The sequence below is a fragment of the Haemaphysalis longicornis genome, unplaced genomic scaffold, assembly GCF_048455015.1.
Source record: "Haemaphysalis longicornis isolate Haplotype H1 unplaced genomic scaffold, Haemaphysalis longicornis Haplotype H1 scaffold_2, whole genome shotgun sequence".
NCBI classification, from domain to species: domain Eukaryota; kingdom Metazoa; phylum Arthropoda; class Arachnida; order Ixodida; family Ixodidae; genus Haemaphysalis; species Haemaphysalis longicornis.
The window spans coordinates 200945062-201017150 of NW_027526295.1; the positions used below are offsets into that span (position 1 = coordinate 200945062).

At 48.2% G+C, this 72089-nt stretch overlaps 1 protein-coding gene and 1 non-coding gene across 2 annotated transcripts; one reads left to right on the forward strand and one right to left on the reverse strand.

Annotated features, from left to right (window-relative positions):
- The first annotated feature begins 14913 nt into the window (after positions 1 to 14913).
- On the forward strand, positions 14914 to 15054 carry LOC144171249 (U4 spliceosomal RNA). Its single transcript, XR_013322918.1, has one exon. It is a non-coding gene; the product is annotated as a U4 spliceosomal RNA (small nuclear RNA).
- A 7353-nt stretch (positions 15055 to 22407) lies between these two features.
- Positions 22408 to 51833, reverse strand: LOC144167599 (uncharacterized). Its single transcript, XM_077696809.1, has 3 exons — positions 51683 to 51833; positions 41638 to 41838; positions 22408 to 24393 (listed from the first exon to the last, which is right to left on the reverse strand). The coding sequence occupies exons 1-3, from the start codon at positions 51767 to 51769 to the stop codon at positions 22720 to 22722; spliced, it is 1962 nt and encodes a 653-aa protein (XP_077552935.1). The 5' UTR covers positions 51770 to 51833; the 3' UTR covers positions 22408 to 22719.
- Positions 51834 to 72089: the final 20256 nt, after the last annotated feature.

Below are 72089 nucleotides of genomic sequence, written 5' to 3' on the forward strand. Positions count from 1 at the left end.
ATTAAAATCTCCAACCAGAATAACTTTGTCACCAGGTTTGAGATTCGAATGTAGATACTCCTTTAACGAATCCAACATCAGAAGAAACGACTCTTCGTCGCATCCAAACGAATACCTTCGTACATCCAATTCGCTTACACCACATGTTTCCCACTCAATTTCCCGCCCAATGCACTTTTTGCTCTAAGCCTGGCACACTTGTCCACATTTTATTAGAATGTGCGCATAACCCTGACCTCCCACCCTTTTTTCCCCCTCCTCCTCCATGAGCTGTGGGAGAACCGGATCACTAGCGACCACCTGGACGTCCACCAACTACTGGCATCTTGGGCGTCGGTCGCCGGGTCATCACTTGGATTCCCGGACTAGGGAACCACTTCTACTTTATAAGGCTCATTAAAGTTTCATACCACAACTACTACAACATGTGAATAGGCGAGTTGGGGGTCTATACATGACTGCTATTACATATTTAACCTTATCGTGGTACGCATTGCATAATATGCACTCAACGTCGGTCAAGTCAGGCACTCTCACTACTAATGCATACATCACCTCCTTTACTGCCTCTGTCTTTTATAATTGCAGTATATCCGGCAGGAACGTATTCGCTGTCGTATATTGATTCATGTAGCCAAGTCTCAGTGAGAACTGCGATGTCGGCATCGTGTACTCGTAATATAGTTTCGAGTTCAGTAGCTTTATTGATTACACTCCTGCAGTTGATGTTTATTATTTTAATGATTGATTTTTAGTGCTATGTTGTCATGCAGTTTTCTTATTCAGCATTAACCTTGTCGCCTTTTCCTCGTTCCAACCAAAGAGTACACCGTCTACGCTTAACTTGTCGAATAGTAATTTGACCTTAGCCCCCTTTTTCTTTTTTTGAGCTGCACTCCTCCATAACTGTTTGCAGATTCCCCGAATTCTCTTGGAAAAGTAATCGGAGAGTGAGAAATTGGTGTCCTTTGGTTTGGTAGAAGCTTTTAGTACTGCGATTTTTTCATAGTCAACGAACTTTAGGATAACGGGTCGAGGTTTTTCAGAAGTTTTTCGTCCAAGTCTGTGACACCTCTCAATAACACTCACGGTTACACCCAGTATTCCATAAAAAATGTTATCTTTGACTGTCGCCTCCAGTTGCTTGTACGTCTCTTTGTTAGGCTCCTCTAAACCATAAACGATTAGGTTGTTTCGACGTCCCCGATTTTCCAAATTATCAACCTTACACATCATCTCTGAAATCTGTTCATCAAACTTAGACACTGAGGTTTCCAGAGCTTTCACTTGATTTGTTACAGCATTTAGGTCAGTCAACTGTTTTTCAAATCTATCCAGGCGGTTCGTTAAGGTTGAGAGCTTATACACGATTTTATTCTGCATGGTGAGTACGGCTTCAATTGTGGCAGTCATTTTTCTCTGTCCCTCTACCAGTTCTAACAAAATTTTTCTATCTGTTTTTGAAGGTCCTGGATTAGCCTCTATGTCGCCACAAGACAATAAGTCACCAGAGAGACAAAGAACGCAACGAAAAACGCACTTAATACAAAGTGGGCATGGCAGCAGAATCAAAAAACGGTCATCACTCCGGTAACATTTCGTATACCGATAATAACTAACCTACAGCACGTAGCAAAAGGGGTCACTGAGCATGTTACCAGTTTCGCTGCTGCCATGCCCACTGACGATGCCCGGTGTTTGTCCTTCCTATATAGTGCCTCGGTTCGCCACGTGATGGCATGTCACTGACGTGGTCATCCATGTCGGCGCAACCGCAGCTCCGCAGTGCAGCGATGATTCGAGGCGCGTTAAGCCACCGCTATCTGCAGACAAGGTCCCGTCAGTCACGCCGAAGCTGTTCGCACATGCCACACCAGGATGGATCGCGGGTAACATCCACCGCGCCGTAAAAAGGACCTGCAGCACGAAGCAAAAGCGGTTGCTGAGCATGTTGCCGATTTCGCTGCTGCCATGCCCACTTCGTGTTAGTTTCTCGCGTAAGTTTCTCGGGAAGCTGGACAAAGTCTGTGACACAACTCCCCCGCCGCAGAAGCACCATCTAGGTGCCTGTTATGCCTTAGGAGCAGTAGTAGGTAGATCCCGTCGGTGGTACGGCTTGAGGCGGCTCACGTGAACGAGCTGAGGTACTGAGTGCCCAGACGATGTCAGAGGCAACAAGGGCACAATTTCGCAGTTGACGGGGGTGACGGCACGCTCGACGCGTCCCCGTGACGGCACGCGTCGAAGTTGAGATATAATTTCTTATCTTGCTGGATGGACAGTTGAAGAGTGTTGAAGTGCATGACATAGGTTGTTTTTGTCTGTCTAGTCTTTGATTTTGCTCTTTGGAGGAGCAAAGAGCAAAATCACTTTCTGTAAATATTGCATTGCGCTGCAGCAAATAAATATTGTTGTTGGTATATTCAGTGCTGTGTGTGCACATTCCTTCTTTTGTCCCGCTCTGGGCCATGTTTTTGCTTTCTTGCAATGAACCAACAATCCCACCCACTCGCATTCTCCACTGGTTCATCAGCTGCTGTCCGAGAGCTTCGCCGTGCTGTTACATCCAACGTACTTGCCCTCGAAATCTTTTAAAGCGTCAGTTCGTCAGAACACGTCAGTTCGTGTTCTTAGCGCTCTCTTTCGTTTCCTGCGGGGCGACCCTACGTTTTGCGTTGGGTAGCCCCCCCTGTGCTTCTGGACGCTCTCCGCCACCTTGCTGCCCGTCTCCTTCGTCTCGCCGTCCAAGATGGCCTCTATGCAACCCGCTGCCGTGAAATACCGGCCACCAGTCCCCAAGGCGCAATGCTTCAAGCTTGATGCCCCCAAGGATGCTTCCGTCGACGACATCATTGATGCCATCGAAGACGTCGTGGGTCCCCACGGCCTCAAGGGCCTCCAGCACCAAGGAGGCATGAAGTTTTGTGCCGCGGTTTCGTCCGCTGCTGCAGCTAAGAGCCTCAACGAGCGTGGTGCCATCGTCGTGAATGGCACTTCGTGCCCAGTTACATGCATAGGTCCTCAGATCGTGTACGTCACCGTCTATCGTTTCCAATGGTACATGAACGACCAAGATCTGGGAGCAGCCCTCTCGCCCTACGGCAGGGTGCTCAGCGTGCACTACCCAAACTTCAATGGTCGGCCGCGCATTGAGAACGGCGTTCGTCTCGTTCGTATTGAGATGAAGTCACCCATTCCAAACTTCCTGTCTGTGCGAGGATACAAGGTACAGTGCGAGTACCGGGGCGTAAAGAGAGTGTGCTCTCGGTGTGAACGCGAGGGCCACAACCGCTCCGACTGCAAGACGCCGTGGTGTCCTCGGTGCGAGGCCTTCGGACACGAGTTCGACTCATGCTCGGCCGTGTGTCGCCGCTGCCGGGGAGACCACGCCACGGCGGACTGCCTGCGGCCGCGGTCTTACGCAGACGCAGCGAGTGAGTTTCCCGAGCTTCCTCGCGGCGCCAACGAGGCTTCGCAGGCGACTTCATCCCAGCGACAGACGCCACCCGAGGACATTCCTTGCAGTTCTGTGCCTTCGAGCGATGACGACGCCTCGAAAACCACGACAAGCGTTGAAGAAACGCCGATGGATGGCGTTGAATCATTGCCCGCACTTGATAGGGACACGTCATCAACCAACGAGCTTGCTAGCCAACCCACTGCAGCGACAGCGGGCAGCTCATCCACCGATGATTCCTTCTCCCCGACCAGCTCTTCGGAAGTCGACACAGAAGAAGGAAGCTCAGCGGATCAGCGTAAACAGCCATCGTTGTCCAAGCCTGTGGATCAAACACACGTTCCAGCGGCCAAGGCCCGAGGTGCCCGCAACCGAGGACTCCGCGTTCCCTTCAACGAGGACGACGCCAAGCCCGCCCGCCGAGAAGCATCCAAGCCCTACCACCGTGATGCGACGGCGGCAAGTCTTCCGGCTGGCCTCGCTCGACACCAGGACGACGTCTCGCTGCCTGCCGACCCACTTGTCTTGACCAAGCAAGCCCTCTCAACACAGAACAAGGACCCGCGCCTGATTAACCCGATTAGCCAGGTTGTGGACCTATTGGACAGCTCTCGTGTGGACAGCAAACGCGAACTTTCATCGGCAACCGACTCGGATCACACGGCAGACATAAGTAAGAAGCTGTGTCTGCCTATTTCTAACGCCAGTCCAGTCCAGTCCAGGGGCATCAATGGGTTTCGCAGCCTTTATTAACGTTCTTTTTCTACCGGCGCCCTTGCTATTCGTGCACAAGGGCGATGATTCTCTCTGGCGAGCAGGGGAACACAAATTGCGTATACAGGCTTCGCGAAATTTCATTGATGCCTCTTTCATAGCATCGTTCCTTATTTTGTTTTTTGTTGGCCCCAGCGGCTATCATTGGGTCCCTTCTGGTTGTTGCTCCGTTCCGGGGTCGCGCGACATCGTTCCACGTTGCACACGGCCCCTATCGAACCACCTATATAGTTGCTCCGTGCTCGCGTGCCGCTCATGTCACGTGTCATTTGTTTTGTTCTATTTTGCGCCTCACGAGGTGCGTTCGCTATGCCAGGCCCAAGGAGCTCGTGGTATGTTCGGCGTGCGAGTCGATCACTGAGCTCAGTGCAGAAAGAAAGGAGCATCAACGCTAAGTAGCGCCTTAACCTTTTATGCTAGTGCACTTTCTTTCCTTGAACGCCCAAGGCTTTCGAAACCAGGATAAGCAGAGGGAGGTTATGCACTTTGCTCGAGCGCGAACTTGTTGATGTTCTTTTCTTGCAGGAGTGCAATTTTCGCACGCCTCGAGATGTTTCCCTGTTTAAAGAGCGCTTCGGTGTTGACGCTTTTTTTACATTGTCGAACTCGCCTGCCTCTGGAGTTGGCGTAATAATTTTGCGACCCAGTTTGCGCCAAAAAGCGCATGTCACCTTTGGGTTTGACGGCCGAACGATCGCGGTCGATTTTTACCTTTTTTCTCGCCGAGTACGTGCTGTAAACGTGTACGCGCCGGCACAGCGTCACCTTTCTACAAATTTCTTTGCATCGCTGGATGTTTACTTACTCGACAGTTACCCCACATTTTTAGTGGGTGATTTTAACTGCGTTTTAGACCCTGTTCGAGACCTTCGGGGGCCGGGTCAGGGAAGACCGCGGCGCGGCGCGTGCGCTCTTGGTGACTTGGTAGATCAATTTAGACTGAGTGACGCTTGGGTGCAGACCCACGGCGGCACCTTCGCTGCAACTTGGGCGAGAGGAGCGTCCGCCAGCCGGCTGGACAAATTCTATCTGCCCCCAGAACTCAGTCGATGCCTCGAAAGCTGCGAGGTGCTGGTGTTTCCGTCTGGCACACCCCGTATTTCCGACCATTCTCCCGTCTCCGTAAAGTTGGTGCAACGCGGAACCATCTCCAGCCATGACATGTGGCGAATGGACATCTGCCTGCTAGCGGATCCTGATAGCGTTGCTTCTCTTAAGGACCAGCTGAAACCCGGGCCGCAGAGGAACGAGTGGGAAGACTTCAAGTCGAGTTGGCGCAAGATACTTATGGAGGCGGGACGCAAACGTAAAGCGCGCATCTCACGAGAACTGGATGAGGCTTTGAGGAGGTTGCGCATCATAAAGAGCGGGCAAATGACATTTGCCATGCGCGACTATGAGGGTCTGTTGAGGGCGCGCTACGAGAGGCTTTTGCGTCAGTCGTCTAGCGCAGCGGGTCGCGCATTCGTGCAAGGCAGGCCTTTGTCAGACCCGTCGGCACTAAGGTATATTAGGGCAGGTTCGGTAGATGACGTCGGCCGAGCGCACGTGCCCCACGTTGTGTTGCCGAACGGCGCCGCCAGTTCGCGTCCAGCCGACATAAGTGAAGTGTTCACTCACCACTTCAGGGAATTTTTTAAGGCGTCAGGAGAGCGCGAATCTTCCCCGGAATTTGAGGAGAATGTTCGAAACTTTTGCGGTGAACTTCCACAAGTTCCCAGTTCCTTAGCTGACACTTTGACCGCTCCTGTCTCTTACGAGGAGCTGTGGGATGCAGTCGGAAGCATGAACCAGTCCTCAGCCCCGGGGCCAGACGGCATCCCATTGAGCTTTTACAAAGCCTTCTTTTCGTGCCTGAAGGACCCGTTGTTAGAGATGGTGAACGCCTTTTTCACCCATGGTGTGCGGCCACTTTCTTTTAAAGAGGGCAACATAGTCCTTATAACGAAACCTGGAGGGGAGCCGTCAGACCCGCGAGCATATAGGCCTATTACTTTGCTGAATACTGACTATAAGATCGTAGCCACCATAATTTCAAGGCGCCTCTCCAAAGTGTTGCCGCACGTAATGAGCCCTGCCCAGACATGTAGCGTGCCGGGGCGCTCGATTTTTTCGGCCCTGTCTCTCACCAGGGACTTGTTCGCATTCGCCACTCGAACAGGCATTCCAGGCTGCTTTGTATCTCTGGATCAAGCCAAAGCCTTTGATCGAGTGGAACATCGTTATTTGATGGCCGTTCTTCGCAGCTTCGGCTTTCCAATGGAACTTATTACGAGGTTAAACCTCTTGTACCGTGGCCTCACTTCCCGACTCCTCGTAAACGGACAACTTAGCGCCCCTTTCCAAGTTGAGCGAGGGATCAGGCAGGGGTGCCCACTCTCCCCCCTACTTTTTGTCCTGGCAATCGACCCTCTACTTAGACGCGTGGCGAACTCTCCTGGCATACGCGGCTTTCCCCTTCCCGGACAGGCCCAGGTAAAAGTGTCAGCGTACGCAGATGACGTGTCCCTGTTTTTGCGGGACGACAGCAGCTTTACCGCGTTCTCGCGCCTCTATTCCATCTACAGCGAGCTGTCTGGCGCGCAAATAAACAGGGGTAAGAGTAAGGCACTGCGATTCGGAGCATTCACGTCAGACCTTTGGGGAGAAGTGGAGTGGATCGCCGCCGTCAAAGTCCTTGGTGTAACGTACCACGCCTCGGGGGAGGTGGCGCGTGAGACATGGACGGGAATTGTGAAGAAGGCCAAAAAGCGCCTGTCGGTGGCTGCGCAATTTAAACTGTCCTTTGCGGAGCGCAGCTTCGTAATTAAAGCATGCGTTTCTTCCGCTCTTTATTACGTTGCGCGCATAGCTCGTCCACCCCGAAATGTAGTGCGGAAGCCGGAGAGCAAGTTCTTCTCTTTCTTTTGGGGAGGAAAGACGGAGAGGGTAGCTCGGGCTTTCATGCGGCTCCCAACCAGCATGGGGGGATACAGCCTTCCATGCATGTCGACAATGTGCAGCGTCCTCGCGTTGCGTAGGTTTGTAGATTTGACGCGAAACCCGGACTACATAGGAAGCAGCTTTCTAAACTACTTCCTGGGCACATCGCGAGGTGTGTTTTACAGTGACCCTTACATCGGCCCTTTGGCAGAGGAACCGCCGTCGTTCTACACCTATGTCACGAAAACCTTTCGAGAACTGATAGCACAGATCCCCGACTTGGAAATTTCGGACATTGCCCCAAGCGAACTTTGCGAGCAACTTGCTGTGGCGGAACTCACTGCGGAGCAGAAAGCGCGCTCTAAAAAGGCGCGCTGGAGGCAGCTGACTTCTTCGGTCCTCCCAGCGGACGTCAAAGATTTCGGGTGGGAGCGTGGTTGGGGCGTTCTGCCCACTAGAGACCGCTTGACAGCGTGGGGCGTAACTCCGTCAGCGCGGTGCCCTCAATGCGGACAAAATGAAACTTTGCGACACGCAATCTTTCAGTGTTCTGTAGCGAGGACGTTTTGGACGCTGATGTCTAGGATGTTTAAAGTACGCCTAGGGGAGCGCACAAAATCGCGCGATGCCCTCGTAACTTTTCTGTTATGTGTGGGGGCCCTGGTTGTGTGGAGGCGTCGTGGTGTCGCGGCACTCCGGTCCCGGCCTCACAAGGCTATGTTCCCCATGTTGCTGCGCATGCGCACGCGTCTGTTCGAACACCTGGAAGCGGAGCTCGCCACGCTGGGGGAAGAGGCGTTCCTCCTGCGTTGGTCGTGCCGCTTCATCAAGGTCAACAACGCACGTTTGGAAATAAGAATAGTTGAATATTAGCCCAGTAACTATACTAAAACAAGTTAGAATATTAGCCTTGTAATCAGACTAAATACGATACATAGTTATCTGCAGTGTTCACTTTACCATGTGTGTATCCGTAACTATGTAAGACTGTAGCACTTCTACCCACATTCATTGTGTTTCGACCCTGAAACTACTGTTCGCGTTTGCCAACAACTCGACTTTCTACTCTGTTTATGTTGTACCCTGCGTGGTACAAAATGTTGCAACTTGTGTGTAGGCCAGTGGCAGCCACTTCTGAATTGTTGTTTGTCTGTGTTTCCCTTTTGTAATGTATATTTGTTACCCGATGAGTAGTTCCATCGAGGCATGTTATGTATCTGCTTCGATGGACAAAATAAACCTCTTTAAAACTCAACACTTTGGCCTTCCCTGTTCGCGTGACATATGGTGCCAGCCCAACAGTCACCCTGGGATGCGGGCTGTATGGACCTCTCTCGGTGGTTGTACCGTCAATACGAGGTCTTAGCTCCATCGAGTTCGCCTGGGGTGTGGTCCTCGCACCGGCTGTAAATAGGACCTGCCACTTCCTCCACTGGACCCCCCATCCCCCTATAAAAGCTCTCCCTCTTATTATCATGCCGCACTTTCGTCAATTTGCCCTTTGTTGAAGCCCCACTCCTGAAGCTGCATGCCCTGGCCCTCAGCAAGTGCGTCTCTAGCACCTCGCATCTTGCGGTACCCGCCCCGGCCGTCTGCCAGATTTCATCTCGTGGAAACGGGGTCCACACCATGGCCCCAGCTCCGATTTCTTCAGGAATATGGGAATTTCTTCAGGAATTTCTTCACGCGCTTTTGGAGCAGCCGGCCGGTCTGCCTACAGGTCCGCCTACAGATGTGTTAGGCGCTTGACACTGCGGCGGATTCGATTGCCACTCTCGTAAGCGGTGCCGATAACGATTTTAATTGCAACTGTTTGGCATATCTATAACGTTTTTAATTGCCTTGTTTGGCACCTGAGTCCCATTTCGTGCAGCGGTAACAAGCTATCGCTTGATACCAGCGCCTGCCTGCGCCAATTCGCGGCCGGTGCCACCGCCTGCGCAGTGACCGTGCGACTCGCTCAGTGCGCTTTTCGTTTCCCCGGCGCGTTTTCGCGTCCAGTGTAATAAAAAACAATAAAAACATAGTGCCTGGAATCGCTGTAGAACTTAGGTCGCGGGCCCGACGAGCCAACGAAATCCTGGCGCCTCCGCCGCCAACGATCGGATCGCTCGCAGCTCGAGAGCAGAAGTTCCGACCTCCGATCGGAGTGGCGAGCTGGAGAGAAACGCCGGCAGGGTGGAAGTACGTGACGTGTTTGGATGTTGTTTATTCACTCCACATCCAGGGAATGTCGATTGCATGAGGTCCTCCTCTGGCCGCTCGATTGTGTTTCGTCATTTTAATACCGATTTTAAATATATTCTAGGCTGTATTTGCCGCTGATAATTTGCAGATGATGTATGTGTGTTCACACCAATCTATCTCCGAAGTTATCTCGCCTTCAAAATCTTCTGTCAGTACTCCTTTAACCCCTTTATCCAGTTCAGCCTGTGCTGCTAAACGTGCATTCCTGAACGCTGTCAACATCAGCACAACAGAAAGTTTGCGCCGCCGATGCAAAACCTAGAAGCTGCTGCCGAGAGTCGTCTCTCACAAATTCTTTGCCTCAAGATACCGCAAGAATACGCCAGTTAAAAGCTTCGCTAAATTTTCGCATTAGGGGTATGGTAATCGTCGGTAATTTTTTTCATGTCACTGTATTGTTTGTGCTACTACCAGAAAATACTGACTATTGCTACATTGAGCTGGGACGCGTAGTTTTGGGAGCTTTTAACCCCGCAACGAACTTCTGCCGCTGACTCTTGCCTCTATAAAACTAAGCAACTCGACTGGTGCGTTCAAGCCGAAGGCGCCTTGCGTACTTGAGTGAAAGAGAAAGCGACGTTCTGCTTCCCTAGTGGTACAGAATCGGCACAGTTCGTACACGGCGGAAAACGTCAACTATACTCGGGGACAACTTAAAAAGACAACGGCAGTTGCCCCTGCGCCTCATCACCGCAGCCGGCTGTTATTCCGCGCGGTGCAACAAGTGCCTTACTGCGAGAATTTCGAACATGACACTGGTTGTTTCTATGACTTTTCGCACTTAACCTGCTTTTAAATTCCTCCAGCGAATGTAAAAAGACTAGGTGTGAAAAAGAAGGCGATGTTACGCATTAAGCGCAATCTCGTTTCAAAACGCGCGCCGGCGTTGACATCCAGGTCCGTCGCTTCGGCGGAGTGATACACCACATGAGCTGTTGCCGTCCTTAACTACCTTAACTTGTTTTCTAGTATAGTACCGGTTTTATGTGCGTTGAGTCCTCCCTTTAAAATCTATACAATTGTAGGATTTATTTAGAAATTTTTTTACATGAGCGGAGGCACTTGATTACACTAAGAAATTGCGGGCGTAATTAATCTCGAATGACTGATTTTAAATAGGGAACATTGTTTGGCTTGGGATAATGGCTTGGAATTTCTTAGAACTACTTCCAAGCAAGTGTGAACGTTTACAAGTACGAGTTACTTTGAATTGTTTATTTCCGGCAATCGCTAGCAAACGGACTCATACAGCTAATTTCAAGTTGCCCTGCTACCACTGTGAAACTTCACGCCGCCACAATGATTTTACTTGGGACAATGGGCAAGAAGTCTATGCGCTTCCTAAAGCTTCAGTATATAGCGCTTTCAATTGCCTTTACTATTATATTTCTGATGCATGAGCATATAACTCACGTGTTACTTGGCTCAATTGGAGAAAAAAACGCGTCCCCTGATCTACGCGTCCTCAAAGTGAAGCAAGGAACCTTTCGTCAAAACTCCCATTGGCTGCTAATGGACCTCCAAACAACAACAACAAAAGAAGGTCCTAGAGTAATAACATTGAAGCGAAGCTTTCTTAGTCTCACTTAGTCTCACTTAGTCTCACTTCGTCTCACAAAACGCGCTGCAGGAAAGCTAACATTACACAAATGCTGCGTTCCAATTCGCGGACAGCTTGGTAGACAGTCTACGAAGCAGTCTAACTAGACGCCTAAAGGAATAAAATTGGAACGGCGCCGCGGTCGCAAACGCAACACCAGCGCAGACGACAGCGTCGGACAGCGTCGTAGCAGACATGTTGAGTTGAGCAAGCCGCAAGTTTCGTAACTAATATTACCGTTATTATTACAAACATTAGGTAGTTTAAAAATTAGGCAAAGTCATCTTCATCACTAGTAACTTTTACTAAATATTTAAATGAAGGAACAAGTGCTTTTGTTTCAACTTAAAAACGCAAAAAGGTGGCGCTGGCGTCGTTTCTCAGTTTAGACAGGAAGGTAGCTTGCATCGTTGCTGACTTCGATGCTGTCTCCTCGAAGCAGTCTTCGTTGACTGCTTCGTTCGAATTGGAACGGGGCTTAACATGGCGTACTGTCCGCGAAGACGGCAACGAAGCTGTCTAAACGGTAAATTGGAACGCACCCAAAGAAAGGGCGCGTGATGACGATGGCGATGATGACACAAGAAAATAAAATCTACCATCCCTTCGAAAAGGAAATTGAGGGAAACGCGAAAGCTGCGGTTTTTTGCGCACTAAGTAAACGCATCTACGACCGATCTAAACGTACCGGTACGTGGTCTGTGAGATAAAGGTGTGCTATTGTACTCCTGCTTCATGATCGATGCATGTACTGTTTTATTCAGAATCTTTCCTTATTCGCGATTTTGTACTGACGTTTTAACACAATAGAGGCCCGGTTTCACGCACGTAGAGTCGCCTTTGCGGCTAATTGTCGGGTAGTTTGTCTCCGGATACTTCTGATAACACAAGAGTTTGAGCCGTCTTGTGTAATCATACTCACTCCATAGATGGGCATGCTTCACTGCAGAACAGGTAATGTGAGAAAGCAAGCTTACAAAGACGAAGCTTACACCGATGATGAGGATTCCTATTGGTTTCCCCTTTGAAGCGGGGTGATGACATGTCACCTTACCAAAAAGGACTAATATAACCATGTTTTACACTCTTGGTTTAATACTAGCGCTGCTTAGGGCAGGCACTAAAGCTTATTAGGCCCGAAATACTTTCTTTTCCCTGTTACAGGTGGTAACTGTCCTAGGCAATATTCCCCTCTCTGCTTTTCGTTCACCAGCATTCTAATCTTCTTTTCGTCCCCTCGACAGCCTTGAAGTTAACTTCCTCTCTGATACCCTTAAATCCTAGGGCTTCTGAAAGCCCAGTATTCCCTTCATGTAGATTTGGATGGATACCCTCACATTCTAACACTATGTGCCGCATAGTTTCTGTTTCTTTTCCGCAGACCACACATACCCCATCATTTTGTGAATACTTCCCCACAAAACTCTTAGTTCGCAGGCAACCTGCTCTAGCCTCAAAAAGCAAAGCACTGCCCTGGGAATTATCGTAGAAATTTTCCTTTCTGATGTTCATCTTCTCAGCCCTGTACATCTCTAACGACGTTTTAGTTTCCATTTTTTTCCCTCCATTTATTCGTTTCAATCTGCCTTGCCTCTTTTTTGGTTACCTTGGCTGTTTTGGATTCCCCACTGTTCTTTCCAATCGCTTAAAAGTCGGCACCAATCGCCTAAAAAAATTCCCCGCATTTCCCCGAGGGGAAGAATGTGAAAGTGCGAATGCACGAGTTGAATTTGCGCGGTTCGGTAATGTTCGCGAAAGAGAGATCACACACACACACACACACACACAACTACAAAGAAAGAAATATGCATTTATTCACAGACACCTATTTGTGTTGTCGTTGTACTTGATTGCTAGAGCGGATCTCAGCTTTGAAATTTCGTGTCAGTACTCCTTTAAGCGGGTGCATTAGCCCTTCTCACGCCCGATTCTTGGCCAATCCCCCACGTGGGTATGTGCCATGTCAGCGGCCAGGCAGCGCGCGCCCATCTCCCCCCGTTGCCAAGGAAGACGAGGAGATTCCTGGCCAATCCCCCACGTGGGTATGTGCCATGTCAGCGGCCAGGCTGCGCGCGCCCATCTCCACGTGCGCGGACATCGCCGGTGGACGCAGGTTCAGGGTCGCTTGAAAGTGCATTGCACTTAAAAGTCGGCTTTACCTATAGACACATATGCAATGCTAGGAAAACATTTTTTTTTATTTTTCTATGAGAGTTTTTTGGTCGGCCAACCAAAAGCCGACGTTTATACGATTGCGTCATAATTGCATTCGGGTTTCTCACAATATATATATATATTTTTTTTTCTTGGGGGGGGGGGGGTCGTTGCACAGGCGTTGGCTTTGGATTTTGGCTGAGTTGAAGTGGACCCAAGGTTTGCGCTTTGGCAGTTTGTAATTTGGGCGACGACGATGGCATAACGACGACGATAGAGGGGGGGGGGGGATCATTTTTCTCGTTGGGGATTCGTTTGCTGCCTTCTGAGTTTGGACTTTGACTAGCAGGCAGTTTTCATTTTGCTCGTTGACGCTTTGTCTCTCGTACTTCGTCATTTGATTTTCGCACTCAAGAAAGCTTCGAGCTTCAGCCATCGCTGTCGTTGTACGGAGGGTCTCCTGATTTTTAAAATATAACACTGCCTATGATGCACCTTTTAAGAGCGTCGTAAACCTTTTAACAGCAATGCATTCGACCAAAGTAGCGAAGCCGAGTTTGAAAAGGTCTGAGGTAGAGCTAAATCTTTGCAAAGATGAATTTTCCACAAACTATAATGCAGTGAAACCTGCTTACAATGGAAAAAATTGGCCGCGTATCTGCTCCTTTCGTTGCAAATGTCGTCAAAAGACGATAGTCTTTATCGACTTTTGCTAAGTAAATGCCTCCCTTCGCTTTCCCGCTCACCTCTCATGTTGTTCCTCTTGCGTCGCGCTCCTCCCAAGGTAAAGACGCCAAAGGTTTGCTTAAATCATTTTAAATTTCCCGCGTTCCACTGCTCCAAACCGGGCGTCTCGATGCCAACGCTGCCGTGCGGCGAAGACGGGCGTGAATCGAGGCGCCCTACTTCAACGTTTATAGAGCGGCGTTTCCCTAGTCGTGTGCGTACTTCACCTTTTTTTTTTCACTGGAATATACGCAGATACGGCCAGATTACTGCCATCAGCCATCCACCTCAGCGAGGTACAAGATACTAGATACATTTTTATTTCAACGTCAAATGATGTCAGGGCCCAGGGGTACAGTCAAAAGCCAACAACGGGCTTGGCTGGGGAGGATATGGGCATTCTACGTGTGACATCGAAAAGGTCGCAGCGCCGGTCTCTCCAATGGTGGCCCTCTCGGTCAATACCGCACAAAAAAAAAAAAAAAAAGCGTTCGTTTCTCTCAGAATTCGGTGTGGCGGTGTGGCCATGGTTTCCACAGCCCATCTTTATTCGGTGATGAGTCAGCTAGAACGCGTTCCTTTCTATGGGTAGTGATAAGCCCGCTTTTGTCAGACCTCGGCCTTTGTGGGCGTTTAGAACCGGGGGAGAGAAGGGTACAAGCTGGGGAATCCAAGAAGTTCTCCCAATGCCAGGCAGAGGGTGCCTCGATGTTCCTCCTCGCCCGAGGCGCGGGCGAAGAGGAACATTCAGGCACCCTACCAATCAGCACGAGCGCACGCCGCCGCAGAATGGCACGTGGCTTTCTGGGCGCAGAAAGTATGACATGCCTTAGACATATATGGCTGGATAAAACCAACTCAAGAGTAATTTAGAATAAGAAATATCTGCAAAATTTTATTACAAATCTCACGTGGCAAAGATAGTTTGTGTAGGCTCAGCAATAAAGTTTTCGTCGTTGTTTATGCGCCACAGTGCACCGGCGCACATAGCAAGGCTGCGGGCGAGGCCCACCGAACGCTTCCAATGTCGTTCAGCTTTGCGCAGAGGCAGTGTCGCATGCGATGACGTTTAGCGGAGCAGCGACTATTGCTAGTTGAAAACTTTTCCCAATACCCCGCCTGGACGACGTGCAACACCGTCGGCCGAGGCAATTTTTGGAAGGCCCTACGGGGCCTCATATCGAATTTCAAAGTCAGATTCGTGCAGCTTGAGCACACGGCATGTTTACATTCAATGGCTGTGAGAAGAAGCATGAGCAGGATGCATGCCGAACGTTATGAAAAAAATTCCCCCGCACCTCCCCGAGGGGGATTGTGACGATGCAGAAATGCGAACGTCGAACGCAACGTCCTCGGGTACCATGCGAGGAAGGCACCGCACAACCTTCGATACGTCGATGGGCGATGAGCCGCTCTTCGACCGGGTTCAGATCGGGAAGATGCGCCGGCCGAGGAGGATAACGGTAGCCAAAACTCACGCAGCCCTCCTCTTCGAAGCTTTGTCTTCTTCTCCTTCTTCTTCTTCAGCGGTTCCCCTACGGGAAGATGACGATGGTGGTTGAACGCGAAGCTATCTCGTGATGGATTGTTTGGTTGGCCAATCCCTAGGGGCATCATGCCACAATCATCATCAGACGCGCTGCGCACGCCGGCCAAGGGACGCACGACAACCCCCGACTATAATGCATTTCTGCATAAAAAAATGGCCGCGTATCTGCTCCTTTCGTTGCAAATGCCGTCAACAGACGATAGTCTTTATCCGCTTTTGCGAAGTAAATGCCTACCTTCGTTTTCCCTCTCACCTCTCATGTTGTTCCTCTTGCGTCGCGCTCCTCCCAATGTAAAGACGCCAAAGGTTCTTAAATCATTTTAAATTTCCCGCGTTCCACTGCTCCAAACCGGGTGTCTCGATGCGAACGCTGCCGTACGGCGAAGACGCGCGTTAATCGAGGCGCCCTACTTCAACGTTTATAGAACCGCGTTACCCTACTCCACGTGCGTTGCAAGCAGAACGTGGAACCTATCTAGTAGAACCATGCGTAACTGTTGCCGGTTGATTTCTTAAAATGGCGCCAGAAGCTATAGTGGCGCGGGCGACAGCAGGCGACGGCGGAGTGAATTCTTTTTCTGCAGTTGATGAAGTATTTAATTTCACAAAAGTCAAGCATGTTTGATTTTTTTGTAAAGGAACACTGCAAATATCACTTCTGTATTCATTTGTTGTCTCATATTTGCGTAATGTCTTGTTCTTCTTCAACAATGTTGACATGAACATTACACCGGACATAGACGGGTAGATTTAGCTGTGACTATACAAGACTATTGCGCAGGCATTGATTTGCTTTGGCCGGGTGGCTGAATCGAGTCACAGACAGACAGACGGACAGACATACAGACATACAAACAGACCAAAATTTCTGGGTTTAAGTAGCCCAAGAAAGGCTATCGTCTTTAAAAGTGATTTCTTGCGTGTATCAAACTCAGACTCGGCGACTTTACTCAGCGAGAGGTGATTCCCACGCATTATTACGTCATTGAAGAAAGATTCAGGGCCCCCGCAGTAACTTTTTATTCATGAGCGGCAATCAAGCCACGTGTTTCAAGATTTTCCCACAGATCACCCATAGTGTACCCACATTCGCTGAAAGTTTTAACTTTGTGTCGCATTTAGTTCCTTCGGAGCGGTGGGCAAACTTCATATGCGACTCGCATAAGTCCGCAATTGGAAAGAAAACGCGCATTTAGTGCGGACCTCTGGAAGGGTGTTCACGCCTTGAAATCCGCATAAGCCCTTGCGAGGGGCCCCTGACCCTTGTTTATTTGCCCCCCCCCCCCTCCCCCCCCCCCCCCTCAGATTATCGAACTGAGCGTCTACCGCGGCTAGCTGCAGAAGTCACCACGTGCATTCGTGTGTCTTGGTGTATAAGAGGTACACGCAACTCCCCGCCTGCGGCGCTCGGCCCTTGTGCGGGACGACAACGCTTGGGAAGTTGACCTGGCATGTACAAGAAATCGCCCCTGTGGAATAAGACGGCTGGAAAAGGCAACTTTTTTAAAGCCAAGGAAGTGTGGTGTCCAAATTTTGACTTGGGCGGGTCTGTGCGATGACGAGAAGTGTTCCCTGTTGACAGTGGCTGCGTAAGCAACCATAAGCCTTTATTACACAGAACGGTGGTCCTTATACCCAGAGACTGCAACCCCTTCGTCAGAAAGTATTAACTAGCATGATCGAAAAGCCCCTGCACATCGCAAAAAGCACAGCATGCGGCACTTTTTGCGGAAAGGCTCACAAACACGGACGATAAAAACTGGGCAAGAATGGCGCTCGCTCAGGTGTCTGGCAGTCAAGTACCCAACAATTCGAAGTGCGATAAGGCTCTTCAAAGTTTTCAGCATCAACCGGGAGAAACACTGTTGTTTAGGCGCGCGGAAAGTGTGCTAAGGAAAGGTGAGGTCCGTAAAGCCGGCATACAAGAAAATTAATTGTTAAGACACTTAGGGCAGTTCCGTGCTTCGCAAGTTACGATCCTGCTCAGAACTAAAGCTATTATCTATATCAGCAATTGGTCGATTCTATAGACTTCTATTGAACGAGTGTTAGGTGCTGGTGGGACACCCGGCCGGAGGAGGGCTATCTGAGTCGAGGATGCCATGACTTCGGCTGGCTGCCGGGGTGCTTTTCACCAGGTCTTGCTGGGTTACAGGGTCCGTGCTAACCAGGTGAGCCATCCACTGCTCGGAGGAGGAATGAGCAGGGCTCGGGCTCCTGCAAAGGTCCGCAAACAGTTTAACACGTTGTAACGTAATGCCGACGTTCAGCCTAAAATGGACGAAACCGGGACGTTCAGGAAGGCCTGGGTGGCTGGCCTGGCAGTAATGCAGGCCAGCGAGAGGGAATGAGTGAACCGACTGTCAGAAGTTTGGTGCAGAATTGAGCTTAGACAAAAATATAAAAAGCAGTAGAGAATGGCTCAGGCGAATAATGTGGCATGTGGCACCACCTAGACGCAAATTTAGTTATTCTTCTTGGGCTATAATACATTTCGCGCAGCAGCAGTTGTAAAGTCGGAGCAAACATTTTTAAGAACCAAAGTAAGAATAGCTGACTGAAGGTAACAACAGTTTAAAGTAAGAATAGCTGACTGAAGGTAACAACAGTTTCCACGGGCAAAGTAATCTGTGGCCTAGGTTTCGCGATCCTAGCATCATGATTTGGTTTCCTGTCTCCTTCATCCGCCCGAAAAAGATGAATAATTTCTTGTGTGGTTCAATAGACGCCTTACAAAAATCTTTTACCCACTTAGAACCGTTAAATGTCATGTTCTGTACCTTTTCGAGGAGTGTCCTCCAAAGATTTTGTACCCACCTTTTTCCGTGGAAACACTTACAACTTGAGCATGGAGTGTGACAAGCGAGAAGAGGTAGTGGCATTAACCACAAGAACCGCGCGCCGTTACCTCGCGCACTAGCAGATTAATCACTGTACTATGGGTAAGCTACCTCCTAAAATCGCCATTCATGAAAGATACAGTCATGATTTCATGACATAAGCATGCTGCCTTTTGTGTTCATCTGCAAGGCTGCCTTCTTCTCTCATCTCTGTTGCTCTTGGAGCCTTACCTTCAAGCACGGCTCCCCATTGTTTTGCTTGGCTCAGATTTAGCGCTGGTACGGTGGGTCCGACGCGAGCTGGGAGCGGGGCTCGCGAATCACGTCGAACGCCTTGGTGCGCTGATCGTTCGAACGTATTGTCGGACAGCGGCGACACTTGGTTGTCTATCGCACACTTGGCATGGTGTTCCAAAGACTTGTTCGAGAAACTCGCGCTTGCAACGACTTATGACTCCTGCGGAGGTCTCCTTCGGCTCCCTTTTCGTAGACGATGACGATGCTGTATTCGAGCTGGGGCTGGGCGTTCGCCGTTGCGTCTCTTATGGCGGAGCTGGCGAAGCTAATTATCCCGCTTGCGAACCTCAGGATTCTCTCGACGTCGCTTGGCCTCTATCACTTCGGCGATGCGAAACTGCGGTGAGACGAAACTGACGTTGCTTAAAGGCAGCCTCCTGCTCCTCTATTAGGGAACACTAACTCCAAAGATCAAATCATCCTAGCAGTTGACCTGAAAGGAGCCTTCGACAACGTGTCACACGAGGCGATACTTAAGGCGGCAGAGAAAACAGAATGCGGCAAGAAAATTTACGACTACATTGCCAACTTCCTTTCTAACAGGACAGCCACCATAGGAATTGGGAATATTAGATCCGGACTCTTCGAGATGCCTAACAGAGGTACCCCACAGGGCTCTGTTATTTCCCCACTACTCTTCAACCTGACCATGCTAGCAATAGGAAGAACGCTGGAAGAGAACACGAAGATTGGCAAGTCCGTCTACGCAGATGATATAACCATCTGGACCAAAGAAGGCACCCTAACCGAAAAGCTAAATACTCTACAAGAAGCCATAGACAGCATAAAGGGTCTAATACAAGACAACGGCTTAAAGTGCGCTCCAGAAAAGTCAGAATTAGTTAGAATCAGCCCATCAAAGGAACCCATTCCCACAAGAAGCATCCAAATAGATAGCAAGGATGTCCAATTCAAACCAACGGTCAGAATACTGGGCATGTACGTGCAAGAAGACAGGAAAGCAACCTCCACGCTGAGCAATCTAAGAAAAACAACACAACAACTAGCGAGGGTCATCAGACGCATCACACGGACCAGAAAAGGCATGAGAGAAGAGGAAACAATCAAACTCATCCAATCACTCATAATGAGCAGGATCGCGTACAGTCTACCGTTTCACCACCTGGACCAAAGACAACAAGAAGGAGTAAACGCTATCATAAGAACAGCTTACAAGATCGCCCTCGGCTTACCCATCTACACCTCCAACGAGAAGTTCTATAACCTGGGAATCTGCAATACCTTCCAAGAAGTCCAAGAAGCCACCCTCGAAGCACAAAAAGAGAGGCTATTGAAAACAAGAACCGGCAGGGAAATCTTAAGAAGAACGGGCCACACCATTCACACCGAGTTCGTACGAAGAACAACAGAGCTGCAACCAGAACAACGCAAAGCTCTCAAAATTTCACCCATTCTAAAGAAAATGAGCCCCCTCTACAACAAAGGTAGAAGACAAGCAAGAATTAACTATATAAGAAGCACATACGGGAAAAATCCAGATGCAGTATACACGGATGCCGCCACCAACTACCACGGAATATCATCAGCCGTAGTTGTGGATGCACGGGGCAAACTCCTGGACTTTCTCATGAGCAGAAAACAAACATCTCAAGAAGCTGAAACCACAGCCATACTACTCGCTGTAAGATGGGGAGAATACAACAACAAAAACCTCATCATCATCACGGACTCTACAAGAGCCATTAGAAATCTAATATGCGGCCTTATTCCCACAGAAACCAGGGATATTCTACCAGCCGAACCAAAAGGCCAACATAGAATATTATGGAGCCCAGCACACGAAGGCCTTGAAGGAAATGAGAGAGCCGACTCCCTAGCGAGGCAAATCAACAGCCGCAGGGAAACGGACCACTCTTACACCCTTCCTCCCTTCATGTCGCTTAATGAAAGGCTTTACACTCAAAGGCAAGCGAGAAAGACCATGCCCGCACCGCATCACATGTTACATGCCGAAGACGCACGAAACATAAGAAAACTTCAAACCAACGTTTTCCCACACAAATCCAGACTGTCTCTCATGTTTCCAGAGAGATATAACGAAGAATGCCACAAATGCAAATTACGAGCAGACTTATTCCACATAGTCTGAAACTGCCCTATAATTTGGCAACAGAACACCTACCAAACCTCCAGAGAGTCCTGGGATTTAGCACTGTCCAGCTCGGACCTTTCGACACAGCGTGAGCTGCTAGAGAGAGCCAAGCTGGGAGCCTTTGCTACTGGAGTCCTGGAAATAGGACTTCACCCATAACTCTTTCCACATTCCCGTCTTCCTATTTTCAAATAAAGTTTACTCTCTCTCTCTCTCTCTCTCTGAACGAACCGCATGTGGTCTACCCATTACGGTAGCCAATACCACACTGCCGGTATGTGCTACTCTGGAGGTACGCACCACTTTGGTTGGCATTGGCCAACCAAAGAATCCGTCACGAGAAAGCTTCGCATTCAACCATCGTCGGGATTAAACTCAACGATGAAACACTCCCTACAACTCCTCCTCACTTTATATCTGTGAATAAAATATATATATCTCTCTCTCGCTCTTTAAACAGAGGGGTAGGTGATTTTACTGCGAAGCAGTATACCTTTACCATCCAAGTGAATTTTCGTGGCAATGTCAACAGAAAACTATCATCAGTAAGAACAGAGGCACACACCCACCGAGGGGGACTGGCCATACCGGTAAAGATTACGGTTGCGTAAGCTACTCCGAGTGAAAAAGCACCCAACAGCATAGAAATCGCGTAGTGACGTCACCACGCTTTCATATATCAAAAGGGGGACCGGTATAGCATACCACTACCACCCAGGCAAATTTTCGAGGCGATGTCAGCAGAAAACTATCATCATTAAGAAGGCGTCCGCATACTGACAGCAGGCACATCCCAGGGGGACTGGCCATACCGGTAAAAATTTCGATAGCGTAAGCTATTCCGAGTGCGGAACTACCCAACAGCATAGAGAACACGTAGTGACGTCACCAGAGTTTCATACACAAAAAGACGGTACAGCACAGTCTTCAGTTCATTCCAGGCTACCTTGGGTAGACCACAGAAAGAAACGATGCCTGAAGAACAGCCAGAAGAACATAAACCAGTCGTGAATGTCGTTGTGGTTTAGTACAATTCACTTGTCTCTGGTTTCACTCTTTGTAGAGCCACGTGTGAGAATTCGATGTCGCATGGGTAATCGTCGTGGGTGTCGTTTACAGCTTCGCATCCCAACCAACTTCACAGCGTGGATTGGAGCCACATTTCTTTTTTTTTTTTTAACTTAACCCAGGATCACTCATTTTCGCCGTAATAGAAAGTTGGCTTTCCTGCAGGGCGTATTGGCGTACAACTGCATCAGTGGGAACGATAAGGCTTCGTTTTAATAACTCAAAGAGCAGCCTGCTATTTGCTGTGTGGTACATCTATTCAGATAAATCCAGTTCCGCTATAGCTCGGTAAAAGCCGAAGTCAAGGGCCATTTAGAAAAGCGTTTTACGCAGCCCCGATCACGTAAATGTGAATTGCCTGGGTGGAATGCTTGGAATGTACAGGTGCCGTCATAAGTAATTGAAAGAAGGATTTGTGAACATACAATTTTTGACTTTACGGCCTTAAGACAGCCATTACCTGTTTAAGGAAGCTTTTTATATTATGGAGGATTTCTTTAAACGCACACTATTGCAGCCACGCAGTTTTCGGAAGAAGATATTCCTGTAAATTTACGAGACCGTGTTCCAATTAGTTTTGACATACAGTGAGGTGTTAAACGCTAATAATACTTCGCAGTATGACCAGAAATATATCGTTTATCGCTGAGACAAGCGCGTACTTGAAGACCCGCACAGCTGTAGAGTAGTTTCTCCCTGCCAAGGTAACATTTTTCGCAAAACAAAAGACGAAACTGTATGGAACGGATTGCCCGGGATATCTTGATTATCCGACACAACCAGGTTTTTAAAAATATCTGTAATTCATCAATAGACATTCTCGTTGGTAAATATGAAACTCGCTATATATCAAGATAAACATTTCAAGATAAAGTTCACTAACCTAAGAATGCTGTCCTCGCTGAAAAAAACGGCATAAATGTAAATAAAAAAGTTGGCACCATCTGCCGGAGCAAAAAATGAGCAGTGAAGTCACTCCATCAAGCAGTAATTTCCGGAGCGCACGTTCGACTTCTTGTGGCACTCAAACGCCTTGGAGAACTCCTCCATGTTGAGAAGAGGCAAAAAGCAGTGCAGCCTGGAGGAGTTCTGTTCCCCGCGCACTACGTCCGCGCTGCACGAGAGGAGGCAGAACCTCCTGAAGAAGGTCCTCTGCGCCGACTTCCAGTAGCTGTCCCAGTTGGCGGCACGGCGGTGTCCGACGTAGGCGGCGCTCAGCACTTTGAACGCGGTGCGCGCACCTTGGATCCAGTAGTAGAAGTCGGGCGTCCGGTTCTCCTGGACGTGACCCATGGTTTCGTTGAGAACGGAGCGAGCCAGGACGTCCATACACTGTTTGTACTTGTGCAGTGCCGCCCGCTCTCGCTCCGTCCACACGCCCTCCCCGTTCTTCGGTACTGTGGCAGCTCGAGCCAGCTCTTTCGCTACGAGCGCCCCGAGGGTTCCCAAGGAATACTCTAGCGGTACGTCATCGGAATAAAGCACTGGCTGACGCCGCAAGGCAGCTGGAACGCGTACAGTCTTTGTAAGGTCGTCGTAGACGATGTCAGTCTCGTAAAGGAACGAGTCACCGTCCTCCTGGTCTCCGACCAAGAGCGGATCTGCAAGAACGCTTGCCTGGTACCGGGCTTTGAGGTCCAAGAAGAGCACGGGGAACACGCTTGTGGACTTATTCCACGGTACGTCACCGTAGTATCCTTTATGTTGTTCGGCCTTTACATAGTGGTCAAAGTTGTAACGGTGAAGGAGAACATCGTCGACGATCTTCTTTGCCCGCCGCATCATGGCGTTCCCCATCCAGGCGAAGTCCGTCTCAGGGGACATGGAGCCGCGGACCTTTCTGAAGATCGGCCTCACGGCTCCGTCGGACACCTGCCCGCTCAGGAGGTTTCCCACTATGCCACTAGTCGCACCAATCATCACACTTCGAGTAGCTTGGACACAGGTCTTGATCACGCCCGTGTTTCCGCGGGTGTTGAAACGCCGGAGGTAGTCAAAGCGGAGCGCCTCGAGAATGACCTGGATGTAGATGTACGCAACGCCGTAGTCTGTGAGGCTCTCGAAAAAGTGCAGGATTTCCCGTAAGGAATCGAGGTTGTCGATCAATATTGTAGACCGGTCGGTCAACTGATAAGACCGAGGTATGAGTGAGTTGAACTCGGAAATCCATGAGTCGCGCTTCATGGACTCGCTGAGCGAGTCCAAGATCGAGGCGTTGTACGTGCCTTCGGCGCTTTTGCGTGACAGCTGCCGCTCCATGAAATCTTCCTTCTCCAAAATGTCAGGCACGCTCAAGTTCCGGCCACTTACGGTGGCGATGCTACCCTTTAGGACCTGCAAGTAGTTGGCTAGGGCTGCCGGTGACTCAGAGCTGCACTTCTGAGCGAGCGACGGGCCGCGGTAGATCCGAAGATGGACCTCCCTCGCTGACCGAACGAGCTGGATGTCCAAGATGGTGCGGATTCCGTCACCCAGCGAAAGATTGACAAGTCGCTGCAGAATGGCCGAAAAATTCTGCGGCAGCCCAAGCACTTGCTCGTACCTCGGCAGCGCCCTAAGCAGGTTGTCCACTGGTGTGACGTTAGCGAAGAAGAACGCCTGGCAGAACTGGTAGAACCGGGCCACCTGGTCGATCTTTGGCGTAACCTGAACGCATGGGGGGCGAGAGGAAAAAGCTGTTCAGCTGCATGCTTAAAAAGAAGCCATGAAGACAAAATACAAGGTTATTTTGTTCAAAAGATTTCATGTTTTATAGTGCCCCCAGTGCTTCTCAGGATAGAAACGATGCTTTATTCACTGAGAAACTAATCAATTTGGGTTACAATTTTGATTTTCCCGCTAAGTCGTGTGTTTTCGTGGTCCGCAATGACGTCAAGGGAACCGACCGCTGTGCAGCCGATTCCGAAGCCTTGCTTACCGTTACCACCATTCCGTGGCAAGCCGTTTTCTGCCTTTGGTTTGTTTTTGACCGTATTTTAACCTGGCTTGTTTTTGTTCAGGGAAAAAATAATCGTTTGGTGAAACAGTGCTCGCTCGACAAATATGGTCACGCAAGACACCGTGCTTGCGTCAATCGGCCAGTGTCATCTGAGACAACCCCAAAGCCCCGCAGTGCTGCGCAACTAAAGCATAGTGCGCGCAGTACCAACAGCAGTACGCATCAGTACTTCTATGTTTGCGCGTGCTTTCGTAACTTCCACTGTTTGTCCCAACGGTTCTTACTGATATAAAAATAATGTGTCCTAACTTTAAGCGCAAATAGCTCGTTCGGTAAGCTGATCAGCTTTGCCTAATTTACGTTTGCTTTTGCCGGCCATCGCCAATCGCAGAACTGGCTGGTATGACATCATAGGTTCTGTTGCGGGAAATGAGATAGTGGGTCGCATGGCCACTCCCTTTTTTCCTAATCATGTAGCTTATTTGAGCGAAGTTGGCGTTAAAAATGGTGGCGGTATGATTCTAACGAGGCAATCTTTCGAATGAACCAAACTTGTGTTTTGCCTTGGCAGTATGATTCTAACGAGGCAATCTTTCGAATGAACCAAACTTGTGCTTTGCCTTCACGGCTCCTTTAAATGATGACCTCGCTTGCTCGCTAGCACCTAAAAGCAACTTCACAGGCGCACACAGGATGCTACGATTGTTGATGTGAGCTGTAGTTTTTTCGCGGCTTTCGGCATTGTTGTCCCGATAAGGTTCCAAAGAGCCCCCGCACCGCTGCAGCAAAGTAGTGGGAGTGTTTTGGGGCTAAATTAAATTGTTTCAGCTTTCCACAGATGACTTTGAGTACAGGGTACAAAATGCGAACCAAATTTACCCAAAACGCAAATACCTAACTTGTAACAGATGCCACGTTCTTCTTCTAGTGACAAAAGCTGCTTCTTTAATGGAAATCTGAAAGATAAAGCGATAATTTGTTCTTTTTTCCACACATTTTACGAGCTATGCTTTTCAAGCTTCAGTGCTAGCTTCCGTGCGTTGTTTTGTGCTACAGTTAAACTTGGACGTAGCGAACCTCTTATTAATGAACTCCTGGATTTAACGAACTTTTTTCAATTCCCCATTGCCACCGCCATTAAAGCCCGTGTGTTCGCGACCTCCATCTAACGAAGGCGTCGCGGCGGTTAGCCTTGATGTAACGAACTAGCGTAAGCTTATCAGTCACTGTTTTTGAACTTTTACTGAAAAATTGGCCGGAAAAATGCACTATTTTACCAAATGCTAGCCCGAAGGCAGCAGTTAGGGAAATGTCTAGAACCGCTAAAAACAAAATTCGTCGTGGTGATGACGATGATGATGCTGAATGGAGCGGCTAGCGTCATTTCATGGCTAACGTAACACTTACTTTAGGTTTTGCTTGTGTAGCGTGGCGCCAGTTGGCAAGAGTAATGATACTTCACTTAACTACACTTCGCCGCGAACTGTATACCGTGCCTACTGCTATGTGTAATGTCGGCTTGTCGGTGAGTTCTGCTGCAAGAAAATGAAAACTTTTCTGTTCTCAAGACAAGCTCGCAATTTTAGATGCCGTCTCTACGCCGTACATTATCCCAGCTAGCATCCTCTCATCAATTTTGAGTGTGAAAAAGAGCACCAAGTTCACAAAAAGGCGCCCTTTCAGCGAAAAAACCAAAAAGTGTCAGAAGGCAAAAGTGGTAATTACTGTACGTTTGTGGATACAGGGGTAAGTGACCTTGCTTCTTCGCGAAGTGCCTTGTAACGCCTAAGTTCGTAAGCACCACGCGGACGTCACACAGTTTTCTACTGTGAAATAAATAATTCTAAGGTAACTTCACCTTCACCGATATCTAGCGTTTTGGTTTTGTTTCTGCTTCATTCAACTTGAAACCTGCGTGTATCGAAAACCTGCATGCAACGAAAAATTGCGAACTTTTGTCAACTTCGTTATATCCAGGTTTGACTGTGTTTGCTTAAATTTGATCCTAGGGAAACGCTTGGTCGCTGAAAACAGCTGTCCCTGTGACTCTAGACCCATCACCAACCCCTCCATTTAACAATGGATGACGCGGTTGACCAGCAAGCACAGTATCCAATCCAGCTAGACCTGGTGAAGAGGGCCCGAGCAGCCATCCAGATCCAGGGGTCCCGGGCTAAGTATTCCCTTCACCGGACGGCTGCCCTACAATGCCTCAACAACACCTATTGTTCAACAAAAATTTTATTCACTGCTTTATTGTCGCTATAAAGTAACATAAAAAAAAACAAATGCTAGGCTCGTATTTGAAATATGAACGTTTTATGGAACAAAGTTACCCTGGACACGCCGTAATTCAGGGTTGCGAATTCATTCTGACCCACCACACACGGGCGTTTTCGTTTTTCTCCTCCATCAGAAAAACAGCCTTCGCGACGAGAAGCGAACCCACGTCTTCAGCCTCAGCAGCACACAGGCGGCTCGTAATCAACGATAGCAATGCAGAACAACTGTGGTTGTTGCCCAGAGGGATTGCAACTTTAACGTAACGTGACCAAAAAAATTACTCATTTTTGGCCGGTAAAACAAAGCGCATAACCGCTCCCCCCAACTTTCTGTTAGTGGGTACCAGAGGAACTTAACTACCGACATGGCAAAAAAAATATGTTGAGAATTGCAGCAACGTGCTTTGGTAATTAGAGCACTGCAGCAGCTGCCGCGCCGCGCTTGATTAGCCGATCGAACTTCCTTGATACTTTAGGCAGACATGTTGCGCTGCCCATTGCGTCACAGTGTGTGAGTGGCCGAACGAGAGCTTGCTTGTGGGCTAGTTGGCACATTATTAAAGGGGCACTGACACAAAAATTTTGCATCTTGTTTTTTTTGTTGCGATAAGTAGCTAGTGACCTACTTATAACCTGTCGAAACCTCATTTGCTTCAGCGTGCGACGGTTGTTTAATTAGAGGCATTTTCAATGCGGCCAGTCGCAGTTTCGGTTTCAGCGAGTGCCGCGAAACGATGGATTTTGTGGATTTTGTGTGAACAAAGCTGACCACGTGACCGTGGGAGGGATATCACAGTTACAGAGCAGAGCCGCCGTAGCACTGTCGAATCCGCATCGACGGCAGTTTCTGCGAATGCCCCCCCGTACTGATCTCGTGAGGCGCCTAATTAAAAAGCGACCGTGGATGTGACGCAGGCGCTGAGAGTGCAAATGCTTCCGCGGCTAACGAACGACGCGCGACGCTCGAGACGGTGGGTGGCAAGACGCGCGCTGGGAGCAGCCGGCCGGTCTGCCTACAGGTCCGCCTACAGATGTGTTCGGCTTAGCACTGCGGCGGATATTCGAGTGCCGCTCTCGTAAGCGGTGCAGATGACAATTTTTAATACAACCCGCCATGGCATCATTAACTCCTTTCTCATGTAAGCCACCATGGTCGGGACTTGGGGACAATTTCGTGCAGCGGTAACAACGAGCTACCTGCGCCGGCGTGGGCCACTTCGCGGCCGTGGCCGCCGCCTGCACAGCGACCGTGCAGCTTGCTCAGTGGCCTTTTCGTGCCTCCGGCGCGTTTCCGCATTCAATGGTAATAAACAGTAATAGAAACAGAGTGCCTGGAATCGCTGTAGAACTTTGGTCGCGGCCAGCTGCCCGATGAGCTGACGAAATCACGGCGCCTCCGCCGCCAACGATCGGGTCGTTTGTTCTCGAGAGCAGAAGCTCCGCCCTCCGGCCCTCCGATTGGAGCGGCGAGCCGGCAGTGCGGAAGCGGCAAACACAAACTCGTGACGTGTTTGGATGTTGTTTATTTACACTTGCGCGTGGTCCTCTGCTCGCCGCTCGGTTGCGTTTCGCGCACTTCAAAATTGATTTTAAATATGTTCTAGGCTGTATTCACCTCTGATATTTTGCAGATGATGTATATGTGTTCCCACCAATCTATCTCCGAAGTTATCTCGCCTTCAAAATTTTGTGTCAGTGCCCCTTTAATAATAAAACATAGGCTAGCATGGACGGAGGACAGTGAGACACAATATGCACGCGTACGAAAACGCGTATGAACCATTGCGTTTACCGTTTCGTTTACCGATAGAGACAATTACGTCGCTCTGCAGTGCTTCGCTGAGCCTACTTTGAGCGTTGCGAATCCTAAAGAACCGCAAAGCCTCAGGCATGCCGGTAGCGACCACGCTGTTAAGGGGGAGGGGACGCGGTCGCGCGTCCACGCTCTTAAAGGAGCCATGAAGACAAAATACAAGTTGGGTTTATTAGAAAGACTGCTTAGTCCCGATAACAGTGATACCAATATTATCGCAATCTTCGAACAAATAACGAAGATATTAAATAAAACGTGTGAAGCAGTCGCGACCCCCTAGCCAATTTCCCGCAACTTTTCTATGACGTCATGGAACCTTGTTTGTGCGATTGGCGGCCGGCTAACTGACCTGTCGCGACGAGACATGACTGGACGTCTGTAATGGGGCCTCTAGTTCCATTTCACCGCATCACTTGAATGCTAACGTGTAGTTAACGCACTGAAAATTGTTTTATTGCTGGCCCGTATGACGTCATTCTTGCTCATGACACGTCACTGTGGCGCAAAATCTGAAAATTTTAAATACTTCTTGCTTTTTTTTTTCGTCAAAAAAAAAAAAAACATCTTTTGTGGCTGTAATGGAGCTGAGTGAGATACTGAATCCTAGTTCTTTCAAATAAACGAAGTTGTATTTTCTCTTCATGGCTCGTTTAAGGATGGCAGCCATCTGTGTTGTAGCGTGAGCTACACTGGCCGAGGTTGAGCAGTTTCGTGTGGCTCCTGAAGAGCCGTGCTGCGCATGCGCGAGGAGCAGTGACGTCTCACGGCGCACAGCTGGCGCGCCGGAGCCGCCACTAGAGTGTACTAGAAGTTTTAGAGTGGCCCGACCGGCCGCCCGGAGAGGTGCTCGTTTCGCGCAGAAAATAGCAGCGGCGCTGTAGTCAACGACAACTGAAAGCGAAAGCGGCGGCTGGCCGCGCGCACGCCCACGCGCGGGCCAGGAAACGCTGCTGCTTTACGCGCGGAGCGCTCGAAATTTGTTCTGCGGGTAGTCCAACTGTTTAAATATACTGTAGGTACAGTGGACTGTGGGTAACGAAATGAAAAATAAATGCTGCAGCTCATTTTGCTTTAGTTTTGCCTTTCCCGCTCGACAACAACAAGGAAAATTACGTATTTTCCTTTGCAGCATTTGTAGCGGATTGTAAATAAAGTAATTGCAGCGACATTTTCGCTTTTTCAATTTCCCATAACAAGGTATTTTGCGTGAAATTGCCTGGTATGATCCAGTTCATGATTGCTTTATGATTGTGTCCTTATTGTGCTGCTTGATGGACATAGTTGGTCGACGCTAGGACATGAAAAAATATATGAAGACTGGGATGATAGCTTCTCAGATGAATTTTTTATTTATTGTGTTGCAATTTACGCTCGGACTGCAGTTATGTGGGTTAATATCATAAGTTGCGTTTGTTTTTTTATTGCGTGAGTTGTTATTATAGCAGTATTTAAGCAGTGGCCCACTTGGGATAATTATGGGTCACCGTGGTGGCCGATCAGAAAATGACACGCGCAAGCGAGGTATCCTAGCTTCTCAGATGATTTTATTATTTATTGTCTTGCAATTTACGCTCGGACTGCAGTTATGTGGGTTAATATCATTAGTTGCGTTTGTTTTTTATTGCGTGAGTTGTTATTATAGCAGTATTTAAGCAGTGGCCCGCTTGGGGTAATTACGGGTCACCGTGGTGGCCGATCAGAAAATGACACGCGCAAGCGAGGTATCCTTTTAACTAAAAAAGGGGTTAGCCCAGCGGTTAGCTCAGTTGTCCCAATAACCGTCTTTCATAGAACTATTCCCGCGACGTTCTATTAATCGCACCACCTTTCACCTAATTAGGTCAAGAAAGGAGTTGAATCAAATTAACACAAGTTTAATTCACAAGTATGCTGATGGTACAATTACACGCACATAGAACAAATGCAAAACATAGATCAGAAAATATATTGACCGCGACAACAATGAACTCCCAGATGTCGCGTGACAACAGCGTTCTTGACAACAACAATGACAACAGCGTTCTTGAACCTCCATAGGTTCACGAACGCTAACATGGAGGTTCAAATAAACGGAACTGCAACAAAATACACATTTTGTTTTCATTTTCGATAGCCCATAAAATGAAATGTAACGTGGGAAATCATGCACAAAGTCTACACAGGTAAATGTTTAGGAATAACGCTAACATGAAGGTTAAATTGACATTTTTGGCCAACGCATTTTCATAACTCACCCTCGATCATTAGGGACGGCTAAGTTTAAGGTGTTGCTCCCACCTTCTAATGTAATTACGGAACTTGATTAAACCTTTTATATAGAAATGAATCCGTGCCACAATGTATACAGAACCCAACCAAATTTGCTGTCAAGGTCTCACGTGCTGGTCGCAACCAACGCCGTTAAGGTGTTTGCTGTGAATAAGGGCTGCGGCACATCCATAACGCTGTCATGGTGGAGCTCCTTGTTGCTGAAGCAACCGGTAAAAACGTCCTAGAGATCGCTAATAAACTTTCAAAAATGCACGGAAGGATTCAGAAGCCCCCCCCCCCCCCCCCCCCCCCCCCTCTAAAATACAAGAGGTAGTAAGCACAGCGGCATCTTCCCCTGGCATGCAGGATTGGTCATGCAGACTTTGCACTTCGTTTTCAGTACACACTTCCTTACCAAGTGCCTGCAATATGCGACATAGCAGGTTAATAAAATAATTAAGAAAGCCCACTAACGACAGTACAAGCATCAACGGCAGGGGAAGCCCAGAAGAAGGCTCTTGGTATTTTTGTTCCAAATGAGAACGTAAAAAAACGTAAAAACAAGACAGCCTGTATAGAATGTGCGCCCGCCGCTTTTGCTTCGCGCGCAGAGTCAAGAAGGGGAAGGGAAAAGCATTCCTGGTGCCTGTCCCTAAAATTAATCCCTCGTTAACTCGAACTCTGCTATCTCAAAATATCTTCTCGAAACTTTTTCTCACAGTGTGTTTACCTCCCATAGGCGCTAAGCATTAGCCCGCTTTATCTCGAAACGTTTTTTCGGAGGACCACGGATGTCTCGAAATACTGGCAGAGAGGACACAAGGCAAAGTCCGCTGCAGGCAGCTGATAAGGTCCCCGTTCGAATGATTACTCCCGCCGAGCGCGGTCGTGAAGTGCAAGTTTACGCGGACTACCCGTCCCCGTTGCTGGGGACGGGTAGTCCGCGTAAACTGTCTGGAGCGTACATCATTGCTGTGGACGACGCAGCTGATCATGCGGACGAGGAGGAGCCTCCAGAAGTACGTGCTCACAACGCCAGAAATAACATACATGCTGCGTCTGCTTTGTAACAAGGTAGAATGTAGCGGTGGCGACCACCAATTCACGCGATGCATTGAGAAGCTCGGGTACGCTTTTCTGGGGTGCAGATGCGAACGCGAAACAGCCGAGCACAACACAGTTCTTTCTTCTGCAATAATAAAGTTTCTTTTTCCTGCGAATTATTTTGCATTCATTACGAAATCTCCCCTGTGCAATAGTGCTTTTGTTAGCACCACTAGCTGTTATTTCAGGGACCGGGCTACAAATTTTCTGTATTTCACTTGACTCGAAATTCTGTGCTTATCTCAAAATTTTCAGATAATTTTACGACTTTGAGTTAACGAGAGGTTACTGTATATCAACAATTAACGTTTTCAGAAAACGCATAAAAAATGAGAAAGTATCGTTCAAGCGGAGTCATAACGTTTCTGCGTCTACTTTCTAAATCAGCTGACCGAAGGTGCAGGTTCGATTCCCGGCGGCGGCGGTGCCGCTTTTGTGATGGAGGATAAAAGCGAAAAACGCGCGTGTCTTCGAGATTTCGGCGCACGTTAAAGATCCCCAGGTGGTTAAAATTAATCCGAAGCCTCCCAGTACCGCTTGTCTCATCGCCTGTGTAACGCCGGCGCGTCAAACTTCATAATCCAAAATAAATCAGCTTCGCAAGCGCAAAACACCACCGCGAGCAACGCAAATTTTGCCGCGCGCAGGCTTGGAGCTAGTGCCGGGGAGCGCCGGCTGTTCAGTTGTCGACGACAGCAGCGCCGCCGCTACACCGGTTTTATTTTCTGCGCGAAAGTCGACCCGGCGGAGCAATGGGAGAGGCCGCCGCTTGGGCCACTCTAAAACTTCTAGTACACTCTACCGCCACCGCCGGGACTGGATTGGACTAATTGGATTGGATTGGATTAAACTGGATTGGATTGGAAATCGTTTTAGAAGCGGTAAGCATGATAATCAGCTAATCCTAGACAACCAGGAAAGCTAAGAATAACCAGCTGAACCATAGCTCACGCTACCTATATTTTGGCATAGCCGAGCTAAGCCACTGCTATTTTTTTCTGCAGCTGCCGCCGTAAATGATATTGTCACGATATGAGCCACTGACCACTTTTGTGGTGAGAACGGAAGATGACATGATGATACATGGTGAAGATATCCCCTCCGCCATGGATGGCGGAGAGATCTTACTTCTTCGGGGCAGGGGAACGGCATCGTAGTCTGGTCAGGCCGCCGCTGGTCACGTCGGCAGGTCTTGGCACCTGAAGAGGTCTCTTCCGGGCTCTTAGATCGCGCCCGGTGAGCCACGGACACAGCCGTCCACCAGCCCTGTGTCCCAGCCTATGACCAGCCGAGGTGTGTCCAGCCACGACCTGACCAGACGACGACGCCGTTCTCCTGACCCGTTCTTTAGCGCGTCTCCATGCATGGCTTTGGGCTGTGCTTCATTGAATTGGCGGGAATTGCTGCCCCGGTATTGGTATTCACCAAACTCTACATCGTCATCCGTAGGAACTGCTTTGGCCCCCAGGAAATGCCAGGGAGCGGGACAAAGTGCTCGAGGCCCTGGGAGCATACCTGGGGGCCTTGGGGCTCCACAATGCACTAAGCTACAACTCTACGTAACTGCCCGGGTCGCAGTGGAGTGTAGCTGTTAGGGTAGAATTCCTGTGTGTGTGTGTGTGTGGGGGGGTGTGTGTGTGTGGGTGTGTGTAAGTGTGCAGGTGTCCTACTCCTTCGTGTCCTGTATTTTGATATTTATTTATTTGTCTAGTGTTTCTTTTTTTGTGTGTTTTTTTTTCTCTTTCACCTAACGTTGTATATAGGTTATTCTTGCCCATGTTTTATATATTTATGTTAGCCCTCTACCCTATCCCCCTATGCCTATGTACTCTTTCCTCCCTATCCCACCTCCCCCACACCAGCAGGCGTTCCGGTGTCCGCCCCTAGGCGAGACAATTAACGCCTGTTGGTGGACCTTCCTTTCTTGTTTTTGTGCAATAAATACATACATACATACATCCGTTGCGGCAAGGACTTCTTCAGTGTGTAAGCTTCTTCTTTCGGCGGACTCGACCGGGACGGCCGCCCTCGACCAATGGGGTGGAGAGTATGTCGTCGGATGATGCCGAAGTGATCAGTGGCTCATGGCGCTTTGATACCCTTCTCCAACGAAGACAGTAAAGGGGGGGGGGGGGGGTACGTAGCCTTGCTCGAGGTCCTCATGGCCGACATCTTGTAAATACTTACCGCTACCCCTACAGAGCTTGCACAACATTTGCGGAGGCTCACTGTCTGCCGCTACGGCAGTTTTCGCCCGTTTTAACGCATATAAGGATTCTAGGACTATACCTCCCTCGGAAAATTATGCGTCCGTCCGTAACGTAATGCGTTGCGCTTACATCAACGAAACCCCCTAGGGCCTTCATAATATGCAACAATACTGCTCATATATCTCTAAAAATTCTCTGCGCAGCAATTTTTGCGACATTAAAGAAGTTTGGGTGTTTTACTCAAGCTCGATCGCTATGGACCTCGTGCACTGCAGTTTCAAATAAACATGTGGCGCCACCTGGTAGCAGCGTCGGAATTTCTTCCTAAGACCAAAATGAACACATACAGCAGTTCGCTACGGGGCTCAATTTAAACACACGGAAAATTAGTATACAACAAGTACCGCTTTTGTTACGTTCACAGTTGTTGTATTCATAGAAATATTCCGCTGACGAGTCGTGCGGGAATACAAGCTGGAATATTTTAGAAAGCGCCCCTTCTCCAATAACAGCGGACGACAGTACACGGATCAGCTGCCTGCTACGCCGACGTGCACAAAGCACATAGTACCCAAGCAGAAATAAAAAAGAACATATCCATAGGTGCATTTGCGTATCTGCACGCTACTTCGCGTAAGACCGCCGCAAAAAAATGCCGTTTATCCAACAAAACGGAACGAGTGTTTATTTTTGTACTTCCTCAAATAGCCTTTGATGTCAGTATAAATGTGCACGCATCAGAAAAGGCATGGAGCATCCCACGGATATGCATGCTTCCATTGTACGTAGTAAAACCAGCAAAATATAAAGAAAGCTTTAAAATAAAAACATTAGAAATGTAAATGCTTACGTTACACAGCGACACAATAAACAGATGGACGCACACCAGCCACAATTCGGAGGCCCGCGTATACACAGATTTATTGTAATGACTCTCAGTGTCTCAAACATATGTTCCTGAACTCGTAGTTTGCGTTTCTGCCACAGCAGGGCAAAGGAAACGAATTCAAGTGGAGCTTGTTGCGCAAAATATTTTTGCTGACAAAGAACATGCACAAGCACAGCTATTCACCCTGGCATGTAGCTACATGAACACCACGTTCAACACTATCAACATTGAAGCAATCTCCATTATTCCAAATAGTCTTTCTTCATCGGCTCTCCGAACGCAAGACGAACCATTCGTGCACAATTATAGCTCTTGTTGTGCGCTCTACCGTATCTGTGCCCATGTCTATGTCGAGCGATAAACAAGGTAAATGAACGTTTACAGGCTTTCATGAAAGCGCCCAAAAGTATTCGCATATTAAGTACGCGTTTTTAAACCTATCAAAACACTTAGAAAAGCATCGTGATTTTTTTCTGAACCCATCCAATGAACTCATCGTAGTTTCAGCAGTTTGAGGTAGAGTTTAGCCGAGAAGTTGCATTTGCAAATACCTGCCTCTACAAACCTGAATCGCTTATCCTTGGTGTCACCATATACAGGGTGGTGCGACGATAATTGGAATGCTTTGAAACTTACCCCTGAGCGAGCCGCTCCTCTGTTCGCGCTCAAACTTCACACGAAGGTCGCATTTGGTGTCTATTTTGTTTGACTCCGGAAACAAAGACGGCACTAAACTGTTTATTCTGAAAATAAATAAAAACGATGTTCGCCTATGGGAAAATGGTGGCCGATTTGGACGGGCGAATCGGCGCAAGCTGATCTTGGAACGACGGCGCCACCTGAGGTATGGAGAGCGAAACGCACGTTTGTGATTAACGGTAGGAAGGAGCCAAATGGTGAAGCAGACGATCATAAAATCTCTTTCGTCCCTAGCTTATGACGATGAGAAATACTTGCATAACAACTGATACTAATCATAAAATATTTCCGCGGTTGATCATTACAAATCAACTTGGATTTGTTTCCTCACCTGCTTTTACATTTGCTGATCGTCTGCTACCTTATTTGGCTCCTTCCTACGGTGGAAAAAGCCAAATGAGGTAGCAGACGTCTGCTACACCATTTGCTCTTCCGGCCGTAGAAGGAACGTGAATCCCCATTGTCCATTTCGCTCTGCATACCCCAGGTGGCGCCGTCGTTCTAAGATCAGCTTGCACGAGGTCGCGCGTACAAATCGGCCGCCATTTTACCATAGGCAAAAATCGTTTTTATTTATTTTCAGAATCAACAGGTCATTACCATGGTTGTTCCCGGTGTCAAACAAAATAGACCACAAATTGCGACCTTCGTGTGAATTTTGAGCGCGAGCAGGGCGGTGGTTCGCTCAGGAAAATTTTCTAAAGCGTTCCAATTGTCGTCGCAGCACCCTGTACACACGAACCTTTCGACGCGATTTCACACACACAACGAACATCAAATCACTTCCTGACACGTACAAGGCACAGTGGAGTTTACACGGGAGATTCGCTTCTGCAAGCCCCGTGAAAGTCGCGTCGCTGGTCTTCTCTTCACTAAGCTGTCCCCCAAATGATGTTGCAGTTATGCCGGTTATGCCCTTACAAGAACCTAAAGGCTAAAGCCGAACAAACTAAACCTTCCAAATCGTTGCCGACTCCGCTGGAGCATTGCGCCGTAATTTAATGCTCTTAAGGCTCGCTGGTTTTCGCCTTTTTATTTTTATCGTTTATTTGGGCGACGCCACTGGTGTTCAGTTGAAATCGTTGCGAAATGGCAGCGCGTACATACGGCGCGCAGATCGACAGACCTGCGCTTGCATACAACCGATTTTGTTTTGATGAATCGCTTTCCTGTCACCCTTGCGAAACCTTTTCTCTTTATTAAAGTACCGTTTGGCTGTTTGTATCGCATTGCAAAAGAATAGCGGCCATTCTTTCTTTCTTGTGCTGATATTTGTACACTTCCGAACGAGACGCTACGGGACGTCACCTGCTCGCGGAATTCATAAGCTACGTCTTCGTTGTCCGCAAGGTGGCGCGGAACACAACAAATCAGTGTGTTCCGCGCCATGATAAGCGGTGTTGTGTACCTAGCTGTCACCCTAGGGCCACACGACGGCAACTATAACATATTGCAATGCATATAACAGGATGTGGCACGGTGGGGAGCCAACAAACAAGTGCTGCATGATGGGAGATTTCAATGGGCACATTCAGGCCATCGATGGGTTCCAGGTCCTTATGGTCGGCGTGACTGAGAATCTCTCTCTAGAGATAGTCAACCTGCGAGGCGACTGTGAAGACGACTTTGTGTGGTGTGCTCGCAACAGTCGTAGCTGCATTGACTATGCACTGATATCGTCTTCACTGGCAGCACACATCAGACAAGTCCACAACGATGAAGGCGGCCTCTTCAGCCTCGGAAGTGACCACAATCGAATCAAGCTGTCATTCTCCTCATCGCCCCAATAAAAACGTGTGAAACAGCCACGAAAACCTTCGGAGAGCTATCTGCCGGCACCTGTGTACAAGACAGTTGCCAACGAATTCGAGTCCAGCCCCATCCACGCAAGGAAGGCAATGTACTCTGAATTTGTCGATGAGCTAAAGAGAATCATGCGCAAGCATAAGGTTCGCACAGGCTCTCGTGGAGGTCCTCAACGAAAGCGGTGGTGGGACAGTGAAATCAGAGGCCCATGAAAAGCGGCGTGCGGCCAACGGGGCACACAGGTATGCAGAGAAAAATCCCACAGCCAGTGAATGCCTCCTTGCGTGGGAAGAGTATCTGCGCTGCAGACGAGCAATGCAACAGCTTGTCCAATGCAAAATCTCAGAAAACGACCAAAGGCAACTGGAGGAGATCACTACAGCAGGCCGCAGCAGCACCCGGAAGTTTTGGACCTATGTTTTTTCACCCGACCGCAAATCGTCACTGCCAATGCTCCGAGATGAAATGACGGGTGACACAGTGCTTGATCTACGTCGGCACCTGACAACAAATCTTGAGAGAATCTTTGAACATACGACACCCGCCCAAGGTGACGTCCAGCACAGAGCCAGCCCGGTAAGAGAGCCGCCAAGCGAACAGGACTCGTACATGGTCGACTGCCAATGGGAAGTTATACCGCTGGCCCTCAAACGTGCTCTTGCTTGCATTGGGGTTCACACGGCAAGCGGACTCGATGGCGTCCCTGCGGAACTGGTCAAGTGTCTGGGGGAAGTAACGCAAGCACACCTTGCAGCAATCTTCACCGGCATAATCCACGGCGACCCCACCCAGAGGCATGGCTACTGGGAAAGGTGTCGTTAATACCAAAGAAAGGCGGTGGCGGCAGCCTTCTCAGGGATCACAGGCCACTCACAGTCACCAGCGTACTGCATAGGCTTGTTTACTAAGTGTTCAAGGCTTGGATGAGCGCATGGGCGGAGAAAAGTGGCCACTTGACGGAGCGGCAAAATGGATTCAGACGGAATCGTCGGGTGGAAGACTGTCCCAGTGCAATGAAATTGTACGGAAAGAATCCCAGGGCCTGGTAACATGCTTTCTAGATGTCACTAAGGCATATGTTGCAACAGATAAGTCAGCTGGCTATGCCATCCAAATGGATTGACCTCCTGCGGCGCTTATACACTGGCAGCAAGGCAGTAGCATGCTTCGGAGAGGTCCGCACGGAACCAGTGGCAATACACCGGGGACTCAAGCAGGGGTGCCCGCTCTCCTCGCTGCTATACATGCTGTACGTAGCGGGGTTAGAGAAAGCCCTTATTGCGTCGGGACTTGGTTTCACGCTACCATATCCTGAAGATGGAATCCTGCAAATGTGGACACTTCCGGGGCTGGTCTTCGCCGATGACCTTGTCCTGCTCGCTGGAAGTGTGGCTGAGCTACAGGGACCCGAGTCGAGACGCGCCAGCTGTATCCTGCGCAGACGGTACTTATGGGGGTGCAACCAATACCTGTTGGTCCGTGACCTCTGGAAGTCGGTGCACGTCCCATGTCTCACCTTCGCGAACGCTGTGGTGTGTGTGTCGGCGCCAACACGGAGGTGGCTCGAGCGTGGTCAGCGAGAGGTGGGCCTCCTTGCCTTGGGCTGCCATGGCCGCGTGGCTGTGGAGGACATACAAGGTGACTTGGGATGGTCAACATTTGAGGCTCGCGAGGCCACCAGCAAGATTGCATTCGAACGAGTCATGAACGATGAACGCTGGGCGCGGCGACTGGATCCGCTACATGGCATTCAAGGGTGTACGCACACAGTGGTGCAACCGCCTCTACAACCTCCGTCAAAAATTCGGCTTCACTACCAACCCGATCGAGGTGGGCCCGCCGCACAAGATCCCGGAGAAGGTGCGCTCCAGAGTGAAAGAGGAGGAACGCGCTCACTGGCGGACCGCAATGCACCAAAAGTCTACCCTGGAACTATATCGCAGCCACAGGCAAGATATAGGCCGGATGCGTGTTTACAACAGAAGCGGCAGCGTGCTCCTCTTCGAGGCCCGTGCGGGGGCACTGCGCATGATGCTGTACTGGCGGCACTATAACAAAACACCGGAGGAACAAGCAGCAAAGTACAGGGCAAGCAGCGAATATGAGGAAAGCATCGAGCACCTGGTGCCACCACAAGCTGCGCCCACCCGCCAGAGTCAACGCCAGTGAACAGGCGCTAGGGTTCGAGGATGGGATCGACAACGTCACACATGTACGCACGACGAAAGAACGGCTGCAACTCTGGCAGCGATCGGCTCGGCAGGGTGCGGCTGTGCACGGTGACGGTGCAGTGAACGCACGACTGAACTGCAGTGAATGGTGACAGTGCAGTGGACGTACACACATACGCACGCAGTGTACCATGTGCACAAGACTGCAGAACAACTGCTACCTTCAGTATTCTTGTTGGTGGCGGCGGTGCAGTGACTTTCGGCATTCAGCCGCATTTTTTCTTATTTTATTTATATATCCTTTGTAAAAGAAACCGGAGGTAGCGTCGTACTCGCGCCATTTAGACTGCAACATGTACCTTTTTCCACACTGTGTGTGAAGAAAACATGGAACATCTTGTTCTGCATTGCTCCGCTTTTGATATTCATAGACTGAACCATGGCGTTTTTCAAAATTCAGATATAGAAGCCCTGCATATAGACATCCTTGAATATCCTCAACACCTGATGACCTTAGCCCACTTCGGCGTTGCCAGTGGCCTGGCGAGCGTGATTTAGTGGGCGTCTACCTCCCTCCCTATTCCCCCTCTTCCCTCACCAGAGACCTTCGGTCCTCCCCTTCCTAAGGAATTAATTTATATATAATAATAATTTTGTAATTTTTTTACCCGGCTTGGACACATCATCCGATACAAAGGGTTCCTGGCCACAATGATCATCATCATCATCAGTGGGGCCACCATACTACTGTGGCCACCATAACCATACCAGCGCACGAGGCCCATACAGCGACCTGGTAGTTTTAAATGTGACTTTATCATCATCAACATCATCATCATCATCATCATCAGTGGGGCCACCATACTATGGCGGTCACCATAACCATACCAGCGCACGAGGCCCATACAGCGACCTGGTAGTTTTAAATGTGACTTTATCATCATCATCATCATCACCAGTGGGGCCACCATACCAGCGCACGAGGCCCATACCTGGTAGTTTTAAAGGTGACTTCTCAAGTTGCTTTCGCGTATTACAGGGAAGCATAAAGAAAAAAACACGAACATGGATAAAAATTTGCCGCGTATCTGCTCATTTCGCTGAAATGTCGTGGAAAGACGATGTTTTTGTGTTGCCCCTGCCACCTCTTCCCCGCCCCCTTGTCACACCTTTTCCCTTCGCTGCTCCCACGATAACACGGTGGAGCGAAGTTTAGCACGTTCCACTGCTCGCTTACCGTCTACTGGGTGTGTTTGTTACTGTGTTTTTGGAATGCTGCCTCAAGTCACGAGCCACATGCGCGAGCGCTTCATGCACTTTGGGTCAAGCGAGCGAACTTCGGGTTGAGTCATCATAGCACCGAGTGCGGGACGCCGACAGCTGTTAAAAACCTGGTGGCTGAATATACACAAGTAGAAGGATAACCTGTTTAGCGAGTACAGCCTCGGGAGTTATCGTTCACGGACACAAAAATTCTATAGCGCCCTAGTCATATACAGCTTCATTGTAAATAATTGTGTAGGTTTTACGTCGCAGTGCAAACTACAATCAAGTGCGAAGCAGTATACTGTTATCACGTATTTGTTTGCACTGCCGGCTCAATTGTCGCTGACAGCTTTTTCTATCCCAAAACAAAGCTATAAAGTGTATACGCTCAATCTCCCACCAAAAACAAGAGCTCGGGGTGGCATCTCGTGCACGATGCCGTTCTTTCACGGCGCCACGTACGTAGTTTCGTTTTCCGACATCGCTGAGACTGTTGTTGATGTGCTCGAGCAGGTCCTGGCCGGCGGCCTCGAGGAAGCGCACGCCCCGGTGGTTTAGGCGCCGGCACACGTGGCCGTGGAAGTCCTGGCACGGGTCTGCCTTGTTGTCCACCAGCCGGTTCAAGTCGCGGATCGCACGCATGCAGGCCACCGTCAGGCACTCCTGTAAGCAGAGTTGAGAGGCACTCCTGCTGCTACACTGGCGTACGTAGCACAAAATCAAGTGAGCTCAGCGGCACTCCATAAAAAAACAGTAATTGCGGACGTGGTATTAACCTTTACTTCTTACTCACCAGGTGGCCACAGCAAGCGAACTTAATGACACGAAATTTTCGTGTTACGTTTTTTTCGCTGCTGTGGATGCCTATTAGCCCACTAATCATAGAACGGCACATTACACAGTCGATCACCGCGTAAACAATCACTTACGGCGTCGTTTTTTCGTGTCAGTTTCGGTTACAACAAAACGAACGCCGAGCGGCCGCCATGACAGGAGGTAGCACCTGACGTCACCATTCTTGTTGCACCGCTTCCGGTCTGGACGCGCGCGCGAGCAAGCGCACGCGCTCGCCCAGACCGGCCGAAGTCTTCACCATCCCCGCGAGCCCGGGCAGCATGAGGTCAGTCCCATATCATGACGTGTACACACGATGTAGTAGCGCGCGCCAACCGCAGCCAGCGCGTCGGCTACGTCACGGGAGCCCCGACGTCGCAGTTTCGGGCAAGGAGCAGATGATGTCATGCTGGCCCGCGCTGGGCTTTCTCGTGCGGGCAGAGATTAAAGGGGCCCTAAATAGGCTGCCAAATGTTACGATTTTGCGTGCGCAGTCACTGGAGTACTATCCAAGGAACGTCATCCCGCAAAAATTGTTTAAATTCGTTAAGTATTAGCCGAGTTATCGCTCATTAAAAGGGGCCACCCATAAGGCCTGGGGCTCTCCTCCTCTAGTAGCTCCTCCGAAACACTGTGGAAGCCGCGACGTCATCGACCCGGCGCGAGACCACCGAGAGAAACAGGGCAATCCATCACCCTCCTTGATGTACGTGCAGTCATTGGCTGCGCCAAGCCCTGCGCGCGCTTTTTTTTTTTTTTTTTAGCACTCGACGCGCATGCTCCGCCCACCAGATTCCGGTTGCACGGTGAGCGCTGTCGCTGTGGTTCGCGTTCGCGGCGCCGCACTGGGCAGTGTCTTGTGCGTCATAGAGGCGCGTCAGAGCGGGAAAGAACTGCGTCAGAGCGCGCAAGTGTGGCGGCAAGGTATGGTTGGTGAGCCAGGAGAGAAAGTGAAATCTTTTTTTCGTGTTTGTGCGGCCCCTGCTTTACGCAGAGGTGTAATATTTGGTACACGTTGTCGTGAAGGGGTACTCTAGCGATTGCGCGATTGAAATGGCGATCTTCGGAAGCCTATTTAGGGCCCCTTTAAAATGGACTTAAAACAGGTTATACTGAACGGCTGCTGTTGAAACTTGCTGGGAGATATCTCTTGATAAAAAGGAAGCATTTTACATAGTTATGTCAGCTTTGAAATTTTGTGTCACTACTCCTTTAAGTGTTGAGTTGGGAGAGTTGGTTCATTGTGAACATAGTGAAAAGAGCGAAGAAAACCGGACGAAGCAGATGAACGACAGAGATGATCGCAGACTATAGCAACTACGAGGTTCGTTGAGCACGAGAAATTTATAGCTAAGGAAGTGTAAACAAGTAAATGTAAACCGCAACCAGCGGAGAGCATCCCACACGTGCGCGAGGTAAACCGTTAAGTTAAACCTGGATGTAACGAAGTTGAGAAAGGTTCCCAATTTTTATTTAGATGCAGGTTTTGAATTAAGGCTCGCGGGAATGAAGCAGAAACGAAGATAAACTGCTAGACATCAATGAAGGTGAACTCACCCTTCAATGTTTATTTCACAGTGAAAAGCTGCGTGAGTTGCACCTGCACTGCATGCTTCAGAGAAGCAAGGTCACTTACCTCAGTATTCACAAACATAACCTAAGTATCACTATTGCATTTTCACACTTTCGGTGTCTTAACGGGTTACGAGAACCAAACGTATGCTCAAAGGGCGCCTTTTCGCGGACCTCATGATTTTTCTGCACTCAAAATTGTAGGGAGGACGCCAGCTGGGATACTGCACCAGGCGGAGACATCCTTTTTTCTCGCCGGCGGAGACTCATTTAAACTTGTGAGCTTGTCTTGAAAACTTTTCGTTTTCTGCAAGAAGAGCTCATCACTGAAGAACTGATACCACAGATAGCAGTGGACACGCGCGACTACATGCCGACTGACACGAAATTTTCGTGTCACGTTTTATTCGCTGCTATACTTGCCTGCCAGCCCACTAATCATAGAATGACACATTAGACGGTCGAGCGCAGCGTAAACATTAATTTACGGCGCCGTTTATTCGTGTCAGTTTCGGTTTTGACAAAACCAAAGCCTAGCGGCCGCCAGGACAGGAGGTATCACGTGACGTCACCATTCTTGCCATATCGCTGACGCTCTGAAAGCGCGCGCGAGCGAGCGCACGCGCGCGCTCAGACCGGCCGAGGTCTTCACCGTCATCACGCACCTGGGCAGCATGACGGCAGTCCCAAAACCATGACGTGTATACACGCCGGAGCAGCGCGCGCCAACCACAGCCAGCGCGTCGGCTTCGTCCCGACGTCGGCAGTTTGGGGCAAGGAGCAGATGATGTCATGTCGGCCCGCTCTGGGCTTTTTCGTGCGGGCAGAGATTAAAATGGATTTAAAGTATGTTACGCCGAACTGTTGCTGTTGAAACTTGCTGGGAGATATCTCCTGATAAAAATGAAGCATTTTACATAGTTATCTCAGCTTTGAAATTTTGTGTCAGTACTCCTTAAAGGAGCCACGAAGAGAAAACAAAAGTTTGTTTTATTCGAAAGATTAGGTGTTTCATAGTACCCCAAGCGCTTTCCCGGAAGCAAATGATGCTTTATTCACTGAGAAATAAGGCAATTTAAGCCAAAATTTTAAATCTCCCGCTAAAATTGCACATTTCGTCACGTGAACAATGGCGTCATATGAGCCGGTCCATGAAACAGATACTTAGTATATCGACTCCATATAGCACCCACACGCGGGAGTCGACCCAGACGGCGGCCATTTTAAAAATACTAGTAAAACCTAGTGCACCCGCAGCCCTAGTAATGGAATCGCCTGATCCGGGGAACAAAACTCTCGCCGAGGAGCTCGGGCTTGCATTTAACAACCTCACACCACTTGAACGCTCAATGCTTCTAACTGCACGAGCGGCAAGAGTTGTGGGATACGCGGTGGCGACCATTCCGCGATAGCCACAACAGATGAACGTTCGCCCAGCCGTCGGCACCGCTGCCTCGTCAGCCCCATCGCGACGGACGAATACAGACTGGTACGTATGTGCCGTATTTTCAATTTCAGTAGCAGTATCGCTTATGCCAGTTGGCCGATGTCGTGTATGGAAAGCCGTTCGCTCGAGCTCTCTGCTCCGACCAGAAAGATTCGAGTGTCAATGCGCGGTGTGTACGGCAATTTTTTTCCCCAAGGTCAGATAGCTTTACGGCGATTTGACGAAGTCGGCGACGAGCGCCAGCATGTCCGGGTCCCTGCCGTAATCACTTCCTCGGAAATGAAGCGAGCACACTCGTACTTCCTTTAGCTCTCTTTCTCCTCGGTTTGCAAAGTTCACAAAACGTAGCCACTTGCTTCGCCGAGGTTCGTCGTTGGGCAGCACATGAAAGGAGATCTCACGGGTGGGGATGTCGCACTCCCTCGACGATTTGCCCGTACTACATGGGCATTTCAAAACACAGCAACGAAATTTCATTGTAAATACTCGAACAAACTGAAGTTTTCAGTGGTTGTAAACTGTAAACGAGCTCGTAACGACAGCAGCATGCCAACACGACCTCCATACCGAAACCTGTGCGACGAGTGGCACTATCTCGTTGCTGCTCTGTGTTCGTTACTCTCCTTGTTTCTATTTTTACCTTTGCTGGTTGGCGATATGACGGCCAAACTCCTGTGACGGGATTACGATACCAAGCAAGGTCGCGGCTGTGCGTGCTGGAACGGTTCGTTGGCCCCGAAGAGCCTTGTACCCGAAAATTCGTCTGCATGACGGTGGCGACGGCGAGATGTCGAGTTCGGCTGGCGGTAGTTTCGTACGCATTGGCATACACGCTTGCGTGTTCGTTCGGAACTTCAACCGTTTACTCCACCGTTCTTTGTCATAAAAAGAATGTGCAGTATGTTTCACGGGCATTTAGCTCGCTATGCAAACTGTAAGCCCTGCCTAACATGCGTTTGCTTTTGCCGGCCTCCGCCAAACGCAGAGCATTCTCGAGTGACATCATAGGTTCTGTTGCGGAAAATGAGCTGGTGGGTCGCATGGTCATTTCCTTTTTTCCTAATTATGTAGCTTATTTGAGCGAAGTTTGCGTTATAAGTGGTGTCGTTATGGTTCTAACGAGGCAATCTTTCGAATGAACCAAACTTGTGTTTTCTCTTCATGGCTCCTTTAAAGTATCGAACCGAAACCGCACTCACACGTGGAAACGCACGGTAGTTTGCTGCACTGGCGAAAAAAAAACTTGAAGCGTAGTTACTCTTGCTACCTGGAGGGGTGTCACGATTAAAAAACAAATCCAGAACTGGATGCTACGCTAGCTGCCGGACGACGCTAGCCACTCCGTTCATGATCATCTTCGTGACTAATTTTGTTTTAGGCGATTCTAGACGCTTTCCTAGCTGGTATGCTTAAAGCAGTGCTAGTATTCGTCAAATTAGTGCCTTGTTCCAGCCGATTTTTCAGTAAAAGTGCAAAAACAGTGACTGATCAGCTTAGCAACCTCGTTACACCCAGGTTAACCGCGGCAACGCCTTCTTTACATAGAGGTCAAAAACACATGGGCTTCAATGGGGATTGCAATGGGGAATTCAAAACCTTCGATAAATCAAGAAATTCGTCACATAGAGGTTCGTTACATCCACGTTTAACTGTGCTGTTATATCTTGTTACGTGGCGGCAGATCGGATGATGATGAACCTTGGTTAACGCTAATGCGATGTATTTACAAAAAGAGATGAAATATATTTACAATACGGCCATAACAGCGCGAGCAATTCCCTGCCCCACCCGTCTTCGTCGTCGTCCGTATAGGAGTCCCCTGGCGCGCAACGCTCTACTGTTCACTTCCTTGTCTTCCCGTAACAATATATATATATATATATATATATATATATATATATATATATATATATATATATATATATATATATATATATATATATATATATATATATATATATATATATATATATGGAGCAGTAGAACTTTTGAAGATGGTAGAGGACATAAAAAAAGAAAACTTTGAACAAGGTAAAAGCACGATTGTTGCCAACGTTTCAGCAAAGAGACTTGCCCTGACGAAAGCAAGTCTCTTTGCTGAAACGTTGGCTACAATCGTGCTTTTACCTTGTTCAAAGTTTTCTTTTATATATATATATATATATATATATATATATATATATATATATATATATATTATTCAAGGTGTCGAACCGGAACGGAACCCCAACCCGAACCGTTATTTTTTGAGCACGATGAACCCGAATCGGAACTGAACCGAAAAACTAAATAATGGTTACCGGTTCATGCTGAAACGGTTCGAGCCTCCGTTGTAGATATTCCACAGTCAATGCAATTCAGGCCTTTTTTTTTCACGTACCATCAACTTCGTACCCGCTCGCGCACTTTCCCCTCCAGACAATTGAACACTATCACGCTCTATGTAACAACAGGGGAAATGAATCAGCACCAATGTAGCAACGGTCTGTTGCTGCTGGAAGCGCGAGCGTAGTGTAAGCTGACCAAATGAAATATCATTCTCGGCAGCTTGCAGGGGATATAAAACGACTTTGCCCTTCCCTAGTTGCGACTTCATTGGAGCAATCAGGGTGCAGGAGTGCTCCACTGCGCAACAGCGGAAGCCCACACTTGATGTGCGCAAACTTTTTGCATTTCTTAATTTGTTTAAAAGGTCCGACACCTGCCAATTGTTAATACTTCACAAGTGTGACCGTAGAAACTGCTTAGTGGTTAAGCCGTTTGCTGCTGATGCAGTTTGGTCTCTTTCAGATCTGCTTTTTTTCGAAGGTGCACTTGTACTGAGTGCCCAACGCGCTACATTACTTATACTGCTTATCGTTCCGGAGGGGAGTACCCCTATGACTCCTTTGGCGTTGTAGACTGCCTACTTATATTTCTGTATTTCCTCAACGAGCCCCTCATTTCCTAACTATATTATCCTGCGAAAGCCTAGCGAGGGTCTCGGTTCTGGCAGCCTTGATGCCTAGGTAACATATGAGGGCTTCCCGCCAATTACCCGTTCATGACAGGCTGTAGACATTCGAGTCACGCCCCGGGGGTTTAAAAGAAGGTCCCCTTCTCCCCGTGTAGTCTGAGTGGCGCTGGCTACCACCCTCAAGCGTCAGATACAGTTCTAGTTAATATAAATACCCCAGAAAGTGAAGGAGAACACAGTCGCCCAGATAGCCAAATTGGTAAGGCATTCGAGATCTAATCGAAAGGCGTGGGTTCGGTCCCCACTCTGGGCGCGTGTTTTTCTTTCTTTCATTCTTCCGTATATTTAAAAAAATATTAACTTCATTAACCGTACTAAAAAAAAAAGAGCCTAACCACACCCCTATGCCTCCTTTGGCGTTGTAGACTGCCGACTTATCTTTCTGTATTTCCACAACGAGCCCCTCATTTCCTTACTATATTATTCTGCGAAAGCCTAGCGAGGGTCTCGATTCTGGCAGCCTTGATGCCTAGGTAGCATAAAAGGGCTTCCCGCCAGTTACCCGCTCATGACAGGCTGTAGACGTTCTAGTCACGCCCCGGGGGTTGAAAAGAAGGTTCCCTCCTCCCCGTGTAGTCTGAGTGGCGCTGGCTACCACCCTCAAGCGTCAGATACACTTCTAGTAAATATAAATAGCCCAGAAAGTGAAGGAGAACACAGTCGCCCAGATAGCCGAATTGGTAAGGCATTCGAGATCTAATCGAAAGGCGTGGGTTCGGTCCCCACTCTGGGCGCGTGTTTTTCTTTCTTTCATTCTTCCGTATATTTAAAAAAAATATTAACTTCATTAACCGTACTAAAAAAAAGAGCCTAACCACACCCATATGCCTCCTTTGGCGTTGTAGACTGCCTACTTATATTTCTGTATTTCCTCAACGAGCCCCTCATTTCCTAACTATATTATCCTGCGAAAGCCTAGCGAGGGTCTCGGTTCTGGCAGCCTTGATGCCTAGGTAACATATGAGGGCTTCCCGCCAATTACCCGTTCATGACAGGCTGTAGACGTTCGAGTCACGCCCCAGGGGTTTAAAAGAAGGTCCCCTTCTCCCCGTGTAGTCTGAGTGGCGCTGGCTACCACCCTCAAGCGTCAGATACAGTTCTAGTTAATATAAATACCCCAGAAAGTGAAGGAGAACACAGTCGCCCAGATAGCCAAATTGGTAAGGCATTCGAGATCTAATCGAAAGGCGTGGGTTCGGTCCCCACTCTGGGCGCGTGTTTTTCTTTCTTTCATTCTTCCGTATATTTAAAAAAATATTAACTTCATTAACCGTACTAAAAAAAAAAGAGCCTAACCACACCCCTATGCCTCCTTTGGCGTTGTAGACTGCCGACTTATCTTTCTGTATTTCCACAACGAGCCCCTCATTTCCTTACTATATTATTCTGCGAAAGCCTAGCGAGGGTCTCGATTCTGGCAGCCTTGATGCCTAGGTAGCATAAAAGGGCTTCCCGCCAGTTACCCGCTCATGACAGGCTGTAGACGTTCTAGTCACGCCCCGGGGGTTGAAAAGAAGGTTCCCTCCTCCCCGTGTAGTCTGAGTGGCGCTGGCTACCACCCTCAAGCGTCAGATACACTTCTAGTAAATATAAATAGCCCAGAAAGTGAAGGAGAACACAGTCGCCCAGATAGCCGAATTGGTAAGGCATTCGAGATCTAATCGAAAGGCGTGGGTTCGGTCCCCACTCTGGGCGCGTGTTTTTCTTTCTTTCATTCTTCCGTATATTTAAAAAAAATATTAACTTCATTAACCGTACTAAAAAAAAGAGCCTAACCACACCCCTATGCCTCCTTTGGCGTTGTAGACTGCCGACTTATCTTTCTGTATATATATATATATATATATATATATATATATATATATAAACAAAGTAAGAAACCTCGGCAACAGCAACAGCGGAGGGTTTATTTCGACGTTTCCAATTCGAGACAAGTCTTCTACGGGAATGATGGCCATCATTCCCGTAGAACCCTCCGCTGTTGCTGCTACCGAGCTTTCTTACTTTGTGTTCACCACGCCTTCGGCCCCATCGCCAGCATGCCAGTTATATATATATATATATATATATATATATATATATATATATCCAAGGTTTTTCAGCGAACACTTTCGAAAATTCTTAAAAATAGGCTCTTCGAGAAAAAAAGAAACCCTCTTCAGAAGGAGACTGCTAGCTGCGGCGGACGCCAGGTAGTACGAAGGGCGTGCACATTAGTTAGGTGGTAATTAAACACTACTAAATAATTTCTTAATTAGCAGAGTTTGGTGGCTATTGTAAATGGTGATTTTGTAGCCCCGGAGAAGACGTTTCCACATCATATTTTAAAACAACGAAAAAGTCGGTGTTTAAAGCCCTGTAGCACAAGGAAAGCTGCCGTTGTTTTTAGCTCAAAAACGAAACTCGGCGTCCGAGGAGCGCTGGAAGTCTTGAGCGAACGCAACGTCCGCTGGTGACGTGTTTCAATGAATGTGGCGGCCAATTCGAAATGTAAGTGCAATTTTCCCTAGCTAGGAAGCCTCAGCATGCGGCCACAGCCGCGAAAGCCTTCCGCACCCAGAAACAAACCTTTCCTTTGTCTGATGCGCTTTCTAACACGCAGCGATTATGAACGAACAGCAGATAAACCTGACGAAAAAAAAAATGAACGGATGGTGACGTTTCACATTTTGCACGACTGGTAGCCACTTCAAATGTGGACAAGACAATAAAAAAAGAAAACCAAAACTGTCGCCAACGGCCACTAGGGCAGCGGGCGACCGCGCAGTGGGCGATATGGCTAGCTTTTTTCTTGCGCCTACCAACGAAAGAAAAGATAAGGCTAGCCGTGGTATAAGGTGATCGTTGATCATTGAAAAAATACAGGAGGCGATGGCGTTGATATAAGCTGATTCCCTAGCGTGGGGAATCACCAGAGCCTTCTTGAATTTGGCGACACAGTCACTGCAACACGTCATCAGCGGATGTTGCGTTTTCACTACACTTCTGGCGCACCATGTGCGCTGCGTTTCGGTTTCATGCGGGAAAAATACTTGATTTTTGCGGGCTACACGGCTCTACAGAGTGTCTTTTTCGTTGCTTTAAAAACTGATCGGTTATCGTCTTCTCCGTAGCTACAAACTCGCCATTGGCAATAACCGCTAAACTCCGTTAATTAAAAAGTTTATTAGACAATTTCAATTATTTATTACGTAATTCACATGTTTCTCATAACTGCTGACGTCCGCCGAACCAGACAGCTTGTTTCTTCATAGAATTCCTGTTTTTCTTGAAAAGCCTACCTTCAGGAATTTTTGAAAGTGTTCGCTGAAACACCCTGTATATAGTTTACATAGAGTGTCCCAGACGAGGCATTGGCGCAATGTTCGCGAAAACAAAAAAAAGTGCCACCAATGAATTATTTCTGTTCATTTCCCCTCTCCGCACCCCTCCCCTTGGAACGAACGAGCGATGCGACGCGTTCACTTCGCGCAGCCGCACGAGGCGCTGTGCTGACCTTGGCTGTGCTTGAAGGTCAGACTGACGCTACGAGCCGCCATCTCGGTTTACCCCTGGAGCAGCACAGCTTTAACTCTAAAATGTGCGACGCATACACCAGCTAGCGTACGTGAACGCTACACGTTCGCGATCAGACTTACCTCGATGTACAGCTGGTTGTCGCGGCGCAGGTTGAAGAAGAGGGCAAGCGCGGCGATGCACACCAGCAGCAGGGTGATCGCTACCATGGCGGTGTAGATCAGCCTCCGGTTGCTGCCAACCGATAACGTCTCCCGCGATATCTCTCGGATGGTGGCGATGCCGACTGCGAGTAAACGATCGGGAACCTTCACGCGCGTCATACGAGGGCCATCCGCTACATCAACCCCACCACCCCCCTGGGCGTGGCCAATTTTCTGAACGCTTCATTCCCCTCCTCCTCCTTTCGACCTTTTTTGCACCGCAAGATATATTAAAACGTAAAAATAAAATAGGTCCTTGGAGACTGCGTGCACTCGTATAATTGCGCGGATATTATATTAAACCTTGGGCTTTACTGAAGCAGGAAAATAGATATCGTTTCGGTGCAGGCTCTCTCGATTTGTAATATTTTTAGCTGCTGGAGTATACAATCCCCAAAGAATTAATTCTGGCTACACCACTGGCTCTGCCCGAAGTTCATGCTTCCGGAATATAAAGCAGTTTGGCCGCGAGGAGCAGCATTTTGTGCAAAAGACGCGATAAGTGCGTGTGATAAACGGGAACTTATCAAATATAAGCCTTCACCATTGTCGTAAGCCTGCAAGTAGTGAGTAGCTGGACTAGTATTGTTGTTAAAGTAAATGAATAAGTTAGCATTAACAAGGACGTATTTTAAGTGTTGTTGTAAACAAGCCTGTAAAGACATTTTAAGTACGCATAATAATGTTTATCAGTAGCAAGTTGATAGAGATAGGCGCCTACGTGACTACACGCAAGCAAGTGATCAAGCGAGCAAGTTAATGCGTGAAAAGAACGAGGGAACGAACAAAAAAAGCTGAAATAAAAGAAAGAAAGAAAAGAAAGAAAGAAAGAAAGAAAGAAGGAAAGAAAGAAAGAAAGAACGAACAAGAACAAGGGAAACAAAGAATGGGAAGCAATGAAAGGGAAAGAAAAAATCTGCAGAAGTTCCGAAAATTGTCTACTAATGCCTGATTTCGTTAAAATAAAACGCCAGAGGACACATGGAGGCGACGGACACAAGCGCCTCCCTGTGCGCATCATGTCTAGAGTGTAAGTTCTTTACAGCCATATTTTTTGGTTTTCCAAAATTCTGTTCGACCAATTATCTCCATTTATGCTACCATAACGATTACAGGTGGAACTTCCGCCAAATCTACATTTTTGTGGAAATGCACGGCGTTACACAGTTCGCCACTTTTCGCCGATTTTTTTCTATTTCTATGTTTCTTTTTTTCTTGTTTTTTTTATTCTGTTCGACAAATCATCTCCATTTACGCTATTAAGATTACACGTGAAACTACCGCCAAATCTGCATTTTTGTGGGAATGCAAGGCGTCACACGGTTCGCCACTTTCGCTATTTTTTCTACTTTTCTTATTTTTTGGTTTTTCAAAATTCTGTTCAACCAATTATCTCAATTTACGCTATGATAATGATTACAGGTTCAACTTCCACCAAATTTTCATTTTTCTGGATATTCAGGGTGTTGCATGGTTCGCCACTTGTCGCTATTTTTTTGTACTTTTCTTTTTTTTCTTTTTAAAAACCTTGTTCGACCAGTTATCGCCACTTACGCTAAGAGAACGATTACAGGTGCATCTCTTGCCAAATCTGAATGTTTGTGGAAATGCAGGGTATTACACGGCTCGTCACTTTTTTTTTTCTATTGTTTTTATTTTTTTTTATTCTCCAAAATACTGCACGACAAATTTTCTCCATCTACGCTATTATAACGATTGCAGTTGAAACTTCCGCCAGATCTGCATTTTTGTGGAAATGCAGGGCGTTACATGGTTCGCCAGTTTTCGCTATTTTTCAATTTTTTCTTTTTTGGGGGTTTTTCGAAATTTTTTAGACCAATATCTCCATGTATGCTATTATAACCAGTACATGTGGACCTTCCGCCAAAGCTGCATTTTTGTGGAAATGCGGGTTGTTACACGGTCCTGATTTGGGGGGGAGAGGGGGAGGGAGGGGAGGTACTCGGCAAAGAATGCTCCGCATTAAAAGGGTTTTTTAAGTCTGTTACATTACAACCAAACTGCTACAGAACCTTAAACATTTGCATAAATCTTCGCTTCATTAAGATTTAAAGTTCATAACTTCTGATGTAGGCGGAAAACAAAAACGCCCGTGCGTTCGAGATTTCGGCGCACGTTAAAGATCCCCAGGTGGTCAAAATTAATCCGGAGCCCTCCACTTCGGCGCGCCTCATCGCCTATGTAGCGTCGGCGCATTAAACCCACATCATCAGTTCATAACTGACTACATTCTTACTGGGAGCAAAACGTTGTTTCTGTTACAGAGTAATTTGTGTTTAACGGCATAAACTGCAATCGATCCGCTTCCCAAACAGTCTTATGACGTGCCAAAAGTTTTATGACGTACTTTGTAGAAGGAAACAAAAATAAAAGCAGTTTCACTCAGCGCAAGAGCTGTCAAGAGCCGGCTGCATTAAGAGCAACCCTTGCCGATTCTGGAAACACTTTCGGCCCGGTACAGGAACAACTTCATCCCTAACCGATAGCGAAAGAACGAGTCAGGCCGATATGTCCAACAATTATTTTCAATCTGTTTTCACTGATGACACCCGTATCACTCTCACAATCATTCCGGTTGTCGCTAAGCCAATTGAACCATTAGTTATGACGCGGGTATTTTTAACCTTCTTCTGAACTTAGACCCCAAAAAAGCATGCGGCCCTGATGATATCGCCAAAAAATTTTCTGTTACGATATGCAGAGTGGTGCAGTAAATACCCCGGCATTATATATCGCAAATCTGTTCAAACTGCTAAACTGCCATCCGAATGGAAAGTAGCGTAGGGGATACCAATACACAAAACCGGAGATACAGCTGTTCCCTCTAATTTCAGACCGATATCGCTCACCAGTACGTCATGCAAGGTACTCGAGCATATAATCCTATATATAGTATATATAATCCTATATAAATGCTATAGCATTTCACTCTTTTTCTAGAAAATAACAACCTTCTGTGTCCCCACCAACACGGCTTTCGGAAAGGGTTATCAACTTTAACCCAGCTTACTGAGGTTGCCATCTTGCCCTTTATGTAAATAACTGTTCCCAAAAAGATATACTACTGCTTGATTTATCGAAAGCGTTTGATCACCCGCCGCGGTGGCTCAGTGGCTAAAGCGTTCCGCTGCTGAGCACGAGGTCGCGGGTTCGATTCCCGGCCGCGGCGGCCGCTTTTCTGATGGAGGCGAAAAGCAAAAACGCCCGTGTGTACGAGATTTCGGCGCACGTTAAAGATCCCCAGGTGGTCAAAATTAATCCGGAGCCCTCCACTACGGCGCGCCTCATCGCCTGCGTTGTGTCGGCGCGTTAAACCCTACAATCAATCAATCGAAAGCGTTTGATCATGTCTGTCATAACAAACTGATTTCAAAATTGGAAAACATAATTGGGGGTGGAGAGATTAGAATTGGGTGAAAGATTTCGTCAGCGACCGCCGACAGTTTGTGGTTTTCGAAGGCGCATTATCAGGGACAGCTTCTGTTAAGTCAGGTGTGCCCCAAGGCTCCGTCCTTGGGCCATTATTATTTCTTATCTATATCAATGACATTAGAGCCAACGTAGACTGCAAATCTAAGCTTTTCGTGGACGACTGCGTTATTTACAGGGAGATTAAAGACAGCGACGACCACAATTTGAAAAGATTGCTGACTGGTGTGAAGAATGGCAAATGTCAATAAACTTAACAAAAACAGTCTGCATGACGGTGACCTGAATAAAGCTACCCTCTGAGTTACTTACACAATAAACACCACACCTTTACAAAGAGTTACGCAGCAGAAATATCTCGGTGTCACATTAACTGCCGATCTGAGATGGGAAGCGCACATAAACAACGTTACAGAAGCGGCTTTGCGTAAGCTGTTTTTCTTGAGAAGGCGTCTACCACTTGCACCGACACAAACTAGGCTCTTAACCTACACAACATTCGTCCGACCAATTTTAGAGTACGCCAACACGGCTTGGTTTCCTCAATCTCACTCATATCGCAAGGTTAGAACGGGTACAAAGGAAGGCCGTAAGGTTTATCCACAACAAGTACAAACACACCGCCTCGCCCACTAACCTTTTAGAATCTTGTGGTCTTCCTACGCTAGCGACACGAGCAAAACTGGCACGATTAAAATTTATACACAACCTCCTTCATAACCGCAGCCGCATTGATGCATCAAAATACATCTCCCTAGCAGAATCCAGAAAACTAAAGACACAAACATGCGTACACCATTACCGAATACACTTTTAACAACGTTTGCTTCAAGCATTCATTTTTTCCTCTTTCAATAACAGAATGGAATAGTTTAGATTCCTCGATTACCAGTATACAATCATTGTCAGAGCTCACCTGAAAAATCGAGGACATGTTCTGTAAATAACTTTCCAGTTTCTTATCTTTTTCTCGTTTGATGAGCCGTATTACCGTTTTCCAGGCGGTTATTTTTGGTTTATAAATGTTCCCGTACACGTGTGTGTAAACGAATCTGTTTTTCCGGTTGCAATAACTGGTTCTACGTTACCGGAGTGTATGTTTCTTGTGGTGCATTATTGCCGGTGCTCTTGTGTTTGCGCGCAACTAGCGTTGTATTGTCTGCTTGATAAGTATAACTGTCTCATATGCCGTCTGTAAGTATGTACCCACTGTTCAGTGTTTGTATGTAATTAACGCCATTTTTCAAAATGTACCTATTGAATTTTGTAAAGGCCTCGAGGCCCCTTAAGGCATTTCTGCCTCCAGCCTCTGTGCCCTCTTAGACATTGTCTGAAAAATATCCCGCTGTAAAAATGTGAAACTGTAAATGGTGTATTCGGTATCCAAGAACTGGTGCCCTTCTGCTTTGGTCTCGTATGAGACTGGCAGCATCGAAAATAAATAAAATAAATAAATAAGTGCCGAGCAGTGATTCGCCGAAGAGGCTGTGGTGCCCTCTCTTGACTAGTTTCAGTATCAGCCTGGCCTTGATGCCGAAAGTAGTCGAGAGAGCGCGCAGCAGCCATTGAAGAGGCCTATAAAGAAACATTGTGTGGAGTTTTTATTACTTTGGAGTAATTAATGCGTTAATTCCCGATTTCTCCTTATATTATACAATTGTGCACTTATTTGCGGCCTAGCAACGGCAGCCTTCGTGGCAACGGCGCAGGCCAAAGATCGCCCCAAAACTTTTCATATTGGCGGTGAGCGCGACCACGGGCGGCGCTGCGGAGCGCGCCTCCGTGACGTCGGCTTAGGGATTCTCGCATTTGTCGTCTGCTTCACTCGGGCTCGCTCTCTATGCTGTTTCTTTGCGCGCGGTTGAGATTTTGTACTTGTCCGCAGCAGATCTCGCGAATGCGCAACTTTTTTTTTTTCGTAACAAAACACTTAAAATAGCGTAAACTAGCTCAAGGCGTGATTTTAAGTATAGTTTTTGATACCGCTCCGGAAAAAAACATTGCCGGCGTCGCCCATGCATTGCTGCGAAGCTGGTCCTGTGCGGAGCGCGAAGAGTCGGAGCTAGGCGTCAGCCTCTGTGTTCAGCAGTCTTTCGAACAAAGGTAACAGCCGCAGGCTGACAACCGACAACAGCGAAAATGGAAGACCAAAACAAATTCCAGGCCTTCGGGGCTGTCGGCTTTGGCAGAAGGCATTACGATTCCAGCTAATCGCATGTAAGGTAAAACAGATTTGGCAACACTCGAAACTATTGTATCAAGTCACTTTACGTTGTCACGCCATGAAAGTGTGCCGACATGCACTATGGGGCACAAATAATGTAGGTTGATTTCCAAATAACCTGCTGTGTGTATAGGCGCGTGCTGGTTTTATACCAGGCTTCTAACCAGTATGCAGGCTTATTGAGCAAAACGAGTAACCTGTAAGGCAAACATACAGTAAGGCTATGTTTGTTCAGATTTGGAGGGATATTTCGGTACATTTGCCACAACCATATCATCCCAATATTCAGACAGGCATTAATAGTAAAACTGCACTGAAGAGGGGGAGGACCAGGAGGAGGAGAAAACTTTAACAGTAAAATCGAGCTGATTAGTGGGCAGGCTCCTCAGTCCAAGACGAGAGAGTAAGATTCATTCTTCAATTCACCGAACGTCAACCCGAGTAGGCCAGGACTTGTTCTTTGCGACTGAAGGGGTTGGAAAACAATAAAGAGCTGTCTGGACATATTCATTGGTTTCGAGTTGTGTTATACTAAAAATTGGCATGTATACTATTTATTGCGTTAGTTAGCAAGTATATCAATTTTTCAACACCGTAATCATGTCAGAACTTTTCGGGTTGAGATTGAGTTCATTACGATATCGATGGTTGGATAGAAATTAGGTGCACAAAAGCCGCCTTCGAGTACTGTGGACAACGTTATCTGCGCCGTAGCACTGATCTTATTGCATTGAATATTCACATGAACTTTGTGAGCCTCGCAAACATCCCCAAACCTCCTAGGACGTTTAGGACGGTGCAGAAAATGAATGCGTTGGGCACAGAAAAAAAAAAAAAACGTTCATCTAACAACAACGAAAGAAACAGAAAACACCCGTTTTATTTCCTGCTGTGCGACCCGCTGCTTGATGCGTAGCATTAGACTGTTGAGTCTTCATAAGAGCATCTCAGAAATAGTTAAGGGAAGCGTACGCATTCTGAGTACTTATCGAGGAGCTCTGAGCGCTGAAACTCGCAAATACGCTAGATAGGACGAGGGCGAGTTACGTCTGAGCGATGCTCTCTGAAAGTCGTTCTCTCTCTCCTCGTGTGTTGTAAAATTGTGCGGGACAAAGCTTGAAATTATTCAGAGCCATCAGAATCTGATTGAAAACACGCTTTTTAAAGCACCAAAGCATCAAAGCGGGCGATTTCTAGCAAAGGCGCTGCTGCCAGTCAGAACCGGACGACCGCGGCGCGGGTGTAGCAGCGCGGCGAATGTAGCAGACGACAGCGGAGCGGGTCCCTAAGCTGACGTCAGATCCAGGGGGCGCCACTCAAACATCTCACCGCCAATAAGGAACGTGTGACTCTGGCGCAATGGGATTGACATCGGCTTCGTAACGCGAGGGACTTAGGCTCGGACCCGACCTGGGAAAGTGGTTATCTTTTCGAAGCCTGTGTTTGGGTGCACGACGCCGTGATGCCATGTTGTGTTTGGGTGCGTAACGCCGGGCGAGCTACGACAAGTCAGGCCCCTACTATGGTAGCATATCCCTAGCAAAAATTACCAATAGACAAAACCAATAGCCTATTGGGTTATTGACACCAATAGCTATTGGTGTATCAGTCTATAGGGGTATTGGTACCTATTGGTGTATTGGTCTGGCCCTATAGGTGTATTGGTACCTATTGGTGTATTGGTCTAGTCCTATAGGTGTATTGGTACCTATAGGTGTATTGGTATCATGGGCCCACTGGAGCACCAATTGAAATATGGCCAAATGCATGCCAACGCCTTTAGTTCACTGCATTCATTTGGTCATGCTACACTTGCTTCAGCAAGTTTCTAAACACAACGTGGTCCCACTACCCTTCAAATACCACAAAGCCGTAAGTGCTGGTTGACTGCAGCTTTATTGCCCAACAGGCTGTCGAATTTCCGGTGCATATATTCCTCGAGTCAGAGCTGCAAGACCTGCAAAAACAGTATGGCAATAATTAGAAACTTCCGCAATGACTGCACATTTTTAAAAGTGTGTCTAGCGTTTCGTCCAGGCGAAACGTACCACTCTACGGCAGCACGCCGCTCAACGAACTACGGTGCGTCAGTACGCCGATGTGGTCGGAACGCCTCTAAAGCTAGACATTCTGTTTCGATTCCATCTGGATGAAACATTATCCGCGGCACTTCGTTTCATCTGTACAAAACGCTATTGCACAGTCGTTAATCGGAACACAAAGTCCTACATGCATTTGTACTCAATTCACACGTGGTTGCATCGATAGTGGCTTTTCCAAAAATGAAAGCGCCGCTTGTCGACCTGCTTTGCTATATTTAATAAAAATTTTATCAGGAAATAAAAAGCTTCTACAGCTTCACGGTGAAACGAAATGTATACATACCTTCAAATGCAAAAATCCGAGCTGCGTAATGCGTGCACGTTCGTCACCTCGCCGTGCGTGAAGACAATAATCCTTGAATACGAGCGACGTCGAAGGTGTCTTTACATTCTAGTGCTCCACAGATGATGTCCTCGTAACATTAAAACTAACAAATAAAATATGTGGCACTAAAATTCACAAACACGGTGGCTAGCCGCTGAGATCATGGAGGAAGAAAAAAGTTATTATTATTCTTCATTATTATTTTACATTATTAAATACATTAAATACATTATTTTTCTTCCTCCATGGCTGAGATGAACGCCCACGACGCCCACGCCGGGGATCGTGCCGATGCGCAGGACATGGAAGAAGCCATTTTGCTTTTTCTTGCGTACGAAACCTCCGCCAGGTTCATATTTTCAGAGAAGCATTTTGAGCAGTTTTAATTAATGTATTTCACCTTAAAATTATGATGAAATTTTAAAATGCGGGGTTAATTATTTTGATGTTAATTTTGATTTTGTAGGCTTTACTTTTTGCAAACATATATGAAGTACGACACCCATCCTAAGAATCGGCCGTTGAATCGGCACCCAAAACAAATATGGCGCTCCGCGGCTACTGTACCGCGGCACAGCGAGTTTAGAAAAATTTGAGGCAATGGTTATGAAGGCGAGCGCTGATGCTCGCGAAAAAAATCTTTAACTACTGTAGGCACAGAATCACACGCGCGGTGTTTTTTGCTTGTCGCAAGCATTGCGGGCAACCACCGTGCGCCGGCGGCTGCAACTTGTTGCTACCAGGAAATTTTTGAGCGCTACAGGGACATTATTTTTGAGGCGTGCTAAATGCAAAATGCTTGCAGCTAACGTGAATCGAATGTCTTCGGGCAGAAACATTGCTTGCAGGGCTGCAGATTAATTTTGACCACCGGTACCGATCGAGCGCCGCAGCGCGAGATCGACACAAGGGCGGTTTTACCTTTCTCCTCGATCTGAAAAACAACCGCTGCGGCCGGGATCGCACCCCCGCCCTTAGGCTTAGCAGCACACCGCCTAAAAAAAGCTCACAGCTCTACTTTTTATTAGTGCTTGTAAACCAATAGCGCCGAACAATGTATTTGACCAATAGATATCCCCTATTGGTCTATTAGGCTGATACAACCAATAGCTATTTGTCCCACTATCCCAATAGCTTTTGGTCCCAATAGCTATTGGTCCCATTGGGACCAATAGAACCAATACGAATTGGTGTATTGGACCAATACTCTATTGGACCAATAGATTTTGTATTGGTCCTATAGATACTCAAATAGAACCAATAGCCTGACCTATAGGACCAATACATTATTTCTATTGGACCAATACAAATTTCTATTGGAATTTTTGCTAGGGATATAAGAAAGGAAGTTGAAATTAAACTATCATCGTTTTTCCTAATGCATTCAGTGTAATAACGTGGCCATAGTTTTGGTGCATGCTTCACGCGATAAACCTGAAACTCGCAAGTATACAGTTGGCTATATTTGAACAACTTAAGCCTAACTGCACTCACGATTTTGCGTTGAGAAAACGAGCGTCCCTATTGGCGTATTCGGTTGTGCGTTTACGAGCGCTCTGGAGTGCTCTGAAAAGCGGCTGCGCCTTCGGTTGGTAGAATTCAAGCGCTCGAACTACCTTCGGTTGATTCTTTCGGAGCGTGAGTAGAGTGAACTAGAATAGCGTGAGTCTCCGAGTCGGAGCGTCGGAGCGCTCCCGACCGCTCCGACTTCGAAGTGAGAGCGTGGCGCGATCTGGCCAGGAGGACTGGTCACGTGACACAAAACGCCGCAGTTTACCCGGCGGCTTCCCGCGCTGGCTGCACGGTGGCGCTACAGGCACGCTGCTCCTAAGGCCCCTAAAATTACTAAGGTAGCACCATTCTATGATCTCGCCGCCTTTCGCCCTCCCCCTAGCTCCTTTCCTCCTCCGTGTTTTGATACTTCCTTTTTCTCCGGCCAGCGCCGCCTGCCATTGGCCAACAGAAAAGTCACGTGGTATCTGCCGTTTTTTGTTTTACTGCCTCCGCGGCCGGGCCGGCCCTCCGGCTGGGACATTGCGCAACGCCGCCGGTGTGGCGCCATCTTTGGCTGCGCAGCTTCATTGATGGCTTTATCGTAGGCGCCAGCGAATAGCAAAGTAAGAATTAGCTGCTCGTTCCGAACAAATGTCGCATCGGTGTCGCTTTATGTTGCTTCGCGGTGCCAATATGTTGTGCCTTAGGCAGCGCGAATAGGGTCGGGGATGGCAAAAGACTTCGTTATTCCGTCCGGGAAATGCGACGCAGAAAGGAGAAAAGTTTGGTTGCATAGATTTGAACGGGCATACATCAAGCCGACGTTGCTATCCCTCTGTTGCGAGGTAAGTTTCTGAATGCTTGCTCTGGCTTTATTAAATTCTGCGCAAGCTTGAGCAATAAATGCGTATTCCCGCCGCGACTGTCGTCCACCCATTGCTCTGAGTAGGCATTGCACGCAGCGGCGAGTTCGTCACGTCGTAAGCTTTGCTTTGCATAAAAGGCCGTGTATTTGTCATGTGCGCGCTAACTCCCAGCATAAGCGGCGTAGCATGTTCAGTCGGTTGTCGTAAGGTTTTCGTTACGCAAGAGTTTTTCACCTGAATTAGCGCTTGTTTTGGCCGACGGCAGGTTGCACCTGCCCATGTAGCGTGTGCATTCCGAGTGCGTGTAAGCTCTTTGTGGCGTGAAGTCTTGTTTTGTGTGTAAGTGACCCGGGTAGTGTTATAATCCCATTGGTATTACATTGGAGCAATTTGCTGCGTATTATGTGCTTGGTCGATGCGGCGCAAATTGAGGCTGCAAATAGAAAAAAAAATGCGGCTAGGTAAAACAATTTAAGGAGCTAATCTAGTGAACGCGCCGTTGACGTACGTTTGATTCGCAATTTCTGTTATCGCTTTGTTAAATTCGAGCAAGTTTCAATGGGCACTTGACATGCATATTCACACAACAACGGATGTACGCCCTTTCTTCCGTGTACGCACAGTGCACAGAGGACTGTTAATTACACCTTAACGTTTGCTTTACACGTGAAGCCGTACATTCTCAGTGTGCGCGCTTACTTCATCTTAGTAGTCAACGGCGCATCGTATCCAGTCATTGCGATGTGAACCAAAACACACTGGGCAAATATATTATTCTCAGCAGACCTATTTTTGTCCAACAGAGCGCTTTTTTTAAACTCATTTAGTGTAAGCGAGTTGAGCGGGGACGCGGCACTGAGCAGATGCACGAACATGAATTTGACCATGCTACGGTAGAACGGTCACTAACTCTCTTCTGCAATGCATTATTGCCTATATTTGTGGCGCGTCTCTGACTCGGTGGTGACATTTTTATTTCACGGATCAATTTGAGCAACGGATATTGGAGCAGCTTGGCGTTAAAAAACTAAACCCAAATGCCGCTCACATTTTTTCTCACAGGAAGCCACGTCAGCAGCACAAGCCACCTTCACGACGTCATTACGTACGTTTGTTCCAATAAAATATCCATTTGGTGTCACCAATTCATTTTTGTGATATACCTTATTGTTTTCTCGTGATAGTCATCGTGATACCGGTTCTCTTTCCAATTTCTTTCGGGTGTATTCCTGTGTACCTAGAGGGACTCAATCTCTGGTTCGTATGAGAAATAGGCCACAAATCTTTAATTTCAGTTTACCCGATCGATTGATCTCAGTCTTCTCTGGCGCCCATTCCCAGAATTACACGCCTACGTTTTTCACTCGGTTCGCACATGAACGTACGGCCGCAAGTGCAGTTTAGTGTATCCGGCTGCGAAGTCGTGGAAGCAGGGATTTTTCACGTCGCTGTACGTGCACACACGCACAACAGCATGTGTGTATTTTTTTTAATCTAGTCACAGCAGCCTATAACGACATGAAGGTGAAAGAAACGTTTCTACAAAAACGGCAAAGTACTCTAGACTGCGCGGAATTAAGGTAGGATGTATGTCGGAAGTAAAAGAGGACGCATACTGAACGCCACTAATGATTCACAACCATCGTAAGAAAGGCGAATGTAAGGACGCGAGCGCAGCGCTCGAACGACGGCATTTGCGAATGAAGCGCTCTGTATACTGCCGCGAACCGTGCGCAAGCCCTCTGTGCAATGATTTACACGACCACAGTCACGCGAATGCAAGAAAAAAATTACCGTAACAGGGCAGTTCCAAATGTTCACGTTCGATCCTTCCGCGTTCACGAACTATCTTGAGGCTTGAAGCATGCCGCAGACGTAAACAAACACCGCGCTTCGTGTATGCGTGAGCGGCATCCACCCCGCACAAATATTCTTTTGTAGACAAAAATATAAACAAAACAAACTCAATTAGTGCGTGTTGGTAAAATAAGACTCTAGAAATCCTATAAATGCTACTAAACAGCGGTTTGGCGCCAAAACGAGAGCAAACCGCAAGAAAAACTCCAGTGAGCCGCCCGTAGCGTAGCGAGGGCGTCTGCTCTCAAGCAGCCAACAAAAATGGCGGCACCAACGCCGAGTTGAAGGGCGTGCGGCGCCGCGGGTGAGGGCAAAGTAAAAAAAAGAGTGGCGGAGAAGGAGGGAGCGGTTGGCGCTACCTTTGTAATTTTAGAGGCCTTAGCTGCTCCGAGATCGCCGAGAGAGAGAGATAACACTTTATTTAACCAAGGGTTAGCGCAGCTTCGTGGCCGAAGACCTTAGAGCTTCAGCGACTGTGGCTGCCCGACCCGTGAGTGACTTCTGGAGACCCAGGCTTGAGCATCCCAACGCTGCTTCCCACTGGTCGAGGGAGGTGATAAGAGGGGACGGGTCGTACTTGCAGGCCCACATATGGTGATATAATGTGGCCCGTTCTCCGCAGTGCTGGCAGAGTGTTGTGGGGTACAGTGAGGGGTGAATGTGATGAAGTACGGCTAAAGAGGGGAGGGATTCAGTTTGAAGCTGACGCCAAAGGCGTTCCTCTTCCACTGATAGGGATGGATGGGCGGGAGGGTATTTGCGGCGGGAGAGGCGGTAATGTTCCGTGATTTCTCTGTAAGTGAGTAAAGTATCACGGGTTGATCTGGCTCCATGAGAGGCAGTGCTGGCATCACAGGCCCGGAAGACGAGAGCTCGGGCTGCGGTGTGTGCCACTTCATTTGCTCCAATACCCGTGTGGGCAGGGAACCAGATCAATTCTACAGGATCAGTAGGTGGTTTTTGATTAAGAATTTGGTGGGCCTGAGGCGAGGTCTGGCCTCTGGCATAGTTTAGAACGGCCGTTCTCGAATCTGAGAATATGAATCGGGGTGTTGGCCTATGTTTGAGTGCAAGTGCTATCGCCACCTCTTCCGCCACTTGAGGGTGACGGGTTGGGATGGTGGGGGTCGTGAGTGGGGGAGAATCGGGTGAGTTGGTGATGACTGCCAAAGCAAAAGCGTCCACATGACGATACTCCGCTGCATCAACATACAGTGTGCCTGGATCAATGGGGTATTTTGCTGTTAATGCACGGGCTCGTTGCGCCCTTCTTTGGGAATGATATTGGGGGTGCATGTTTCGAGGAAGGGGCCAAATAATGATGTTTTCTCTAGTCACTGTTTCGATGAGTGAGTTTATATGCATTCGGTTGGTACGCTGCCTCTCACGCTCTGATTGCGAGCCGCCTTGGCATCTGGCGACTCCGAGCCAGAGGGCAGGAGCGGCCAACCGAATACGCCATATGTTTCTTTCATTTTGACAGCGCCTGGCCAGATGACTAACGTTGGCCAGACTAGATTGGGCAGCGCTTTCTTGTAACTATCTTAGATAAGCCACATTGAGATGGCGCCACGCATCCTTGGGGCTACCTTTAGAATCCGCGTTCATTTCGACCAGGCTGCACAGTCAGGTTGGTAAGGCCGCCTTTTGGCGCAAAAATGCAAAGGAAAGCAGCCCTTTTATTTCGTATTTATTTAACGTAAGTAAGCGATGTTTGCTTTGAACTTTGCACATTTCTCATTCCGACATGGCTAGCTTTCGAATGATATAAAGATGTGAGAGGTTTTAATGGTTCTTTTAACCTACAACTGTGTTTGGCGTGCCACGTAAAATCTGGCAGAAAGGGTTCCTTAGCTTGACACGGTGGCCTAATAATGTCGGTGCTCAAAGATATAGACGAAAGATACTGACAGTGTACGGGCATCTGTACTTCGGGCGGAAACACCCACCCATAAACCCTAACCGATGCGCATGAGGCAGAGCTGCGCCAATAGTTCAGCAGTCTACTTTGTCTCCAATGTTATGGACCCGACCTCCTCCGCGTACCTGTCGACACGCCATAGAGTATAGCGATCAGGTTGCCGACTGAGCCGCCAACTGGGAGAGGGATAAGACGACTCCGGCACCCGGCACAGGTAGCACGTATAACAATGCTGAAACGTCAAGGGGTCTGTGTGGTAACACCTGCTTAATTGCATCGCAGCCGTTTTAAGCCACACGTGACTTAAAAACAGGTGCCTTTCGTAAGAGGCTTGCGCCTGTAATAAGTTACGACAGCAGGTGTTGGAGCTACCGGCGAGAATTTGCGCGAGAACGAAACAATAAGGCTGAGGTCATCCTTTAAGGCGTGCTCCTCAGCAAGCAGAGTTATGCTGCGGCGAAGTTGCCAAACGGCCTTGGGGAAACGTCTGCTGGCCCCGCACCAGGAGATGATAACATGAGCTCCATTAAAAGTAAAACAAGCGCAACAAAATTTCTTAAAAATTACGCTGAAATAAAGAATTTTTTTTTGTTCTTGCTGCTCGTGACTGGCTTCACTGGTGGGAGCGAATATGTCAAACTGCCGGACTTGTTGCAAACGTTTCCCTGCAGGTTTTGGAGCTTTTGCAGTGACTTTTTTTGCCTAAGCTAGGGAAGAATATGCAACAAATTTGCACAATTGACTGTAATTGTGACATACCTCATGGCCGACGGCATGTTTTTTTTTTTTTTTCGCGAATACCACGGATGGTCACGCTCAAGGCGCATTTATGACTTTATGACTAGATTTATTTATTGATGAGTAATTTATTTATGACGACTTATTTATTAGACTTTATGACTAGACTAGACTTTGTTACTAGATTTATTTATTTATGACTACATTTAGGACTCCCGAAACGCATGGCCGAATCATAGTTGTTACATAGAGGCCAAAGATTTGCTTCGTTTGATCATGTTTTAGCGTTTGTACTGAGTGCATATCTTCATCTGTATTGATTGAAATTCATGCTTCTTGCGTCATTATGGTTAATACACTATTACAAAATTCATTAATAGGAGGCGCATCTGTGTAAGTTGTCTTGCCAGGTTTCGGAGACGAAAAGCGAGAACGCCCGTGTGTTCGAGATTTCGGCGCATGTTAAAGATCCCCAGGTGGTCAAAATTAATCCGGAGCCCTTTACTACGCCGCGCCTCATCGCCTGTGTAGCGCCAGCGCATTAAAAACTACAATCATTCAATCAATCAATCAATCAATCAATCAATCAATCAATCAATCAATCAATCAATCAATCAATCAAAACCAATGGATTGGAGATCAACATCATCATCGTCACCACCCCCATCGTCCCCTACATTGTACGGCAGGACGAATCCCTCTCCCACTGACCTTCAACCGCTCCTGTGCTGCGACGCCCGAGTCTACTCTTCGCCCACCAATGTTCACATGTCATCCCGCCATTGACTGAGCTCTCTTCCCCTACTTTTGGCCGGCGTGCTCACGTGCGGGAGCCGATCGGACGTGCTTTACTTCGGCACTGTTGATTTTCGATGATTACGCCGATAATTCAACTTGAATCCCCCAACTTTTTTCCCCAAGTGATCCGCGAAGTTGAGAGGAAAAGGTGGATGCCCGATTTTAAGGTAGGGGACCATTTTTCTTGCATTTACGGATTCTTTTTCTGGAATCGCCACGGCGACCGGCGCTAAGCCTACCGCCAGCTAGGCCTGCCGGCCGAAGTCGCCACTGCGCCTAGGCCTGGCGCCTGAGTCGTCGCTGGCGCGGACCTTCGGGGTGGACCTATTTCATCAAGACCCAAAGAAACATGGCCGGCGCCATGCGAATTGAAGTCGAAGGTGAGGAAATTCAACCGGACCAAGTGACAAGAGCTCAAGGCTGGCAAGTGGCAGGTGAAAAACTTCAAGCGCTGCAACAACAGCAACGAGAATGAAGCCTCACCCAAGCAAGTAAGCCCACCAGGGAAGCCGACTTATCTCGTCGGCCGGCTAATAATTTTAAGAGCAAGATCCTCAAGGCCGCGAGAATGCCCGAGCTACTGAAAGAAGATATCAAGGTCATCACGAGACCGAGGGGGGACCTCGACGTCAGTGTGGTATCACGCTTTGAAATTAGCCGCGCCATCGCCGCTGCCGCTGACGTCAGCAGAGAAGAAGCCCAGAGAGGCGTCATATGTCCAAACAAACAACAAACATCGTAATCGTCAGTACCCCAAAGAAACAAAACGCCGACCGCTACGCGGCAGTGTCGAAGCTCACGGTCTACGGCTCCGAGCACGTCGTTAGTGCATACGTATCGGCACCTCACGGGACAGTGAAAGGATTCATCAAAGGGGTTCCCCTCTCGGATTCGGCCCAAGAAAGAAACGACTTTATCGTCCATGAATTTAACCCGACAGCCCTGCAGGCCAACAGAATTAAGCGAGCTTCATCTATACATCGAAACACTCGAACAGAAACTAGATGTTATAGTACTATAAGAAACAAACGAGAGGTCCAAATTGGCGGGGTACGTTACGCATACGGACCCAAGTGAAAAGAGCACGGCGACCTTGGTTACAAAAAACGTAGCGACAACACAACACACGACAACCCAAAGAGGGTGCGAACACGTGCTAGTAGAAATTCACAGGAGGGATATAGGCAGCAGTAAAAATATATTCATATTAAATGCCTACTGCCGACCGTCTAAAAAGGACGTGGACATCGAAGGCACCATGCTAGATTGCATCCGAGCAGTAAAAGAAAGACCGACGCTGATATTTGGCGATTTTAACGCCCCGTACACGCAGTGGTGATACAAATTCCAGTCGAGAAGGGGCAAGCACCTCATGAACGCTATAGAAAAACATAACGTAACTAAACAAGCTGAAGACCCCCACCAGGATGGGCACGAGCACGGCCAGAGACACCACGCCGGACCTGTCACTTCTGATAGGAGACCTGGACGTCACCTGGGCCAATCTAGACACTAACCTCGGATCAGACCATGACATCATCTCCTTGAAGATAAGGGGACAAGACTTCAGGGTGAAACTAGGACAGGCCAGGATCACCGACTGCGATCGCCTCAGGAGAAGAACGGAGATTGAATACGAATACGGTCGGGGAACCGGGAGCTACCAAGACTGGGCCAAAAAACACCTGAACTGGGTGGAGGAATGTACCCAGAAAATAGACACCACAATACAAACCACCACATGTGGACAGCAAGCTGGCTCACATCTGGGAGGCGAGACACGCGCTAACCAAGAGGAGGAAACGGCAAAGGCGGAATAGAAAGCTACGAAAGCGCATACATGAGCTTAATAAGCAGGCGACAAAATACGCAGCCCAGCTCTGTAAAGAAAATTGGTTAAGGATCTGTGACGGGCTCCAGGGAAGCCTGTCTGCGAGGAAAACATGGAGCCTCCTGTGACACCTCATTGACCCTCTGAACACCAAAAGTGCGAGCAACCGAAATCTCACACGCACGCTGAATAATTTTAAAGGAGACAGCAAGCGCCTGATGGAGGTGCTCAAAGACAAGTATTAGAAAACGGAAAAGTCGGGAGCACCGATACCCGGATACGAGGGAAAGGAAAACTCGGACTTGGACCAACCATTCATCGATCTGGAGCTAGTAACAGCGATCGATGAGAGCAACCAAGCCAGTGCCACAGGGAAGGACGCCATTACCTACAAACTGGTGAGGAATCTCAGCGACGGGGGTCGAAGTGAGCTCTTAGGATATATAAACAAGACCTGGAACGAAGGGTCACTGCCCAAGGAATGGAAGGAAGCAGAGGTACGGTTCATACCGAAGCCAGGCAAGACTCCACACGTCGATAACATGAGGCCAATCTCTCTGACGTCGTGTGTGGGAAAAGTGGTCGAGCGCATGATCCTGAAAAGGCTGCAGAGACACCTTGATGCCACTGATCAGATGCCGTCGTCCATGTACGGTTTCAGGGAACACCTGGGCACCCAGGATGTCCTACTGCAACTAAATGAATTAGTCATAAAAAAACCAAGAACCAGACCCCGAGGGCAATACTAGCCCTTGACCTCAAGGGAGCCTTTGAAATGTGACGCACGAGAGCATTCTTCGCAGTCTGAATAACACGGACTGCGGGGAAAGAATCTACAGTTACGTCAAAGTCTTCCTCAGCAACAGGACTGCTTATAATCAAGATTGGGGTGAAGTCACAGCCTATAGCACTAGGGGACAGAGGAACTCCGCAAGGGTCTGTTCTGTCACCGCTCCTTTTCAACCTGGCGCTTCTACCTCTACCAGCATTACTAGGGAAAATAGAAGGAATAGATCACGCCTTTTATGCGGACGACATTACGGTCTGGACAGCGCAAGCGGGCTCAGAAGGGTGGATGGAAGAAACACTCCAAAGGGCGGCGGACACAGTCTGCAGGAATATGCAAACACCTGCGGTCTCTGCGGCTCACCGCAAAAATCATAGCTATTAGTGATACAGCCAAGACCCAAAAAGGAAGACAAGAGAAACATAAGAATAGTTGTAGACAACTGCAGCATCACGCCCACGACTCACGTCAAGATCCTGGGCCTAATAATACAGGAGAATGGTAAAACCTGAACCGCACTCAAAAAGCTCAAGAGCACATCCGAACAAATCATGAACATGATTAGAAGGATCACAAATAAGAGAAGAGGACTCAAAGAAGAGGAATCCCTCAGGCTTGTCCAAGCCTTTGTGATTTCGAGAATCATCTACTCAGCTCCCTACCTCCAGCTTTAGAAAAACGAAAGGGACTAACTGGACACAGTTATTAGAAAAGCTACGAAGCTCGAGCTGGGCATTCCGATACACTCATCCACGGAGAAGCTACTGGAAATGGCCAAGCATAATACGGTCTCCGAACTGATCGAAGCGCACCTATCAAACCAAAGGGTGCGACTGAGCCAAACAAAAGCGGGAAGAGCCGTCCTAGCTAAAATAGGATGGCAAGAAGCTTATCGTCAAAACAAAGGCCCTATACCGCCCGCATGGGCTGACACGGTCGATAGCAAACCGTTACCTAAGAACATGAAGCCGGACTCAACGAAGACGACAGGCCAGAGCCAAGGCCCTAAGCGAGTCTCTAATTAAAGAAACAGGAGTGACCTACACAGATGCCTCACTTCCCAAGCACTCAATGAGAGCAACGATTGCAGTAACAGGAAGGGACGAGCTCATCACGTGTGCCTCAGTCATCACACCAAGCCCAGATGAAGCTGAAGAAATAGCAATTGCCGTTGCGTTGACCCAACGAAAAGAGACAAAAATAATCACGGACTCCCAAAAAGCATGTAGGAACTTCAGAAAAGGGTGGGTTTCTTATAAGGCGGTGAGAATCTTCCAAAAGAAAGTACCACCAAGCCACAAAATAGAGCTAATATGGGTGCCAGCCCACTCTTCGGTAGAGGACAACGAATTTGCCCACCAACAGGCCAGAGAACTAAGCAGCCGGGCAGAGGGGCAAGAACAGCAACACATAACGAGCTACAAGGACATAGTCAATCACTATAAAGGCGGGATGAAGCGATATCCTAAACCACACCATTCTCTAAGCAGAGCGCAGCAAGTCATTTACAGACAGATCCAAGCTGGATCGTTCCCCCACCCTTATCTCCGAAACAAGTTCTACCCGGATAGATATGAGAAAGAATGTCCCAACTGCAGACAACTGGGCACACTTTAGCACATAATAGGAGAGGGCAATTTTCCCAAATCATCCCTCCCCCTCCCCTCCCCCCTCCCCTCACATCAACCCTGAGCGATGGGAGACCTTGTCCAGCCCTGCCCTGGAATAGAGTGAACTAAAATCCTGGAAGAACAGATCGCGCTGATCACCAGAGGACAGGAGTACCTGGAAACATATGGGGCCCGAGAAGAGGGCACCACCCCATCAAGCGCCTAAACGGCTCTAGAATGCTCAATAAAGTTTGTTCTCTCTCTCTCCCCTACTTTTAGTTCTGTCTTTCGATCGCCGCTCAAATTCCTTGGTGGCCCACCGG

Coding starts and splice junctions, on each gene's coding strand:
- LOC144167599 (XM_077696809.1), bottom strand. CDS start 51,769: ATGGTAGCGATCACCCTGCTGCTGGTGTGCATCGCCGCGCTTGCCCTC. Junction 41,839..51,682: donor ACAACCAGCTGTACATCGAG/GTAAGTCTGATC, acceptor CTCTGCTTACAG/GAGTGCCTGACGGTGGCCTG. Junction 24,394..41,637: donor ATGTCGGAAAACGAAACTAC/GTACGTGGCGCC, acceptor CCATGCGTTCAG/GTTACGCCAAAGATCGACCA.